At 43.7% G+C, this 72,089-nt stretch overlaps 1 protein-coding gene across 2 annotated transcripts; it reads right to left on the reverse strand.

Annotated features, from left to right (window-relative positions):
- Positions 1–12,264: 12,264 nt before the first annotated feature.
- Positions 12,265–54,223, reverse strand: LOC134479836 (ubiquitin-conjugating enzyme E2 R2-like). Of its 2 annotated transcripts, none has more exons than XM_087559398.1 (5): positions 54,059–54,223; positions 43,441–43,527; positions 23,539–23,636; positions 14,130–14,264; positions 12,265–12,731 (listed from the first exon to the last, which is right to left on the reverse strand). In XM_087559398.1, exons 2-5 carry the CDS (start codon positions 43,462–43,464, stop codon positions 12,512–12,514), a joined length of 477 nt encoding a protein of 158 aa, XP_087415524.1. In that variant the 5' UTR covers positions 43,465–43,527; positions 54,059–54,223; the 3' UTR covers positions 12,265–12,511. The 2 variants fall into 2 exon arrangements, with proteins under 2 accessions (XP_087415524.1, XP_087415523.1); XM_087559397.1 differs by lacking the exon at positions 54,059–54,223 and adding an exon at positions 48,287–48,422.
- Between the last annotated feature and the right edge of the window lie 17,866 nt (positions 54,224–72,089).

Genomic DNA, 72,089 nt, shown 5'->3' on the forward strand with positions numbered 1-72,089 from the left:
TAACCTTTTACATACTAATGCCAATAGCTCAAAAACATATTACTTTTTTTTTTACAAAATTGACCAGATCAACTAACAGACTGATGCACAGACACAACACAGAATAATATATCAATATTAAATCTCCCAGATCATAACTGTCCTGATGTTACATAAGAGAATGCCTTTGCTGTGGGTCTTCAGGGGCAACGAGGGTGGTGTACACAACTGACTTCCAGGCAGATCAGCAACAAATACAATAATGGTAACGGAGCAAATGATTAATGCTTTCCGCACTCCAGGGTGCTGGGCACTCTGCACTGAGTACACCCCAGACACGTAGAAGCCAATTCTAAACATTCAAATGTCAAAGCTGAGTGTGGGGAGATTCCACCAGAGTCGTTTGAACAGCTTTGCATTTCTGTAGGCTTGAAATCATTTCTAAAACAATTTGAACTGAAGAAAAAGCTAACAAGGAAAAAATAACATTAAAAACTGTGCTTTGGGGGGGGGGGGAGGCCTCCGGTACCGTTCACCTCTTCTCACCTAAAAAATAACACAAACAAAATTAGGCCTCATGTCAACAACTTGAAGCCAGACTATTGGGGGGAAACATGACAGTATAACATGAGTATACTCAAAAATGGTGCTAACGATGCATGTAGGACCGCCAGTGAGCAAATTTGTGCCCGAGAAATACAAAGGCTGACATAGGTGGTGCTTATTCAATTCTCTAGCAGACAGACCAGAGCACAAAGAGACTGAAAAATAATATAAAGGCATGGTAGCCAGTGCACTAATATAAAAGTTAAGATCCTTTATTTTTTCATACTATCTTTACCTCCTGCTCTGTATGGTACAGTTCATAGCACATCTCAATTCAGAAGCCACGTTTTCAAAGAACAATACTTGATTGGCACTTAATCTAAAAAAATAGACTTTAAAAAAAGATTCTGGACTGGTTGGTGGCATGTACTCTTAGGCCCTGCACTAAGGAGGCAGAGGCAGGTGGCTCTCTGAGTTTCAGGCAGCCTGGTCTACAGAGAAACCCTGTCTGCAAAACAAAACAAAACAAAACAAAACAAAACAAAACAAAGCACACAAAACAGATTCAAAAGCTTAAGTTACTTCAGAGTTTGTTTCCCCAGCAGTGCGATGGACAAAGGAACCGTTGCCATGCCTGACCCCTTGAGTTTGCTCTACAGGGCCTACAGGGTGGAAGGAGAGAAGTGACTCGATGCTTTATATTTTGTCCATGACCACCACAGTGGCCTCGACATACAGATAAATAAAGGAATATATCTTTAAAATATTTTACAGAGGGAGCTGGAGAGGCTCAGTGTTTGAAAGCTCTTCCCACTCTTCCAAAGTGAGACCTGAGTCTGGAGCCTATAATTTACATCTAGTGGCTCACAGTCCCTTGCAGTTCCAGCTCCAGAGAATCCAAAACCTCTTATGGCTCCAAGGGCACACACATGCCATACACTCAACACAGATATACACACATGCATAGATAATAAAATACATCTTTTAAAATATTTTAAAGGCTTTCCCCCAACTTTCAAATATAAACGTCAATGAAGAATTTCTTCCTCAACCATTTAAGTCCCATTATGCTGACTGCTTAGTTTAGATGGGAGTGAAAGAAATTCTTCTACAGAAGAGGACGAGACTGGTAACACTTAGTTTAGTTTCTCTGTTGCCAGCAGTGTCTTTTAAAATGCACTTGTAATAGAAACATTACTCCGACACAACTCTACCTTTCACAAGGATCTCAGAAATCAGTTTCCACCTCAGTTGTCACTCTTGAGCTTCCTGGATAGTGACCATCAAAAGATCACTTTCAGACATAGCAGAGGAGATTCAAGTTCTGCCTTTCAGAAGCTTAAACATCCTTAGGAAACGGAGCAGTTTAGGCACACACTTGGGACTTGCACACAAGAGAAAAGGCCCTGGAAGTGCCCAGAGCAGAGAGGTGTTTTAAAAAAAAAGGTGCAAAAGATTAATTTAGTCAACACTAAAGATCCACCAATCAATAATTCTGTGCCAAGCAACTTGATCAGGGATTTCGCCAGAATCCCCTTGGCTAATGTCAATAAGGCCTTCTCAAAGACATCATGATTTAAGCCATTCTCATCTGAATTACGGCTTTAGCGATCCTTTGCTTGACAGCAAATAAACAAAGAGTACACATGTGAATAATTTTCTGCCACTCAGCAAAAGGAAAGAGCACTTGAGACAATGACAATGTGAACAACAATACTGTTCCAAGGAAGTGAGGTGTCCACAAAACTCCATTTTAAAAGAATATGGCAAAAAATGTTTTTCATGTTGTTTAGCCAAACTTTTCAATTGTACAGTGTGGCAAACGGTCAAAATTAATCCATAACAACTAATTCTGATATTGGTAGTTCCCCACCTGGAGGCATTAAATGTTAAATGGATTCTTCAAAACTGAAGAATCCTTTGTTGTGAATTTACTAGCACCTAACTCTCTCACACCACTGGGAAGTGAGGTTGAGTGTGAACAATGGTTTTTGACATTGACCCATTAAGTCCCACCCAATAAATAAAACTCAGTTTCCCCACTTCAGTCCCTTCTCTTCTTATCCTGCTCAATGTAGCTATTTCCCAGCATCATCTTACCAGGGGTCACAGACACTGCCCTACCGACTGTGTGGAAGGTGAAAGAATCTAAAAGTTCAGGTATAAACATTCGCTGTTTCTACTAAGGACTGACCTTTTTTCCCACCTCAGTCAAAAAGTTTAAAGCAAGACAAATACTAAGATTGTTTTGAGCTGTTCCATCCAGAGGATTTTTTTTCCTCATTAGATCTTCTTACCAGAAAAAATATTTACATATTCTGTAGAAATTAATTCATTCTAAGCAAGGAATTTTTTTTTTTAACGGGATCATTCTCAGGTAATGTCTATTTAATCAAATGCAATCTCTGAACAAGCTCAATCTACAGAAAGCCACGGTGCTTTTTTTTTTTTTTAATAGGAGCAGGCACAAGAAGAAATAAACTATACCAGAAACACACATTCCAGTCCTACAGTTCAAGCACTATTTCGAGAAAAGTGAAAATAAAGTCCCACATCTCCCTAGGCAACAGACGGTTCTTGAGGGGAGGCTAGGTGCAGAGTATGCCCCAATACATGTTCAACACCCAACATTCTGCCTCTTCCAGTTGCCTGAATTCCTGCCACCCACCAGAGACACTGGACAACTTCACCAGGTTAACACGGGTGGGATGGGGGGGGGGGCGTGACCTCTGGTGCAGAGAAACCACTGTGATCCTGACGCAAGTAAAATACCCCTGAAAGTTTTCCAAATGTACTGGTGCATAGCTTCCCTAAAGGCTGAACGTTCCTCGGGAGCAGGAAAGCCGGGTTCCCTAGTTTGCCAGACTTGTGCAAAGGGCTGGGAGGCAGAGGAGGGTGCAGAGCGCCCAGCTGCCCTGGCGGCCCCTCCTCTCCCGTCTCCCTTGGCATCTCTGCCACTCGCCAGGGCTGGAGCTGCAACCCTGCTGCCAAATCCACTGGGCAAAGAAGGCTGCAAGCCAACCGTCAGGTGAACCTGAAGCCCAGGCTCCCCGACCGCTGCAGGCACGAGGGACCCTGTGCGGACCCGCCAACTTAGAGCGCCACAGGACCGCAGGGCGCATGGCCTTGGCGAGCAGGGACACTGTGGAGGGAGGGCGCGCAGTGCGGTGTCCTAGAGGATGAAGCCGCGCCTCTGTGCTGCCACAGGTAGGGGACTTGGGTGGCCTCGCAGCCCTGACACCCACACGCCTTTCATTTGGCCTCTCAGGCAACTGAGTCAGCCCGACCTCAGGGCTAAGCTCTGTGCAAAGCTGAGGCGCATGGGAAGGTTGAAGGAGAGGCCACGTGCCTCTGTGCCTAACTTCAAGCCGCACCCCCGACCACGGTCTCATGCTTGCCCACAGATGGTGCTCCCGGACTATGGGAGGCGACCTCGCACCGGAGCTCGCCTGGTTCTCACCTTGATGTAGCCAGCCAGAAGAACAATGGGCGCCTAGAGCCTGAGTAGCAGCAAGACAAGAAGCTTGCCGGTGGCCGCCATCCCTGGCCTGGTCGCCGTGGCCTGGGCTCTCCTACACTCATGCACAGCTGGACCAGAGCGTCTCCCCACCAGTATCAAAAACCTTCTGAAGCCTGCTCACCGCCACTCTGGTGGGTTTTAACCGACTTCAACAGACTTCACAAAACCACGCCCTTCTTCAACAGGATCCAATACAAGCAGGCATAAGTAGCCTAACTTGCCGCCCCTTGTTTAACCAAGGCCCAATCAGAGCATGGATGCACCGTCTCCCCTCCCCGTCCAGCGCGTGCCCCCGCATGGCCCCGCCCCAAGACACGACAGCCCCGCCCCTGCTCTGGACTCCAGGCTGGGGAATCAGGAGTATTGTGGGCAGACCATGGGCCGCTGTTCCTAAGGCCTGAGGCTCCTGCGTGGTTATCTATTGGGGTGGCTCTACATCATCCACCTTCAGCCTCGGGATTCAGGCACGCCCCACTCCCCCCCGTCCCTGCGGGATATTTTCCGATTCCTTTGGGTACAGCTCTCTTTGGAGCTTCTGGAAAATGTTTTAATTAAAAAACAGGATGAATTGTTGGGAGGTCAGGGCAGTTAGGAGGGGCTTAGTGAATCAGTTTCAAGGATATCCTGAAATTGTTTTAAATTGCTGAAGGAGCTTTCCCAAAGGATACAATGTTTCAATCTACCCTCCTGTTACCCTACAGGGGGGAAGGCTCCATCTACACTGCTACAGCTTTTTCAGGGAAGCATTAATTTTTTGGGGGGTCAAAGGTCTCCAATTGTAGCCTGATGGGGAAAGAGCTCACACACCACCAGTTAGTAACCCCTTTTCTACCCTCTGTAAGGAAGTGCAATAAACTCCCTGAGGCCCCACAGTGAACTCTAGCCTCATACCTCAGTTTGTCACTGTGACTTTGGGAATGGAGAATAGACCTTGTTTACCACGACCCAAGGGAAGGAATTTTAGCTACATGTGTTTAGCTCAGTACACAGTCCTTAAGTAAGTGCCTGGTTCAGAATGGTAGGATCATTGTTTAGAAGATTAGAAAAAAGGGACCAGAGATGGCAATAGGACAATAGTAGCTCACTATTGAGCAGTGATTTTTAAATTTACAAATTTCTTTTGTATACATTCTCTGGTTTCATATTCATATGGACCCTGTACAGCTCAGTTACTTCATTCCTAGGAAAATAACCTAGGCTGAGAATAAGTATTTTAAATGCATTTGAGGGATTAGTTATTTACTTACATACTTTGAAGTTGAAGACACAGCCCAGAGATCAGCATGTCCTATGCGAGTCCACCACCTTCTTCATAGTCCTTGGTTTCCCTGAGACACAAGTCCTGCTGTGGAACCAGGCTGTCCCTGAGTTTACTATAAAACTCAAGCTGTCTGTTCCTCCTGCTTCTGCCTCTTAGTGCTATGGTTATAGGAGAAGTCACCATATCAAGAAAGATAAGACAAATTCTTTTAAAATATAATGTAAATTGTAAACATATAGTAATTTTAATTGTGCGTTTAAAGTAGACTAGAAGAAAATAAGCCAACATGTTTATTTTTCTGGATAATAGGATTAAAACAGTTGCTTTAGTCTTCTCAATATATTATATTTTCTATAAGAAGCATGTATTCCTCTTATAATGCAGGGAGTAATGGATCCCTCCTCTTTTGTCTTTCTGTGTCTTATTAACAGTCCATCGTTAAGTAGATATGGTACCTGCTATACTCTCACTTAAATGACTAATGCTTCCAGCAATGTAATAGCTATAACACTTTTAAAACTTTCTCAGGCTAGTCATTATATTTTTTTAGAATGAATTCCTTAAAATCATAGCTAGCCCTGCCTCATATATACATATATATGTACTGTTTCAGTATAAAGAGAAAAGTCTGCTCAAACTGACTTAAACAGGACTACATGCTGCAGTGTAGCTCATTGGTTCAATCATGGGTTCAGTCCTTGGTACTGGAGAAAAATAAAAAGAAATCCTATTTATAGACTTACTTGCTGAAAAAGTCTTACCTGAAGGGGAAGAAAACAGGCTTGATTCCCATCAGCACGTTTGTTTACATCTAAAAAAAATAAAATTATTACAGGGACTGGAGAGAGGGCTCAGTAGTTAAGAATACTGGCTGCTCTTCCAGGGGACCCAGGCTCAGTGGGCCCAGCACCTACATCAAGGCCCACAACCACCTGTAACTAGTTCAGGGGATCTGATGATGCCGTTTTTTGGCCGCCTCAGGCACCAGGCATACACAGGCAAAACACGTATACCAATTAAATAAATACACGATCAAATAAATAGAAAAATATAACTTTGTTACATTTAGCAAGTGAGTGTGTGTGTGTGTGTGTGTGTGTGTGTGTGTGTGTGTGTGTGTGTGTGTGTGTCTCAGAGCACATACTCATTTATGGTGGACATGTGAAGGTTGGAAAACAACTCCAGGAATGGTCTCTCCTTCCATCATGTGAGTCCCCCGAGTTGTTTTCAAACAGTCAGGTTTCTCTTAGTAAACACGTTTACCTGTTAGCCCCCTCCCCACAAGTCCATCTACATCTATTCTGATCCCCATGTCCTCCTGATGTGGCCCCTCTAGGTGTGGCAGTGCCTGGTGTAGCAGTCTGTGGGCAGTTGCAGGCCCTGTTTTGTATCCTTACAGGAAATTGTACTAGAGAGTCAGCTTCTTCACAGCCTTCTGAAGAAGTCCTGAGATTTTTTCTGGCTGATCAATTTAGGTCCCATGATTCCCCCCAATTAATAGCCAGGGTATGGGGTGGGAGTGAAAGGTGGGGATAGAATGTACTCTGTATCTTAAGCCATCTAGGCACTCTTTGGAATTGAGGGAGACGCTGTGGGGGAAGGGTAGATTCAGGATTGAATATCAAACAGACTCATTGGGAAAGAAAGGAATAGACTATGTCCCCGCTCAATCTCAATATTCTGCTGAATTTGGCATTTAATGGTCTAACAAACATCTCTCCTGCAATCCTTGTCTTTTAGTTTTACTCTGTGATCATTGAATATACATGATTTAAGTAGAGCTTATGAAATTCCCGTGCTTAAATCACCTTAGTAAAACTTCAACTTGAAGATAAGGCAGAATTTTTTTTAAATTTGGTTTATACGGTCAGCAGGTTATTTGTTAGTTATTTTTATATTAAGCCATTTTATTATGTTTTATATTAAAATATTTTTATTATATGCATAAGGGGTGTTTTGCCTGCATGTATGTCTGGGCCCTATGTGCATGCCTGATTCTTTCAGAGGCCAGAAGAAGGTGTCAGATTTCCTAGAACTGGAGTTACAAATGGTTCTGAGTCACCATATGGGTACTGAGAATTGAACCCAGATCCTCTAGAAGAGCAGTCAGTGCTCTTAACCAAGTAACCATCTCTCCAGCCCAATTGTTATTTTATTTTATTTGTGAGTGTGCAAGTGTGTGTGTGGGTGGGGGGAAGAAGTGGTGGGTGTGCATGTATAGACAGAGATAGAGAGAAAACAAAAGGGAAGAAGTGTGTGAGTGTGTGTTGTGTGTGTGAGTGTGTGTGTGTGTGTGTATGTGTAGACAGAGATAGAGAGAAAAGGGAAGAAATGTGTGTGTGAGTATGTCAGTGTGTGTGTGAGTGTGTCAGTGTGTGTGTGTGCATGTGTGTGTATGTATCTGTAGACAGAGATAGAAAACAAAAGGGAAGAAGTGTGTGTATGTGTGTGTGTGTGTGTGTGTGAGAGAGAGAGAGAGAGAGAGAGAGGAGAGAGAGAGAGAGAGAGAGAGAGAGAGAGAGAGAGAGAGAGAGGAGAGAGATCAGCATCCTGTGTGCGAGAAACCTATTCCAGCATCAGCTTTTTAAATCTCCTGATACATTTTACACTGCCGAAGCTTCAGGAGACTTGAGCTGTTTCCAGTTTGACTGCGGTAAGACGGATGTGACTCCAACTGGGGAGAGCTGTAGGTTAGACAAGTGTTCAATTCCCAGCACCCCACAAGGCAGCTGACAACTGTCCCTAACTCCAGTTCTGGGGAATCCAACACTCTCACACAGAAACACATGTAGGCAAAACAACAACACACTTAAAAATAAATAAATGTGTGTGTGTGTGTGTGTGTGTGTGTGTGTGTGTGTGTGTGTGTGTTTTAAAAGAACAGCCTGTGAGGTCTGATAGGAATTATTTGCAAATGATTTGCATGGAGAGTGGTACAGGCAGACTATGAGGCCCGTGTAAGAAGAAGCATACACGTTTGGTGATGACACAGAAGGCTTTGGGAGGTAAAAGTATTCTGTATTGGTTGTCCAATATGGTCTCACACACCTATTATCCCGGCACTTGGGAGGTTGCAGCCGAGAGAATCGGGAGTTCAAGGTCATCTTTTGAACTATAGAGCAAGCTGAAGGCTTGCCTGGACTAAATGAGAATGTTTCAAAAAACAACAAAAATTCTACATTTTTATTGTGATTATACTTCTTAAAGCTTAAAATTGAGACACATCATCTGATAATGAGATGAAATATTCTAAGTTGTAGTTATTTGAATTTTATGAGTATGAGTGCCCTGTTTGTATGTAGTATGTGTGTGTGCCACATGTATGCCTGGTACCTGTAGGGGCAAGAAGAGGGCCTCAGATGCTCTGGAACTGGAGTTATAAATATTTGTAAGCTGCCATGTGGTTGCTGAGAATAGATTCTGGGTCCCCTGCAAGAGCAGCATGTGCTCTACCCACTGAGCCACCTCTCTAGTCTGAAAGGAGACGCTTTAAATCAGAACACTTAACCACCATGCGTGCTTGACAGTTAATATAATATTTCCCCAATATGCTCCTTGTTTGTAATTGCTTCTATTATTGTGTATTCAGCAACTTTGGCCTTAATCAAACAATTCCACTAAGGGGCGAATCAATGAAATGAATAATGAATGTTTGTAGATCTGCAGGCTATCTGGGAGTGAAAGACCCCCAAACTTGGGGAGACTCTCGCTCCAGTCACCGGTTGGGGTACACCCAGGAAACACGAGTAGCCAGTCTTGATGTAATGAGCAAGAGGCAGTTTTATTTACGAGATCTCGGGCTGACACGTATCCCACACAGGAGATTGAGTCAAGCCCCGAGCCTCTCTAGGCAGGAGCTTATATAGGGAGAACCAGGGGTTTCGTGTGGATACACATAATTGGCTTGTACAAAGGGTGCACAGTTACTTTTGGCACGGAGTTACATCAACAAAGCATACGTGTAATCTAGCATCTCAGCAAAGTGGGCAGGGCAACTCATCTCACTGCAGCAGGGGGATGACCCATCCTCAGGGAGTGAAGGAAGGGGATGGGGTGGCTCCAGATGGCCAGTGTCCTTGGGAGCTGATAGTGGGGCTGGTGAGCCCTATCTCAAATTCTCTCAGGCATGCCTGGACTTTGTTTGAGACTAACTTTTTGAAATTTAACTCTTCAGGAGCAAAAGCTGGAAGTGTCTCTTTGCTGTGGCCCTGTTCAGCACAGCAGCTGTGGTCCTGAGTCAGGAGACTTGGGTACAGACAGTGGAGATTATTTCTTTAAATTTCAATGCTCACGTGTTCAACAGTAAACATTCTCATTTAGTAACAGATGAAACTTAAGAGGCCAGGAACTGCTGAGAAATCGCATTCATTGAGCAGTTTGAAGAGAGAATGAAAAAACCCTGAGATCAGAAAGGAAGGGGAACCATGGAAGGAGGAAGCATAGTTTACTTATGGAGGGTCAGGCCTTTCCAGTTCCCTTCTGCCCTTTGGTTCTTTCTGAGCTGTGATCTGAGGATAAGGAAGGACCCTGGCACACAAGAATCTCAACCCCCTATCCTTCTGGAAGTCTGGTTTCACAGTTGCTAAACAAAACTCTCTTTAAAGGCTGGGATGAAGCTGCAGGAAGCCACATGATTGACACCTGGGAACAAAGCCCAAGTGCCAGGAGCCCAGGGAAGCTCCATAAACCACCTCTGCTTGCACTCCTTGGCCCAAGTACATTGAAAGGAGCAGGAAGTCCAGACCATATCCAATGAGGAAGACAACCATTCCCAAGTTGCACACATCCACAATTATCACTATCAAGATGAGCAGCTCAATGAAAACCAAAATCTTAACACATGCACCCAGGATTAATACTGAATAATTAAAGGTGGCTACTTAAATAAAAACCTGGGATCCACCCTCTCCCAACAGCGGCCACCAGCAGTCCTCATTCTTCCCCATCAGAGCCATCAACCAACACTGGGATAGTTCTGTTTTCAGAACTAGAAATTCACACACACTAACTTCCACCACCACTCCCGGCCCCACCTTCTGGTGGAAAAAGTTATCCTACCTTTAAAATAAATAGCAACCAAGTGCTCAGTTCTATGTAAAGTATGAATATTTATTTCAGGCTTTAGATCCCAATCCATTCCAAAAAGCAAAATCTGATATCTCCTCAGAGTAGCTGCAGCCTCCATGTTGGATGGTCTCACAGAGGCAGCACATTTCATCAGACTTAGCGAGAGTAAGTCCCTGATGCCCACCTCAGCCCAGACTTAGGAAGGGAAAGAAACAAAACTCACCACCACGGGGCTGAAAAATGCACACGCACTAATGTAAAGGAGCAGCTAAACCTTGGCAAATTGGCTTTTTTTTAAGTTTGTTTTGTGGGTTTTTTTTATTTTATTTTATTTTATTTTTAGGTTTTGTTTTTTTTTTTCTTTTTTCCCCCATTTTCTTTTGCTACCCAATATATGCAGCACTTGTGGACTCCCAGTGGGCTCCCAGCTTTAAACACAATGTCTTAAACAGACTAATTCTTCAAGAATCTAGAAACAGACAAAGGTGTTTTGCTGTGAACACTCTGCAGAGATGGGGTTTTGAGGGGTGGTGGCTGTTGGTTCAGAGCTAAACAAAGAATTCACAGCAGAGGAATGCCGAACAGCTGAGAAACACCTAAAGAAATGTTCAACATCTTTAGTCATAAGGGAAATGCAAATCAAAACAACCCTGAGATTTCACCTCACACCAGTGAGAATGGCTAAGATCAAAAACACAGGGTACAGCAAATGCTGGCGAGGATGTGGGGAAAGAGGAACACTCCTCCATTGTTGGTGGGATTGCATACTGGTACAACCATTCTGGAAATCAGTCTGGAGGTTCCTAAGTAAATTGGACATTGCACTACCTGAGGACCCAGCTATATCTCTCTTGGGCATATACCCAAAAGATGCCCCAACATATAAAAAAGACACGTGCTCCACTATGTTCATCGCAGCCGTATTTATAATAGCCAGAAGCTGGAAACTACCCAGATGCCCTTCAACAGAGGAATGGATACAGAAAATGTGGTACATCTACACAATGGAATATTACACAGCTATCAAAAGCAATGACATTATGAAATTCATAGGCAAATGGATGGAACTGGAAAATATCATCCTGAGTGAGGTAACCTAATCACAGAAAAACATAAACATACATGGTATGCACTCATTGATAAGTGGCTATTAGCCCAAATGCTTGAATTGCGCTAGATGCACAGAACGCATGAAACTAAAGACAGATGATCAAAATGCAAATGCTTCACTCCTTCTTTAAAAGGGGAACAAGAATACCCTTGGCAGGGAATAGGGCAGCAAAGATTAAAACAGAGGCGGAAGGAACACCCATTCAGAGCCTGCCCCACATGTGGCCCATACATATACAGCAACCCAATTAGGCACGATGGATGAAGCAAAGAAGTGCAGGCCGACAGTTACCATATGTATATCTCTCCTGAGAGACACAGCCAGAATACAGCAAATACATAGGCAAATGTCAGCAGCAATCCACTGGACTGAGATCGGGACCCCTGTTGAAGGAATCAGAGAAAGGTCTCGAGGAGCTTGAAGGGGCTTGAGACCTCATATGAACAACAATGCCAAGCAACCAGAGCTTCCAGGGACTAAGTAACTACCCAAAGACTATACATAGACTGACCCTGGACTCCAACCTCATAGGTAGCAATGAATAGCCTAGTAAGAGCACCAGTGGAAGGGGAAGCCCTTGGTCCTGCCAAGACTGAACCCCCAGTGAACGTGATTGTTGGGGCGAGGGTGGTAATGGGGGGAGGATGGGAAGGGGAACAAGAATATAGAAGGGGAGGGGGAGGGATTAGGGGGATGTTGGCCTGGAAACCAAGAAAGGGAATAACAATCGAAATGTAAATAAGAAATACGCAAGTTGATATAGATAAAAAAAGTTAAAAAAAAAAAGAATCAATACAGTGATGGAGGGAAGAATGCAAGGATTCAGACATTCTGTGGAGGGAACTTCCTCTCCAGTAAGGTCCATAAAAAGGAGCAAACTGAGATCTGCAAGAGGAGTGAGTCATCAGGGGCTGTTTGCTTCCCACCCCATGAGTAAGTTTTTGCTGAGTGGCCACTGTAGATCCCCACTTGCTTCCCTCCCTTTGGCCTGAGATGTCAGGGCAGTACAGGGAACTGAAGGAACATGTCACGACTCCTCATTTCCAGAATCATCATCATCATAACAGTTGGCATCTTCTTCTTCCTCGTCTTCGTTATCAATGTCGTCGTCATACAGGTTGTCATAAAGCAAATCTGAGCTGTTGTCATTGGAAGGCACTTTAGTTTTGATGCAGTATTCTGCCAGGGTTGTTCGGACCTTCACTCCATCCTGTTCTGCTTCAGCTTTCATGGCTGAGACCTGTTTTCTGGACAGAGGACAACATAGGAACATTTGTAGAGGTCTGTCTATCTAGAGAGGGTCTCAGGCTAACCCACGTGGCTTCGCCTCTATAATCCTCCAGCCCTTGGATGGGAGTGCTGGATTATTAGGGAAAGCCAGCACACTTGTATTAGGTGAGTCTTATAACTGTGCATAACCAAGACTCCCTGTCACTCACATGTCTCAGGCCACACAGAGCAGACATCTTGCATCACGCCAAGGCTCTCAACCATCAGGCACCTTCGTGTCATGGAGAGTCTTTGCCCTAACACTTCAGCCTTGTTTGCAGCAAGGTCTCCTTCGTTTGCTGCTGCAGAGATCAGGCTAGCTCGAGAGCATTTCAAAGCTCTGTCCTCTGCCTCCCATCTCCTGCTAAGGGTTGGGGATTGTGGACACATGTGCACTACTGGCTCTATATGCGGGTTCTGAACTCCTGCACACGTGAGCCAGAGGCCCAGCATGCTTAGTGCCTTGCATTCATGCAGCTGATTACTAGGCCAGACTTTCCCCTCACCCTCTAGGTTCCCCCAGTCACTGAGTCTCCCTGTGTCTGGAGTGGCAGGGCCGAATGCTAGGTAAGAGGTCCTGCATCAGAGCCATGCCCTGCATCTGTGAAATGTGCAGGGCTGTGGGCACCACCTGACCTTCACCCTTTTCCTGCTGGGTTCTGTTTTCCATTGTCCTGTGAGGGCTTGGCAGGTAACAGTTCTGCCACAAAATGCTGCCTGCCTAAGTGTAAATAGCTTCTCTGCCTACGTGTAAATAGCTTCTCGCCTAAAGTACAAAAACAGCCATTGAGACTGGGGAGGCATGGCTACTGGAGAAACTGAAAAGAACACCACTTTCTAGAAGCTTCAATTTGTTGCCAGGCCTTGAACATGGATGTTCTTGTAGCTCCTACAGGCCTTTACAGTTTACACTAAATACCTTCGATTCTTGATATGACTCACTCACCCCAGTGGCTGACCACTAAACACAAGCAGGGCACAGGGATGGACACTGTAATCCCACTACTTGGGAGGCAGAGGCCAGATCTCTGTGTTCAAGGCCAGGCTGGTTTAAACTGCCTCGCACCCATGCATGTACACACACACACACACACACACACACACACAGAGAGAGAGAGAGAGAGAGAGAGAGAGAGAGAGAGAGAGAGAGAGAGAGATACACACACAACCAAAACAAGCCCAGAAGTTCTATACTCCTGTCCAGTGAGTTCTCTTTACTTATTTTTTTTTTTTTACTGTGCTTTGTTTCTGTTTTGGGTTCTCTTTCAATAGCTAAATTCATCAGGTTACTACTCCATAAATACAACTGAGAATTGTTCTAAAGTACTCAGAATATTGAAGTTTGAACTTAACCCCTTAGATCCAGAATGCCTTACCTAATGATCTCAGCGTACTCCTTGTCCTTTCCTTTGCTGTCCCTCCATTTCCTGAACATGACTGAAGCATCCACATTGGCTGGGGAAAAGGTGTTGGGCTCATTAAGCAGGGAGATTACACTCAGCACGATAGTCCTGAGAAGGAAAGAAGAACCCACAGTGAAGCTCCACGTCCATCATATCCACAAGCACAGTTTTTAAGAAACTACAGTTTTAAAGTTTTTCCCCTTAAAAAATTTCTGATGCAAATTTGAGGTCATAATATTTGATGACTTATGAAAAGTGGATTATGCAATTTTGTTTTCAGGGGCCAGTGAGATGGCCCAGCAGGTAAAGGAACTTGCCACCAAGCCTGCTGCTCTGCGTGGATCATTGAGTGAAAAGGACAGAGGACGAGAATGCCCCACAAGCTGCTTTATACTCCACGCCACAACATGCAAATATAAATACACACAGTAAATGTCATTTCTTTTCTTAGGACCAGAAGCCACTTCAACCACCAGAACTCCAGGTAGGCCACCCACACAGGACTACTCTGTGTCCCCAGAACCTCCCTGCTGGATCAGAGGCTCGAGAACTCAGCCCTGAACTCTAGTGGAGACCCCCCAGTTCAACGCAGGCCACAAATAACAGAAACCAAGAAACAAAATACCCATCCAACAAAGACAAACTCAGAAATCAAATGCTGTGCTCTAAGTGGACGTCTGCATAGAAGAATGAATATAGGTCCATAGCTACCACCCTGCACAGACCAAAGTCTAAGTGGATCAAAGACCTCAGCATGAAGTCAAATGCACTGAACCTGACAGAGGGGACAGTGGGGAGAGCCTTAGGAGACAACTTCCTCAACACAGCACCAATAGCATGGGTGCTGAGATCGACAATTAGTAAATGGGACCTCATGAATCTGAAATTTTTCTGTAAGAAAAGGGACACTTTCAATAGGACAAGACGGCAGCCTACAGGAATAGAAAAGATTTTCACTAACTCCACATCCAACAGCGGGCCAATATCCAAAATTATATAAAGAACTCAAGAAACTGGACATCAACAAACCATATAATCCAACTCTGGGACACAGAGGTAAGCAGGATTCTCAATAGAAGAATCCCAAATGGCTGAGACACACCTAAAGAAATGTTCCAGCATCTCAGCCATCGGAGAGATGCAAATCAAAATGGCCCTGAGAGTTCACCTCACACCTGTCAGAATGGCCGAGATCAAAACCACAAGGGATAGATGGCTCAGGCTGGTGAAGATGAGGAGCAAGGGGAGCGCTCCTCCATTGCTGGGGGGAGTGTAAACATGTATGACAGTTCCTCAGAAACTGGGACTAGATCTACCTCAAGACCCAGCTATACCACTCTTGGGGATCCATCCTTCCAAAAGGACACATGCTCAACTATGTACACAGCTTTATTCATAATAGCCAGAAGTGGGAAACAACCCAGATGTCCCTGAATTGAGGAATAAATAAAGAAAATGTGATACCTTTATATAATGGAGTATTACTCAGCTGTTAAGAAAATGATATCATGGAATTTGCAGGCAAATGAATGGAACTAGAAAAGATAATCCCAAGTGGGGTAACCCAGACCCAGAAAGACATCGTGGAACGTACTCGTCAGGAAGTGCATATGAGCTGTCAAGGGCAAATGCTAAAGTCCACAGACCCAGGAGGCTGGCTACATAACAAGTAGGGCTCTCCCTAGGAAGGGAAATAGGAAGGGAGTAGATTCTGCTGAGGAGGGAAATAGAGGGATCAGGGCACGGTGGGGGACACAGAGAGCACAAGGAGAGACTGCAGGAACTGGAGAGCATTTATGGGGTGATGTGGCAACCTAGTGTAGTGCAAGCTCCCCGGAACCCACTAGGATGACTTTAGGGAGGACTCCTAGTAACGGAGGATATGGAGCCTGAACAGATTGTCTTCTGTAACCAAGTGGTGGGCCTAGGACACCAACCCAGCCACAAGACCTTCCACCTACAATCTGTTCTTCCTGCAGATGCACCTGGGTAAAGGTGGCACAGAACTGGTGGGAGTGGCCAACCAATGACTGGTCTTCTTTGAGGCCCACCCCACAAGAGGAAGCCTATGCCTGACACTAACTGGACAGCCCAGAGACCTATGATGGGAAAACAAAACAAAAAACAAATGATTCCTAATGATGCCTCACCTACTTGTCATCAAAGAGGCTTCTTGGCAGCAGAGGGGACTGATACAGAGGCTCATGGCCAGACACTAAGGGGAGTGCTAGTCCAGGCTGGAGGTCTCCATCAGGCTCCTCCCTCACGAACCCCATAGAAATGGGGGAGAAGGAAATATGGGAGCCAGATGGGTCAAGGACACCAGGAGAACACAGCCCACAGAAACATACATAGAGGCTCAGAGAGGGAAGTGACAATTACAGTCTGCGTGTGTATGTGCCAGGTTGTCTGTATGTTATGGTTGTGTAGCTCAGTGTTCTTGTGGGTCTCATCTCTGACTCTCTTGCCTGCTCCTGGACTGTGATCCTCCCACTGGGCTGCAAGGAGGGTTTGTGCCTGGTCTCAGCCGTTATACTTGGGAGGTCTGGTCTTACTCTGAGGAGAGAGGTGTCTGTGTGTGTGTGTATGTGTGTGTGTGTGTGTGTGTGTGTGTGTGTGTGTGTCTGTGAGAGAGAGAGAGAGAGAGAGACAGAGACAGAGACAGAGAGACCGAGACAGAGAGAGGGTTGTGTGTGCGTGTGTGTGTGAGAGAGAGAGAGACAGAGAGAGACAGAGACAGAGAGAGGGGTGTGTTTGTGTGTGTATGAGAGAGAGAGAGAGACAGAGAGAGGGGTTTGTGTGTGTGTGAGAGAGAGAGAGAAACAGAGACAGAGAGACAGAGTGACAGAGAGACAGAGAGAGGGGTGTGTGTATGTGTGTGTGTGTGTGAGAGAGAGAGACAGAGACAGAGACAGAGAGAGACAGAGAGTGAGAATAAATTAAAAAAAGAAATTCTCAAATATGTTTCGGGGATAGAGAGAGGACTCAGTGGCTAAGAGCAAGTACTGTTGTTCTATACCCAAATCTGCTATGTAGCACCCAACACACACAATCCCACATCAGGCATTCACACAGTCGCTAACTCCAGCTCCTAAGGATCTGAAACCTCTAGTCTCTTTGGTCACATGCATATACCCACAGACAGATACACAAATGCATAATTAAAAATCAAATAGATTTTTTAAAAAAACTGTTTTCCAGCAACCATCTGGCTAAGCCACCTAGAAGGCAGGGAGGAGTCGATGTGTGCAATCTCAGCACACCTGAGGTGCAGGAGCCAGAGCGAGAGCCTGGCTCTCACAGAAACCAAGGGAGTCACAAGGGAGAGAGGGAATGGCATGTCTGCTTTGAGGCCAGCCTGGTCTACACAGCAAGTTCTTAGACAGTCAAGGCCATATAGTGAGATCTTGTTTCTAAATAAATATTTAAATACATAAGTAAGCGAGTGAACTAAAGAAATAAACAGAAAACAGCCTGGCCTTGTGTTTCCCTCTCCAGGCCATACCCACCCACCCCGAAGAGCATTGAGAAAGCAAAAAGAACTCGTTCTTAAAAACCTGAGCGTAACCCAGGGATTGGTGGATGGGGTTTACAGGTTTAGTATAATCTGTCAGAGGTAAACTCCACACAGTGCTGCTGTCACTGACATCAGCTCTATATTCTACCCTGACTCTGCTAATTAGAAGGATCTTTGAAAAGGCAGACAGTAATACCAAAAGATAACCCAGTTAATACTGTCCTTATTGTATACTTCAACATGGAAAAGATATTTAGAGAGGACATCAGGGAAAGAATCCAGTTCTAACTGGAAGCAACACATGGTAAAAAAAAAAAGTAGTTACAATGGTTGACATATTGGGTCTTTCTCTTTATGCTGCTAAAGCAACTGTGACATTTTAATGGTGTCGGCTGAGCAGTGCTGGGATGCTGTTGCTGATGTTCCCAGGACATAATGCAAAAACAAGGATTCCCTGGTGAACTGCACAAAAGTGCAAAGTCTAAAAACTAAGACTGAAAGGCCAGCCTGGTCTACATAGTAAGTTCTAGGATAGCCAGAGCTATGTAGAAAGACCCTGTCTCAGAAACATCAGCAGCAGCAACCACAAAAGCCCCCTAAGATTGGGGAGGCATGCCTCTGGAGATCAAACAGCTCTCACGAAAGACAGGTAAGCAAAAAAGTAACTTAAAAATTTTGCATGAGTGTATGAAGTGTTGTGTGCATGTGTGTGCACACACGTCACATAGGTATAAAGGTGTCTATGTGAAACCAGTCTTCTCCTTCCACCTTTCCGTGGGTGCTGGGGATGGAACTCAGACCTCCAGGTTTATAAGGCAGGGCCTTTACTCACGGAGCTAAGCACGGTGGTGACACACACCAAGCAGTTGGAGGAAGAAGGCAGGACAATAAGGAGCGCAAACTTCAAAGTTGACATGAGCTACACAGACATAGCAACCTGAACAAACTACCCTGTCTCTCCAAAAACAAAACAAAACCCCTTCACTGTGCCCATTTTGCTGACAAATGCTTGCAGCAGACCCTGGATCTCTCCCTTTCAACAGGTTGTAGAAGACCAGACAAGAAACTCATACCCGCATCTGTGGCTGCTGGACTGGGTCCCCCCATTCACACCTACCAAGACCACTTTTCCACCCTTTAGGAAAAGGAGAGATGACAGGTACTTCTGGAGAGGACCTCAGAGAAAGCAGCTGTCAGGTCAGGCCACGGCAAGAACTAGAGTCGGTTTCTGGCCGTTTCCCACAAACAGGAGACAAAGGACCACTCACCAGCATTGTCCTCATGGGGTTCCTGGACTTCAATCCTTCAGAGATGGCAAAACCATCAAACTTCAGTAGATAACAACTGGATTTTTTTTCTTGTTTATTGCTCTACTCAATTCCCACAACCGTATGGACTCCAGCTCTTAAAAGGTTCCACATACTCTTTAGGTGACAAAAACCCACCCACTCACATGCGAACAGTCACAGATGTGAGCAAAACTAGACCGGATTCAGAGTTTACTGACAGTGCCTCGGTCAGGCAGGCTGCTAAACGTTGACAGTTCAGCAGCAGTGCTGATTGGAAGATCACCTGTCCATCTGACTATCTTTCACAGGTGGCATCATTACACCTGCTGAACATTTGGGAGGCAGAGGCAGCAAATACATGGCAAAGCAGTCTGCAGAACAAATGCTTGGCCAGCCAGAGCTACACAGGGGACATAGCACTTCCACAAGTAACCCTCAAACAAATCTAGCAATTTACCATCTTTAGAAAGAACCTCCAGGGCTGGAGAGATGGCTCAGTGGTTAAGAGCACTGACTGCTCTTCCAGAGGTCCTGAGTTGAAATCCCAGCAACCCACATGGTGGCTCACAACCATCTGTAATGAGATCTGATGCCCTCTTCTGGTGAGTCTGAAGTACAGCTATAATGTACTCATACATAAAATAAATCTTTAAAAAACCTTTAAAAGAGAGAACCTCCAAAGCGTGCTGGTGCGTGCCTGTAATCCCAGCATGCAGGAGATGGAGGCCCGAGATCAAGGTCAGCTAGGCTAACAGTAAATCCCTGGGTTTTTTTTTAAACAAACAAAACAAACAACAACAAAACAAAACCTTTGTCTCAACAAAAAACAGAAACAAAGAGAGAGAGAGAGAGAGAGAGAGAGAGAGAGAGAGAGAGAGAGAGAGAAAGATTCGCCATTGTTGCGAATCATGAGTGGACACGTTCCTGACTTGGCTCCCAAAGACCACCAGGTAGTGCCAAGCAGACAAGGCGGTTTCAGACTGAAGTAACAACCAACATCATGCAGCACAGAGACACAAGACCCAAGAGAGTAACCAGCTCTAAAGCAAAGGGACAAAGGCCGCAAGCACCCTAGGACGTGACTCCAGAGCCGCCCAACAACAAAACAGCCTGGTGAGAGCAGAACACACCTCCCTGTTAGGATAAAGAGCTCTCCTCCCCTCTCTCCCTTCTCTCCAGAGAGGATCTTACTGTAGTCTTATCTTCATTGTGTAGACTGGGCTGGCCTTGAACTCACAATCTACAATCTCTACCTCTTGAGGCCTACGATTAAAAGTTTGTGCCACCACAAGTAACCAAGGAAAAATAGTGTGACTTCCTGGTAAACAGGAGGAATACAGCAGCATCCAGGAAGGGATGTAATGATTAAAAATCTCGTTCCAGGCTTTCTATCAGGGCAGAGGCTTATTCCCCAAAGTAAAGAATCAGAGACATGGAGTCAACACTCAGCCTCTAAAAAGAAGCACCACCAATACAGGGAGACCACTTCCTCAAAGCCAGGGTGTGCACCAGCCCTGCCTGAGTAATAAGCACCACACTCACACTTCAAGGGATAACCAGGATGGGGGTGTGTGACCAACTTTAAATGAACTCTTAAAAACTTATCCTCAGGATACCTCAAACTCCACAGGACCAGACTGGAAATGTAACAGCGACCTACAGTGTTCATCTCTACACTAAGTGCGGGAAACACAACAGAAGCAGGCATGGCCGCATCCCTGTAATCCCAGCACTGGGGGGCAGAGGCAGGTGGATGTGTGTGAGTTCAGGGCCATCTGGTTTATAGCATCACTTCTGCTGGGGAGTCCCTGCAGGTATCACAGCTGGTGGAAACTGAACCTCAAAGAGATGAGGATGAAAACTCACTACAACCTTACTTAGTCAGTGATGCTGGACCAAAACTTCCACAAAGTCTGATCCTGTGGCTTAATCTTCTTACACAGTTGAACACAGTAAAACCTGATGTAAACCAGGGGTTGGGGTGTGGTCTCCACATGACAAGTCTCACAGCAAAGCCTTGGGGACAGCTACATAAAAACTCCTTTACGGATGCCCGACCTCGGCAGAGCACCTGAGACCTTCAGTCTGAGGATCAAGGCTACCGACTGGGAACAGGACACGGGGCCCAGAGAGGATTCATAATAACCATAGGGTGGATTCTCATGATGGAGAACGCAGGGTACTTGGGTTTCTTTCGTAAGGATGAGTCCTCCTCACTGAAGGCAAAGCCCAGGATTAGAGCCGAACACACTCTGAGGATTTGGGTGGAGGCTGGCTCCTAACAGGATAGCAGGGGCCTCTGTTTCTCTCACTCCAAGATTCTGGGTAACCAGCCATCGTCCTTCTGTCCTCTGAGGAAAGCAGGCCTGTGCGCTCCACCGGCCTGGTTCCTGCAATGCTTCCTTTAAGCTTTGCCTCCTAACTACCCTTGCACTGGGGCCAAGGAGAACAAAGTGATGCTGGCCTGGTGAGGACAACAGCTGCTAAGTGACTAAGGGGTGTGCAACCCACAGTCAGAACACAAGCGGGGAGCACAATTTCAAACTTGTAAGCTGTTTGTTGCTAGACTTTCTCAATCCTTTCAGACCACAGCTGACCATGGGAAACAAAGTACACTGTCTGCTCACCTGCAGCTCACAGTAGCCTGGGAAGCAGAACAGGGCCCTCTCAGGCTGCCTCCTAGACACTTGATGACCTTAGAGTGGAATAAATGAAACTTTCCCTACTTAGTCTGTTACCATAGTCCCTATTCAAAGCCTTTGCTATACAGGGTTCTTCTCAAAGCAAAGAAGTAGAATGCATTTAAACAAAATGTTTAAAATATTTTTCATGTACTCAGCATTCAGATTAGATGTGCCATGTGGAGTGGACTGGGGCGACACACGCATGCAGCTGGCAGCTATTCTGCCCTCTGGCAGGGGAAGCAAATCGTCATCTCCCACCTGACAGCACACAGGGCCCCAGGCAGCTCCCTGACAGGTGCTGTGGAGCCGCTTTGCTTCCTCACTGACTCACGACTTTCAGCACCAGGGGAGCATAACAGAGACTGCACCTCACAGAAGCAACAAGTCTTTACCTTCTCTTTGTCTGCACCCCACCCCCCAAGACAAGCTCTTCCTGTGTGGTGCTGGCTGCACATGTATTATGCACAACAAGTTGGCCTCAAACTCACCGAGATCATCCTGCCTCTACCTCCAGAATGCTGGGGTTAAAGGTGTGTACCACGACACTGTCCACGAAGTATATTTCTTACTACATCAAAACCATAACTAGTTGGGCTGCCTAAGCTCCTCAGAATCACCCAGGTGGGGTTGGGATGTTGGCTGGAAAAAAGGAGCCTGCTACCTAATGAACAGAATTGGTTCTTGATGGACAGAGAGAACTGATTTCCATAGCTCTGGCCTCGGACCTCAGTACCTGAGGTCGGTCGGTCGGTCTGTCTGTCTGTCTGTCTGTCTGTCTGTCTGTCTGTCTGTCTCTCTCTCCCTCCCTTTATATATACATAACACAATTTAAACACAAAAGTTAAGGGATCTAATAAGGAGTAAATTCTAATGTAAGAAGAAGAAGCAGGGGCTAGACAGATGGCTCAGTGGTTAAGAGCACTGATTGCTCTTCCAGAGATCCTGAGTTCAAATCCCAGCAACCACGTGTTGCCTCACAACCATCTGTAATGAGATCTGATGCCCTCTTCTGGTGTGTCTGAAGTACAGTTACAGTGTACTTATATATAATAAATAAATAAATCTAAAAAACAAAATAAATAAATAAATAAATAAATAAATAAGCAGATGAGGAAAATCAGTTCCCAACCAGCACTGCTCAGGGAGTCAACACTTCAGACTGATGCAGGTGCATGTGTCAGTCAACTAGGAACTGCACACATTCCAGAATCAGGTGCTCCTCTATCCCAACTCCATCTTCAGTTACCGTCACTACAGGCCGATGTGATGAGTCCACTGCCAGCACTGTGCACATCCTCCCTACGCCCATGCCCCATGCCCTCCTATAAACCTGAGCCGTCACAGCTGCTCTCTCTCTTATCCCCACTCAAAGGCCATCACCTTTCACATCCCCCAACTCTCCAATAAATCTGTTGTGTGAGGTCTGTTGCATGATGTGAATTCTGCAGTATTCCTTAGCATGCTGGTCACCAGGATACACTTTTACCTTGAAAGCCGTCCAACACACCCTCATGCAATAGCAAGAGAGAAAGTCACAAACGCAGGAAAGATTCTGTTCACAGTTTCAAACAGAATGAGACACACCACATATACGCCCAAACGAAGATTCAAGGAGCAGATGTCTGTACTCCCTGTGTATGCGGGAGGTTGAAGTAAGAGATTTACTTGAGTCCAGGAATTTGAGGCTGGTCTCAAAAAATAGCCAGGTTAGTGGTGGAACACACTTTTAATCCCAGCACTGAGGTGGCAGAGGCAGGTGGGATCTCTGAGTTCCAGGACAGCCACAGGGCTACAGAGAGAAAGAAACCCTGTCTCAAAAAATGAGCCCACCAACTAACCAACAAATAAATGAAAGCAAAACACAACACAGTTCACTCCATAGAACATCTTACCTCACATTCTGAGGAGGATTCCACCTTTCAGAGGGCAGCTCTCCACTCTGTGGGTCATCTACAGGCAGATGAAGGATTGAAATGCATACATCTCCTTTCTACAAGACAATGATACAATGTTCAGTAAAATATAAGAGACTGATACAAGCAAGGTGCAACCCCACACATCTGCAACCCAGGCGGAGGCAGAGGCCCAGCTGGGATACTATACAGTCTCTCTCTCTCTCTCTCTCTCTCTCTCTCTCTCTCTCTCTCTCTCTCTCTCCCTCTCCCTCTCCCTCTCTCTCTCTCTCTCTCTCTTACACACACACACACACACACACACACACACACACACATACACACATGTGTGTGATTTAACCCATGCCTTGGTAGATATGAGAGTTTGAGGCCAGCCTGGGCTATACAGCAAATTCCAAACCAGCTAGGGCTACAGGTAAGAATCTGACTCTAATAAAACAGAACCAAAAACCCAAAAATGTGATGAAGTTTTTTATTAAAATTTCTCCATGCTCAATTTCTAAGTTGAAGAAGAATTAAATATTATAAAATTTTATTTGGACCGGGTATGGTGGCACATGTCAGCACTCAAGGAGACAAGAGGCAGGATGGTCACTCCAAGTTTGAGACAGCCTGATCTATATACATATTATGTTCCAGGCCACCTAGGGCTATTATTCCTCAAGCAGAACAAAACATATGGGGTAGTCTCCAAGATAGATGTCTGTCCTGTCTGTAGCATCATCTTTCTGAAACAAACAGAACAAGCAAGCAAGCATGGTACCTGCTAAGTACACGGTTACCAACTGACCGCTGTGCTATACGATCTGCATAATGCATAAGCACTGTAAGAGCAGATCTAACAAGCACAGTCAATACGTCAAACACACAGCCACAGGGAGGTATCTAAATAAACATATACTCAATAGAAAACAGGTCAGTAAAACAGTCATTTGTTTCTTTTCTCCCCCTACCTTCCCTTTTCCTGTTGTTTTTCAAGACAGGTTTCTCTGTGTAGCCAAGGCTGTTCTGGAGCTCTGTAGACCAGGCTGAGCTCAAACTCAAGAGACCCACCTGCCTCTGCCACCCGAGTGCTGTGATTACAGGCGTGGCCAACACTGCCCGGCAAGTTATTTGCTTTTTAAATCTCAAGGATGGAGATAAGAGTTAAAAGTTTTCGAACTGATAATATATATATATATATATATATATATATATAATGTGAGGTATAAAAATTATTATGTATAATCAAATTAAAATACATGCAGACGGCTAGACGGTGGTAGCATAAGCTTTTTATTCTAGCACTTGCAGAGGCAGGGGGATCTCCGAGATTGAGGACAGCCAGGGATACACAGAGAAAGCCTGTGTAGAAAAACTAAACAAACTACTTCTTTGTATGTGTGAGTAGCCCGTGTGAGGGAGTCAGTGGTGATCACCATGTCATTTCCTCTCTGCCTTATTTTTTTGAGCACTAAGATAGTCAACTACACGGCTTAGCTAGGAATCCTCCTGCCTCTGCCTACACCTCACTGGAATTAGGTCTACACTGCACTGTCTCACTTGGCTTCTCACAGGAGCTGGGGACGGGAGCTCAGCCCTCATGTCTGCACAGTAATCACTTTCCTGAGGCATCACCCAAGTGCAAAGCACTTTAAAGTGTGTGTGTGTGTGTGTGTGTGTGTGTGTTGAATTTCTTAAATTATATGTATGTACTGGTAGGAACAGAGGGAGGGAAAACTGTAGTTGGGATGCACAGTATCAGAGGGAAAATGTCTCTTTCTATGAAAATGTCTGTCAATCAGCTGGTCTTACTATTGCTGTGACAGAACACCGTGACCAGAAGCAACTGGAAAGGGCTCATTTGACTTACACTTCCTCAGCACTGTTGGAGGAAGTCAGGACAGGAACTCAAAGGAGGCAGGAGCTGGTGCTGAGGCACGGAGTGGTGCTTCTTAACTGGTTTGTTCCTCATGGCTTGCTTGGCCTGCTTTCTTATGGAACCCAGGAGCACCAGTCACCCCCAACACAGCGAATGGGCCTTTCCCATCAAGGGTGCCCTGCACACCAGGCCCAGCCTGACTGCCGCTCTGGGGCCACTGCATGTCCATAGCCTCTGGGAGCTGAGCAGAGATGAGACAGTAGAAGGCTGGCTAGACAGTGACGTGCAGAGGGGCTCCTAGTGGCAAAAGCTTCTGGAGAGCGTTCTCTTCCCAGGCAGTGTTACAGCTCTTGTGTGACAGATGCTCTCAGACAATGGAGTAATTCTCACACATCTTTATTGCTATTGGCTTGGTCTGAAATGTTTAGGGACGCCTCGTCTCTATGTGGAGGCACTGACCCTCCATGACTGATGGCCACAATTCTCTCCATGGTAGGCTGTGGCTATGAGACCAGGGCCTGGTGACAGGAGCAGGCGAAGCTCCTAATGTTTGTCCCTCGTGGGTCCCTGGGTCTTCAAGCCCACCTCGATCTTACTAGGCTTCCTCTCACAGTCCACTGTCCTGCAGTGTCCAGCAATCAAATCTTTAAGACAAAAAATAACATGGAGAAATGGCTTTGATATAAGACCTAAGTTCAGTTCCCAGCACCCGCATCATGCAGCTCACAACCACCTGTAGCTCCAGTAGGTCTGATCTCATTGTCTTCTGCAGACCTGCACACACAGGTGTACACACGTACACACACACAAACACACACACAAAGGTGTACACACGAACACATACAGGTGTACACACAAACACACAGGTGTAAACACGCACACACACACAGCTGTACACACGCACACACAAACACATAGGTGTATATACGCACACACAGGTCTTCACACGTACACACAAACAGGTGTACAAACTCACACACACAGATGTACACAGACACAGGTATACACACGTGTACACACACACACGCACACACACACACAGGATTACACACACAGGTGTAGACACGTGTACACACACAGATGTACACACACACTCTCATACACACACAGGTGTACACACACAAGTGTACATACTCACAGGTGTACACACACAACTGTACACATGTACACACATGTGTACATACTCACAGGTGCACACACACAACTGTACACACACTTGCACACACAGGTGTACACACACACAGGTGTACACACACACAGAGTAAACTTTTTTTTTAAATTTCATTTTACTTTTATGTGTTCTGCCTTCATGAACATCTGTTTACCACATGAGTATAATGCCCATAGAAGCTATAAAAGGGTGTAGAAGTCACATACAGCTGGCTGTGAGCTAGGGTGTGGGTGCTGGGAACTGAATTCAGGTCATCCAGAAGAGCAGTGCATGCTCTTAACTGCTGAATGTCTTCCCAGCTCCAGAAATTACAAACAAGCAAATAACCAGACCATCTGCTGTATCTGGTTGAAAGCCTGAGGCTGAGGCAGTTCTAAGTTCTCCTAAGGAAGCTACTCTGCTGCTTTGTTAAGAGGACATAGTGCCTGTCAGGCTGCCTCCCAGGTAACCATAGTTATGCCCCAGACTGATGCTGCTGTCAGCTTTGGTCAGAAAAGCTCCCTTCTGCAGTAGGCTCATAACTTGTCGCCTCAGTCACAAACAGGGCATCTACATCCCCCTCCTCAAGTGCTCAGCAACCACAGGTCAGCAAGGCGGTAAGCAGTCTTGGGAGCCTGGAGCTGACTACTGCACATGACACGCAGGTGTTCTCGTGCACTCACAGCAGCTGTGAATACTTTCATGTACCCTACAGGAAAACACCTGCCAATATCCTGTCACTCAAAGGGCAGAAACTCAACAAGCCCCACCCTTCCTTGAGCTTATAGTTAATGGCTGTTAGGGAGGAAGAGTTTCTTCAATGCTAAAATCCTGGTGTCACTAGTAAGGTGCCCAGGCACTGTCAGCAAACACATGCAACCCATTTACCAAAACAAAAACAAGGCAGCAACAATAGCAAGAAAAAGTGGACAGGGTAGAAAGAGGAGCAGCTGGAAAGAGGAAAAGAATGAGAGAACCAAAGTGGGACAAGAGGGAGTAAAGGAAGGAATATGATAAAAAATTATATCCATGTATGAAATGTATGAAACCCATTCTGTATAGTTAATACTTTTTTGGTTTTTTGTTTTGTTTTGTATTGTTTTTTGAGACAGGGTCTCTTTCTGTCCTCAAACTCACAAACCTACTCTTTGGTTAGTTGGTTGGTTTTTTCGAGACAGGATTTCTATCCTGGACTCAATTTGTGGACCAGGCTGACCTAAAACTCACCTGCCTCTGCCTCCCTAGTGGGTGCTAGGATTAAAAGTGTGCATCATTACCCCCAGCCACAAAACTACTTTTGTAGAAGCAAGAACGTATCCCTTTAAAAAAATTTAGGGCTAGAGAGATGGCTCAGCAGTTAAGAGCACTGACTGCTCTTCTGGAGGTCCTGAGTTCAAATCTCAGCACCCACATGTTGGCTCACAACCATCTGTAAAGGGATCCAATGCCCTCTTCTGGTGTGTCTGAAGACAGCACAGTGTACTCACATACTTAAAATAAGTAAATCTTTAAAAAAAATCTTTAGATGAATTTTACTTTGGTCTAAACTTTGGTCTTATCATCATGCCTTGGCTAGCTAGGAGTTCTATATACACTAGACTGGAACTGAACTCCTTGAGATCCATTCATCTCTGCCCACTGAGTGCTGGGATTAAAATTCTATGTTACAATGGCTGGCTAGAGTAACTGGATTGGACATGGAGGCACACATTTGCAATCCTAACACTTGAAAAGCAGAAGCAGGTGAATGGCTCTAAGTTCATGCCAGCCTAGTTTACACAGTGAGATACAGATCTGTCTGCTATCACTACAGTAAACTGTTTCAAGTAAACTCAAAAAAGCGAACAAAAAGTCAGAAAAGTCTGGGAACTGCTGGGCTGGAAGTAGAAATCAGTATTAATGTGCCCCAGCACCACAAAAACCACACTCCAGTGGTGCTTGTACATTCACAGGACTATGAATTAACGTTTTTAGAAGCTTTCAAGTTCTATCACACCAGTTTAAAATACTCTGCTTGGTGTTTTCCCCACTCCTTACCTCCCCAGACTTCTCACTACCATCTTGCTCTTCTGTTGAATACCTGGACCTTAAATACAAATGTAACCATACAATATGCAAGCCTTTCTCTGACTTCTTTCACTTTCCTGCATGTTTCAGTTGCCTCTCCTTTGTGACCCCCTGCGTGGATGTGGTGAGCTGGTGCTGTGGGGACACTGGTGTGCGCAGTGCTGAGCTCTACACTTGTGTGCTTGCCTACAGCGTGTGCTTCTTCTCCCTTACAGCAGAACTGTGGGTTAGATGTGAGACCCGTGTTTACCTTTGTCTAAGAGCACGTCCACTGTCCTGTGCGTTACTGGCAGTGTGTGGCATCTGCAGTCCTTGTTCCTCAGATGCAGCTAGCCTAGGCTGGTGTGATGTGTCCTTCAGTTCATTCAATAATTGTTAGGTTCTCCTTGTATTTTCCTACAGGTTGTTGCCCAGTCGGGCTAATCCTCTTACCTCAGCCTGAGTATACATTTGTGGCTAACTTTGGCTACTTTTCAACTAGGTTAATCTTCTTACTACTGAGTTTTTTGAAATTCCTTAAAGAACTTTACAGACTGAGCTGGCCTCAACTGCAGGAGCCCTCTTGCCTCTGCCTCTAGAGTTTATTTCTGAGCAGATTTTGAACATTTTTATCATCTGTTGTTGTTGTTCATGGAAATGCAACTATTAATAAGTGTGCTACTTCCCACTTGTGCTAATCTTAACAGGGAGGAGGTCAACTGCTCTGTGGACAAGGATTGACTAATGTGGATGTTGGAGGGGAAGGGGAATCACCCCTGGACAGGTTGTTAAGAAGGCTAGCTGAGCAGGCCCTGAGATATAAGCCAGAAAGACTTTCCCCATGACTTCTGCATCAATCAGTTCCTGCCTTGGCTTCCCTCTCTGGACAGTGACCCAGAAGATGCAAGCCAAATAAACCTTCTCATAGGAATCTGTGGTGGTTTATCACAACAGAAGCCATAGAAAGTACACCACTCAACGAGTGTGGTGTCATGACCGGGCATCACAGTTCCTGCCTACAATGTCAAACCTTGGGAAACTGAGGAAGGAAGAGTGTGAGTTAGAGGCCAGTGTGGGTACCAGGCCAAAAACTCCAGTAATTACACACGTTCTCAATCCTTGGTAACAAGTTTCACACTCTACTTCTCTCTCGATGTCGATTTGGCCCTACCTCTAGATCTCATTTCTCTATAAATTTTATGGGCATCTTGCTGAGAGAGAGAGAGAGAGAGAGAGAGAGAGAGAGAGAGAGAGAGAGAGAGAGAGAGAGAGAGACTTACTTTGATTGGAGATTTATGGATCATTTATGCCAAATACTCTCTGCCCTCTTACAGTTGTCTTTTATTAGGAGCTCAGCTAGTGAAGCACTTGCTATGACATCGTGAAAACCTAAATTCAGTCCCCAGTGTGCACATGAAATGCTGACTGTTGCTGGGTGTGGTGAGGTGGTGCTGATGCACAACTTTAATCCCAACACTCAGAAGGCAAAAGCAGAAGACCTCTATGAGTTCAAGGCCAGCCTGGTCTCCAGGATAGTCAGGGCTACACAGAGAAATCTTCTTTTGAACAAAGAAAAGAAATATCTAAGTGTCATTTTTAGATAAAATAAAAAATAAATACATGAACAGAGTTGAGTGCCATGGCACCCCTGCAATCCCAGGGCTGATATAGAGAAAGGTGTATCCCTGGGGCTGGCTGATCAGCCACCCTTAAGCAGTTGGCAATACTCAGGCCCGATAGAAAGACCCTAATTCTAGGATCATATTCACCCCCTACACCCTTTCTTCTTTTCCCTAATGCTGGTTCCCTTCCTATTTCCTATAGTCCCCATTCTAATTTTATGTCTGTCCGTCTCTTGCTTGATTACTGTTTCTATTTTTAAGATTTGGATATGTATGAGAAAATTTTTGTTTTGTTTTTTGTTTTTCAAGACAAGGTTTCTTTGTATAGCCCTGGTTGTCTTGGACTCACTTTGTAGACCAGGCTGGCTCACAGAGATCTGCCTGCCTCTGCCTCGAGTGCTGGGAATTAAAGGTGTACAGCATGACAGTGGCTCAAGAAAACAAAGTGTTTGTCTTTCTGAATTGGGCCTATTTTGTTTACTCATTTCTGCTCATTTTCCTACAAATGACAGGACTTTACTTTTTTTTTTTGGCTAGATAATATTCTGTTGTGAGTCTATAGTACATCTTCTTTTCCCCATGTATGTTTCTGCTGTCTGTCTGTTTTGGAGTAGGATCTCACTACATAGTCCTGGCTGGCCTAGACCTCTACAAGTAGATCAAGTGGCCTCTATTCAGAGCTATCCCACCTCTCCCTTTGCCTCTGCCTCCGCCTTCAGAGGTGCAGTGAGATTAAATGTGTGCACCACCACGCCTGGAACTGGCACTGACCTGCTGCCTCTGCTTCTCAGTGCTAGGGCTTACACTTTGCTGTGTGTTTGAGACAGAAAGCCCTATGTGACCTGGGTACTTGGTAAGCCCAGGATAGAATCCTCTTGATTCCATCAAAATGCTCTAACAACAGAAATGTCCTACTGGGTCCAGTTTATGTGGCATTGGCAACTAATGGGCATCTAACCTGGTTATGTACCTAACTGTTGTGAAGTTAAGGGAAGTGTAGGCAGGCAGGGATCCAAACTGTATTTAACCCTGAGTTTCCTGGGTACATAGCAAGCAACTAGCTCACATCACAGTTCCAATTTTTTGAGGAACGTCCATGTTAATTTTTACACCATCGCACATGCCCAACCAACAACCATACGAGTTACTTTTTCTCCACAACTCTGCAGCCGTGTCCTTTTCCCCTTCCTGTCTCTTTAAAAGTTTATGTGTATGGGAGTCTTGTTATATTATGTCTGGGCAGGACATGGTGGTATACATCTTTAATCCCTGTACTTGGGAGGCAGAGACAGGTGGTCTGTATGAGTTCAAGGCCAGCCTGCTCTCTATATAGAATCCCAGGCTAGCCAAGGTGAATACTACGACCCTCTCTCAAAAAATAAAAAGTTCCGATTATGTGATAAAAATGTACATGTATCCCAGACCCGGTGAGAGAGAGACCCAACCGCCTGGTCAGGTGGGCACTCCTGAGGCTGCAGAGCGGAAGAGACCACCAACACTGCTCACCCCTGCCCACATCCCTGGCCCAAGAGGAAACTGTATAAGGCCTCTGGGCTCCCGTGGGGGAGGGCCCAGGAGCGGCAGGACCCCTGCCTGAGACACCGCCGGACCCTGAAGGAAACAGACCGGATAAACAGTTCTCTGCACCCAAATCCCGTGGGAGGGAGAGCTAAACCTTCAGAGAGGCAGACAAGCCTGGGAAACCAGAAGAGACTGCTCCCTGCACACACATCTCGGACGCCAGAGGAAAAAGCCAAAGACCATCTGGAACCCTGGTGCACTGAAGCTCCCGGAAGGGGCGGCACAGGTCTTCCTGGTTGCTGCCGCTGCAGAGAGCCCCTGGGCAGCACCCCACGAGCAAACCTGAGCCTCGGGACCACAGGTAAGACCAAATTTTCTGCTGCAAGAAAGCTGCCTGGTGAACTCAAGACACAGGCCCACAGGAACAGCTGAAGACCTGTAGAGAGGAAAAACTACACGCCCGAAAGCAGAACACTCTGTCCCCATAACTGACTGAAAGAGAGGAAAACAGGTCTACAGCACTCCTGACACACAGGCTTATAGGACAGTCTAGCCACTGTCAGAAATAGCAGAACAAAGTAACACTAGAGATAATCTGATGGCGAGAGGCAAGCGCAGGAACCCAAGCAACAGAAACCAAGACTACATGCCATCATCGGAGCCCAATTCTCTCACCAAAACAAACATGGAATATCCAAACACACCAGAAAAGCAAGATCTAGTTTCAAAATCATATTTGATCATGATGCTGGAGGACTTCAAGAAAGACATGAACACACTTAGGGAAGCACAGGAAAACATTAATAAACAAGTAAAAGCCTACAGAGAGGAATCGCAAAAATCCCTGAAAGAATTCCAGGAAAACACAATCAAACAGTTGAAGGAATTAAAAATGGAAATAGAAGCAATCAAGAAAGAACACATGGAAACAACCCTGGATATAGAAAACCAAAAGAAGAGACAAGGAGCTGTAGATACAAGCTTCACCAACAGAATACAAGAGATGGAAGAGAGAATCTCAGGAGCAGAAGATTCCATAGAAATCATTGACTCAACTGTCAAAGATAATGTAAAGCGGAAAAAGCTACTGGTCCAAAACATACAGGAAATCCAGGACTCAATGAGAAGATCAAACCTAAGGATAATAGGTATAGAAGAGAGTGAAGACTCCCAGCTCAAAGACCAGTAAATATCTTCAACAAAATCATAGAAGAAAACTTCCCTAACCTAAAAAAAAAGATGCCCATAGACATACAAGAAGCCTACAGAACTCCAAATAGATTGGACCAGAAAAGAAACACCTCCCGTCACATAATTGTCAAAACACCAAACGCACAAAATAAAGAAAGAATATTAAAAGCAGTAAGGGAAAAAAGTCAAGTAACATATAAAGGGAGACCTATCAGAATCACACCAGACTTCTCGCCAGAAACTATGAAGGCCAGAAGATCCTGGACTGATGTCATACAGACCCTAAGAGAACACAAATGCCAGCCCAGGTTACTGTATCCAGCAAAACTCTCAATTAACATAGATGGAGAAACCAAGATATTCCATGACAAAACCAAATTTACACAATATCTTTCTACAAATCCAGCACTACAAAGGATAATAAATGGTAAAGCCCAACATAAGGAGGCAAGCTATACCCTAGAAGAAGCAAGAAACTAATCGTCTTGGCAACAAAACAAAGAGAATGAAAGCACACAAACATAACCTCACATCCAAATATGAATATAAAGGGAAACAATAATCACTATTCCTTAATATCTCTCAATATCAATGGCCTCAACTCCCCAATAAAAAGACATAGATTAACAAACTGGATACGCAACGAGGACCCTGCATTCTGCTGCCTACAGGAAACACACCTCAGAGACAAAGACAGACACTACCTCAGAGTGAAAGGCTGGAAAACAATTTTCCAAGCAAATGGTCAGAAGAAGCAAGCTGGAGTAGCCATTCTAATATCAAATAAAATCAATTTCCAACTAAAAGTCATCAAAAAAGATAAGGAAGGACACTTCATATTCATCAAAGGAAAAATCCACCAAGATGAACTCTCAATCCTAAATATCTATGCCCCAAATACAAGGGCACCTACATACGTAAAAGAAACCTTACTAAAGCTCAAAACACACATTGCACCTCACACAATAATAGTGGGAGATATCAACACCCCACTCTCATCAATGGACAGATCATGGAAACAGAAATTAAACAGTGATGTCAACAGACTAAGAGAAGTCATGAGCCAAATGGACTTAACGGATATTTATAGAACATTCTATCCTAAAGCAAAAGGATATACCTTCTTCTCAGCTCCTCATGGTACTTTCTCCAAAATTGACCATATAATTGGTCAAAAAACGGGCCTCAACAGGTACAGAAAGATAGAAATAATCCCATGCGTGCTATCGGACCAGCACGGCCTAAAACTGGTCTTCAATAACAATAAGGGAAGAATGCCCACATATACGTGGAAATTGAACAATGCTCTACTCAATGATAACCTGGTCAAGGAAGAAATAAAGAAAGAAATTAAAAACTTTTTAGAATTTAATGAAAATGAAGATACAACATACTCAAACTTATGGGACACAATGAAAGCTGTGCTAAGAGGAAAACTCATAGCGCTGAGTGCCTGCAGAAAGAAACAGGAAAGAGCATATGTCAGCAGCTTGACAGCACACCTAAAAGCTCTAGAACAAAAAGAAGCAAATACACCAAGGAGGAGTAGAAGGCAGGAAATAATCAAACTCAGAGCTGAAATCAACCAAGTAGAAACAAAAAGGACCATAGAAAGAATCAACAGAACCAAAAGTTGGTTCTTTGAGAAAATAAACAAGATAGATAAACCCTTAGACAGACTAACGAGAGGACACAGAGAGTGCGTCCAAATTAACAAAATCAGAAATGAAAAGGGAGACATAACTACAGATTCAGAGGAAATTCAAAAAATCATCAGATCTTACTATAAAAACCTATATTCAACAAAATTTGAAAATCTTCAGGAAATGGACAATTTCCTAGACAGATACCAGGTATCGAAGTTAAATCAAGAACAGATAAACCAGTTAAACAACCCCATAACTCCTAAGGAAATAGAAGCAGTCATTAAAGGTCTCCCAACCAAAAAGAGCCCAGGTCCAGACGGGTTTAGTGCAGAATTCTATCAAACCTTCATAGAAGACCTCATACCAATATTATCCAAACTATTCCACAAAATTGAAACAGATGGAGCTCTACCGAATTCCTTCTACGAAGCCACAATTACTCTTATACCTAAACCACACAAAGACACAACAAAGAAAGAGAACTTCAGACCAATTTCCCTTATGAATATCGACGCAAAAATACTCAATAAAATTCTGGCAAACCGAATTCAAGAGCACATCAAAACAATCATCCACCATGATCAAGTAGGCTTCATCCCAGGCATGCAGGGATGGTTTAATATACGGAAAACCATCAAGTGATCCATTATATAAACAAACTGAAAGAACAGAACCACATGATCATTTCATTAGATGCTGAGAAAGCATTTGACAAAATTCAACACCCCTTCATGATAAAAGTCCTGGAAAGAATAGGAATTCAAGGCCCATACCTAAACATAGTAAAAGCCATATACAGCAAACCAGTTGCTAACATTAAACTAAATGGAGAGAAACTTGAAGCAATCCCACTAAAATCAGGGACTAGACAAGGCTGCCCACTCTCTCCCTACTTATTCAATATAGTTCTTGAAGTTCTAGCCAGAGCAATCAGACAACAAAAAGAGATCAAAGGGATACAGATTGGAAAAGAAGAGGTCAAAATATCACTATTTGCAGATGACATGATAGTATATTTAAGTGATCCCAAAAGCTCCACCAGAGAACTACTAAAGCTGATAAACAACTTCAGCAAAGTGGCTGGGTATAAAATTAACTCAAATAAATCAGTTGCCTTCCTCTATACAAAAGAGAAACAAGCCGAGAAAGAAATTAGGGAAACGACACCCTTCATAATAGACCCAAATAATATAAAGTACCTCGGTGTGACTTTAACCAAGCAAGTAAAAGATTTGTACAATAAGAACTTCAAGACACTGAGGAAAGAAATTGAAGAAGACCTCAGAAGATCGAAAGATCTCCCATGCTCATGGATTGGCAGGATTAATATAGTAAAAATGGCCATTTTACCAAAAGCAATCTACAGATTCAATGCAATCCCCATCAAAATACCAATCCAATTCTTCAAAGAGTTAGACAGAACAATTTGCAAATTCATCTGGAATAACAAAAAACCCAGGATAGCTAAAGCTATCCTCAACAATAAAAGGACTTCAGGGGGAATCACTATCCCTGAACTCAAGCAGTATTACAGAGCAATAGTGATAAAAACTGCATGGTATTGGTACAGAGACAGACAGATAGACCAATGGAATAGAATTGAAGACCGAGAAATGAACCCACACACCTATGGTCACTTGATTTTTGACAAAGGAGCCAAAACCATCCAATGGAAAAAAGATAGCATTTTCAGCAAATGGTGCTGGTTCAACTGGAGGGCAACATGTAGAAGAATGCAGATCGATCCATGCTTATCACCCTGTACAAAGCTTAAGTCCAAGTGGATCAAGGACCTCCACATCAAACCAGACACACTCAAACTAATAGAAGAAAAACTAGGGAAGCATCTGGAACACATGGGCACTGGAAAAAATTTCCTGAACAAAACACCAATGGCTTATGCTCTAAGATCAAGAATCGACAAATGGGATCTCATAAAACTGCAAAGCTTCTGTAAGGCAAAGGACACTGTGGTTAGGACAAAACGGCAACCAACAGAATGGGAAAAGATCTTTACCAATTCTACAACAGATAGAGGCCTTATATCCAAAATATACAAAGAACTCAAGAAGTTAGACCGCAGGGAAACAAATAACCCTATTAAAAAATGGGGTTCAGAGCTAAACAAAGAATTCACAGCTGAGGAATGCCGAACGGCTGAGAAACACCTAAAGAAATGTTCAACATCTTTAGTCATAAGGGAAATGCAAATCAAAACAACCCTGAGATTTCACCTCACACCAGTGCAATTGGCTAAGATCAAAAACTCAGGTGACAGCAGATGCTGGCGAGGATGTGGAGAAAGAGGAACACTCCTCCATTGTTGGTGGGATTGCAGACTGGTAAAACCATTCTGGAAATCAGTCTGGAGATTCCTCAGAAAATTGGACATTGAACTGCCTGAGGATCCAGCTATACCTCTCTTGGGCATATACCCAAAAGATGCCTCAACATATAAAAGAGACACGTGCTCCACTATGTTCATCGCAGCCTTATTTATAATAGCCAGAAAATGGAAAGAACCCAGATGCCCTTCAACAGTGGAATGGATACAGAAAATGTGGTACATCTACACAATGGAATATTACTCAGCTATCAAAAACAACGAGTTTATGAAATTCGTAGGCAAATGGTTGGAACTGGAAAATATCATCCTGAGTGAGCTAACCCAATCACAGAAAGACATACATGGTATGCACTCATTGATAAGTGGCTATTAGCCCAAATGCTTGAATTACCCTAGATCCCTAGAACAAACGAAATTCAAGACGGATGATCAAAATGTGAATGCTTCACTCCTTCTTTAAATGAGGAAAAAGAATACCCTTGGCAGGGAAGGGAGAGGCAAAGATTAAATCAGAGACTTAAGGAACACCCATTCAGAGCCTGCCCCACATGTGGCCCATACATATACAGCCACCCAATTAGACAAGATGGATGAAGCAAAGGAGTGCAGACCGACAGGAGCCGGATGTAGATCGCTCCTGAGAGACACAGCCAGAATACAGCAAATACAGAGGCGAATGCCAGCAGCAAACCACTGAACTGAGAATAGGTCCCCTATTGAAGGAATCAGAGAAAGAACTGGAAGAGCTTGAAGGGGCTCGAGACCCCAAAAGTACAACAATGCCAAGCAACCAGAGCTTCCAGGGACTAAGCCACTACCTAAAGACTATACATGGACTGACCCTGGACTCTGACCCCAAAGGTAGCAATGAATATCCTAGTAAGAGCACCAGTGGAAGGGGAAGCCCTGGGTCCTACTAAGACTGAACCCCCAGTGAACTAGTCTATGGGGGGAGGGCGGCAATGGGGGGAGGGTTGGGAGGGGAACACCCATAAGGAAGGGGAGGGGGGAGGGGGATGTTTGCCCGGAAACCGGGAAAGGGAATAACACTCGAAATGTATATAAGAAATACTCAAGTTAATAAAAAAAAATGTACATGTATGGGGCTACAGATATCTCTTGGTAGTTTAGAATGTTTGATGTGGAGCTGGAGAGATGGCGCCACAGTTAAAAGAGCACTGACTGCTCTTCCATAAATCCTGAGTTTAACCCCAGCCACCACATGGTGGCTCACAACCAACTACGATGTGAGCTGATGCCCTCTTCTGGCACACAGGGGTACATGCAGATAGAACACTTATGTAAAATGAATAAATAAATCTTTACCAAAATAAGGGAAAAAATGAATACTTAATGCCAGTTACTGTAGAAGACCTGAGTTTCTCTCACAACACACACAAAGTGCCTCACACCTCTCTGGTTTTAGGGGATCTGATGCCCTAACATGTCTGCACGAACACGGTCTATAAGCATATATGCAGGCAAAACACTCACATACATAAAATAAAAATGACCCAAGGCAGGGTCTCTGTTTGGTCCTGGACATCCTGGTACTCTCTTGGTAGAGTAGACTGATCTCAAACTCAGATCCACCTGACTCCTGAGTGCTGGAAACTAAAGAGATAAGAGATGCACTATCGCTCTCCAGCTAAAATAGAATTTTAAAATGTGTATTAGAAGGATACCATTTGTCCCTTTGAAGAAAGAAAAAAGCTTGTCTGAGCCAGGAATCCCAGCCCTCAGAAGTCAGAGCCAGGCAGATCTCTGTGAGATTGAGGCCAACCTGGTCTACAAAACGAGTTCCAGGACAGCCAGGGCTACACAGAGAAACAAGGACAACAACAGTGCACAGTTCTCCGTCCATGGCGGTACTCATGTGTATGAGTGTTTCCTGTCCGTTTGCTGGGTGTGCAGCCGGTGCTTGCGGAAGACATAAGTGTATTGTATCTCCTGAAGCTTGAGTTACAGATGGATGCTGGGAATCAGACCAGAGGCCTCTGCAAGAGCAGTCGGTGCTCTTAGCTGCAGAGCCAGCTCTCCAGCCTTTTATGGTCCTTGTTAAAGGCCAGAGAGTAAAATGAACACAAGATAAATGTCAGCCTCCTTGGACAACAGAGTGAGCTACAGACCTGCAGCCCCACAGCTGAGAGTTCTCCCATCACAGGGAGCTGCACCCACAAACCCTCAAACTGTGACTCATCTGTAGATTCTTCTGTAAAGTATTTTGTTTACAGCAATATAGAAAGCAACTAGCTTGGGCAGTGATGACAATTTTTGGGGGGAAATAAAATAATAAATAGGGCGAGGAATGTAGTACACAAGTGTAAGCCAGCCACTGGGGAGCTGAAGCAGGACTGCCCTGAATGGAAGCTGCCTAAGCCTAAGTGTACATGTGTGTGTGTGAGTGTGCATGTGTGTGTGTGTGTTTGTGTGTGCGTATGTGTGTGATGCGTGTTTGTGAACATGTGTGTGCTGAGTGTGTGCATATGTGTGTATGTGTGCAATGAGTGTGTGTGATGAGTGTGTGTGCGTGTGTGTGATGAGTGTTTGTGATGAGTGTGTAATGAGTGTGTGTGCATGTGTGTGTGATTGTGTGTGTGTGTGTGCATGTGTGTGTGATGAGTATGTGCATGTGTGTGTGATGAGTATGTGTGCAGGTGTGTGAGTGTGTGTGTGATGAGTACGTGTGCAGGTGTGTGAGTGTGTGTGTGTGATGAGTGTTTGTGATGAGTGTGTGTGAGTGTATGTGTGTGTGATGAGTGTTTGTGATGAGTGTTTGTGATGAGTGTGTGTGTGTGTGTGAATATACATGTGCATGAGCATGCACAGGGTGACGCAGGATAATGAAAACAGCATTAAGGGTCTACAGGGAGCTCTTTCAACAGCCATTCTCAAAACAAGGCCAAGAAGCCTCAGCCCTTAAGCACTGGCTGCTCTTCAGAAAACCCTGGTTCATTACCAATACCGCACGGCAGCTCAAGGGACCTCACACCTTTTTTCTGGCTCCACAGGCATTGCACATATGTGGTACACAGTCGTCCACACAGGCAGACGTCCATAAACATAAAAAGATAAAAAACCAAGATCCACAGCCGAGTACAGTGCTCTCACCTACGAATTCTCAGGATCTGGAAGGCAGAAAGAACAGGCAGAGGCAGGACTACAGTGACTTCACACCAACCTGGGCTACTGTGACCCTGTCTCAGTCTTACTCTCCCCAAACCCGGAGCACCAAACAAAAGGGGTATGTGAGGATACAGCATTGGGGTACATACTTTAACTCCCACCACTGGGAAAGACTAAGCCAGGACTCGAGGGTGTGCATTACCCAGGGCGATGCAGTGAGACACTGCCTCAAAATATCCAAAGTGTCAACTGTTTCTGAAACCTCTTTATCCTTTAAACTTTGTGTATGAGTGTTTGACTTCCTGTGTATCTGTGGTGCACATGTGTGCTTGGTGTCCATAATGCCAGAAGAGGGCACTGGATCCCCGGGAACTGGAGTTACAGACAGATGGCTGTGAGACACTGTGTTGGTGCTGGAAACTAAACCTGGATCTTCTGCAAGAGCAACAAATGCTCCTAACCATTCAGCTATCTCTCTAGCCCCATGTAACCTTTTTAAAATCTAAAGTTGCTGCAAAAATCATTTTTAAAAGTTTATGTCAGTGGCTTTTAATGTGGCTAAAACATTTCGACAATGAGAACAAAACATACAAATAGTGCACCAAATCTTAATTTTTTTAAGAATTTTATATTTAGAATGTCCATGAGTTTAACAACAATGAGATAGTTAATAACGTCTCTGGTTTATAAGGTCATAAAACTGCCACAGTATAACCTGTGTATGAAATCCTAGTGCATTATCTTTAGACTTGTCAGTTGATTCCTAGTTAGGATAAATCATTAAAGCTAGTATTACAGAAATTACAAGTTCTATAAGATAGTGGATATTTCTATCTTCCACACAGAGAATAACTCGATTTAGTAAAACCAACATAGTGAACAAGAACAATCAAGAAGTGAAGCAGAAAAGTGATTCCGTCTGTCTCACGCTCGAAGCTTTGCTGCCCCAATAACACCTAGCAAAGGCTGGGCCCAGGGATGTGCCCACTGTTGCTGGGATAGGATGTCCAAGTCCAGCACTGGCAATGTAACAGTGGAGAGAAAGGGAGAGGGAATGGAAAAGTTAACACAAATGACTTGCCAGTTCCAGGATTCAAATATATGTCTTTTCCAATTATATCTCACTACTATCAGACAGCAAATGCCTGGCTTGTTTTGTCCAAGCTAGCCTTTAGGTCCTGGGCTCAGGCTCTCATGATAGCAGGCTTTCCCATGCACTGTAAGCTGAGGTTCTAGGGTGGGGTAGGGTGAGGATGGTAATGAATATTTTATTTAAGTCATCCTATGTATAAGGTTTGTAGTCATTTGCATAAAGACAACAGTCCAAGTAGATTCCAGTTGAATGCTTTTGAGCACAGGAAAAATGTAACTAGAAAACTACTTAATAAAAAAAAAAGAAAAAAAAAGAGTCTCACTATCTAGCCCTATCTGGCCTGGAACTCTCTAAGCAAACCAGGCTAACTTTAAATTCACAGAGATTCACCTGCCCTCCAAGTGCTAGGATTATACTGTACAGCAGCATATCCTGCAGCCAATACATTTCTTAACTGTAAATAACAGTACAAAATGGAAAGGAATCTTTTTTTTTCCCTCCAGAAGAGAGCAATACAGATGGTTGTGAGCCATCATGTGGTTGCTGGGAATTGAACTCAGGACCTCTGGAAGAGCAGACAGTGCTCTTAACCTCTGAGTCATCTCTCCAGCCCTATGCAGAAAGGAATCATACTGGGTAGTATAATTACTGATGGCAAACCCACATTGAATTTATTTTGTATTTAAAGATCCATCTTTAACCCTGCAGATAGAGGAATTGGTTCTAAGCATGAGATTGCCGGTGTTACAGACATTGCAGTATCCACCCCTGGAGATTCGAACACCGAACGAGAACAACAGGAACTCCACCTGGATCCTCTCCAAAAGCCGGGTGCACTCTTAACCGCTGACTCATCTCTAGGGCTCCAACTAAATTTCTTTTTGTTCTGTGTTTCTGCCTCATTTTTATAACTTTCATAAACATAGTATTTTTAAAAGAATTAAATTCACAATTATTACAGTAAAGTTTACAGCCTTTTTGGCCATAACAGTACTTAATAAACTATAATCAAAGTTTGATCCTCACACACCCCCATACAGGGTTTCTCTGTGTATCCCTGACTATCCCAAAGCTCTCTCTCTAGACAAGACTGGTCTCCAATTGAGATCCACCTGCCTCTTCTAGGATTAAGTGTGTGTGTTTGTGGGGGGTACCACAATTCGAACTCCATCTTTTGCTGTTTGACACGTCTGGATTTATTGGGGGAGAGGTGCCATGGTGTGTGTAGACCAGAGGACAACTCTGAAGAGTCAGTTCTCTCCCTCCACCATGCAGCTTCTGGAAACTAACTCAAGCTGCCAGGCTTGGTGGCAGGCGCCTGTTCTGGTTGAGCCTTCATGCAGTGCCTTAGTGTTATGATTATGTTAAATACTAAGAGAATATCACAGGCGCTGTTTCTGGAGAGGTAACCACACATCACTGTTGTCATGTGTATTCTAGCTAGAAAAACAAAAACAAAACTGTGCATGCCCAGAACCCACTTGGGAAGCCCCGAGGACAATGAAAGACAGCCTGAAATCCATCAGGAAAGTTGTGTCAAACCCAAATTAACCAGGAAGTGCAATGAAGACACCTCACAGGAGAGGGTAATGCACAGATTACTCAAGTACTGTCAGGATGCAGCCCGAAGCTAAGTATGTTTCATGTTTCAACCACCAGTTCTCCTAGAAATGCTGTCTTCAGGACATTAGCTTGTTCTCAGAAGATTTATTCCAAGAGGCTCGAATGCTCAGCTGTAACCCCTGACAGGAAGCCAGTCCAAATCAAGTGGATAAGTTCTCCGCCCCAAAAGCCCAGTCGTGCACAGCAACAGGTAACCCTCATTATGAGGGCTAGGGACACACACACAAATACATTTATATGACTTTATTAAACTTTTAAAATGCAAATGTTAACACACGAGCATTATAATCTTAGTAAGCTGCTAAGGCTTAATCTTTAACTGGATTATAATTACTACATATTATAATTAAACCAGACACTACAAAGTAGGAGTGCAAAAATCATGAATATTTCCCTGTAGTTAGAGCAAAACACACTTTTCTGAGATATCCAATCTACTTTAGAGGTGGGCGGGGGCTGTGCTGTTCTGACTGGGCCCAGATCCTTGTGCATGCTAAGCAGATGCTCTACCACTAAGCCCCCCTCTCTAGTCCAAACCACTTCTTTTCTGTGTGCTGATGATCAGACTCAGGGCCCTGACTGGTAAAGCCCTAACCTCTTGTTAAAGAACTAATCTGAAAAAACAAAACCAGACAGTTATGACAATGTCTCTTACATCATAGATGTTGGGGTGCCACATTTTGGTCAAGAATCTGAAGGTAGGTGGTGAATATAGGTAGTCAATCGGAAATTTAATACGTGCCTGAAAGAGAAAGACGATATGCTAATAAACAAGGCATTATTCGTTTGCCTAATAATTCATTCTTTTCCAAATAAACAAAATTCCTTTCTAATAAGAATAAAGTATGTCATAGTTATTAGCATGTTCTTTTAGCATCTCATCAAATACTGATATTAAATTCCCCAACCCAGAAGAATGAAAGGTAGGCTGTGCCCAGTGCTGAGGCTGCTGCTGCCAGGCAAGGAGGGACCCAGACCACGGCATACAAACGTGCACTCTGCAGCCACACCCGTCCTCATCCTCTGGCTACTGTTCTTATGCCAGACAAAACAACTGATACGGTTTTCTAGTAAAGATTACAGAATCAATACATTTTCTTTTTATTGCCATCATGCAAACATTATCCCCCCAATCAGAAACAATGCTGCTGCCCCCTTTGGACATCCTTTCCTTCCAGGGGTTTTCATTACACACTTCCCCTCCCACACTGAGCCTCGAGACTCCAGTTTACCTTCCAAAGCTCATAGTTCAAGCTCATACGCATCTCCCAGCACTAAATAAAGGTTTTAAAACTTACATGTAAATGTGTTATCTATGTACTGGATGTTTGTGTGTACACGTACCATGTGAGCCTGGTAGCTGTGGAGGTCAGAGAGGGAGAGTAGGCCCTGGAACTGGAGTTATGAATGGCTGTGAGCCACCTCATGGGAACTGGGAACCAAGCCTAGGTCTTCTGCAGGAGCAACGAGTGCTTTTAACCATGAGCCGGCTGAGTAGCTGGCTACTCTTAACACTTTCTTTAAACAGGCTCTGAATGCAGCTCAGTAATGAACACTTCCCTAGCATTCACTCCCTAGCCCTAAGTTCAATTTGAAGAACTGACAAAAAGAAAATTTTGAAATGTGGGTAATAGAGAGGCAAAAACCAACAAGGTATAACAATGTATGTACCACAATGTGTGCATTTATGTTAACAAAAGATGACTCAAAAGGAAATTTTAGCATGTAGACATATGAAATTCTATATTGCTTTTGCCTGTATCACATCATAAACATTTTTTAATTATAAAATATTCTTATGCTGGGCCAGCCTGGGCTACTTAAGATTGTCTCAAAACAGAAAGGGGGTGCAAAAAAAGATTGTCTCAAAACCACAAAAAGCTAGCCCAGGTGGGATACATCTGTAACTTGAGCATTTGGCACAGTGAGTTGAAGCCAGCCTGGTGCTGCTTTAGACTCTACAGAAAAGTAAGCACTTGTTTGGGCAGTGATTACTTAATAAAACTGGAACTGTGCATAGATTAATGTGGCCCCTTTCCAAAAAGATACCCAGTTTATGATGTAGTCCATATCTTATAACAAATAGAGCAATGTTCTGAGTGTGGTTATCAATGTTAAAATAACCTGATTATCGGCAACCAACAGATTGGGAAAAGATCTTTACCAATCCTACAACAGATAGAGGCCTTATATCCAAAATATACAAAGAACTCAAGAAGTTAGACCGCAGGGAGACAAATAACCCTATTAAAAATGGGGTTCAGAGCTAAACAAAGAATTCACAGCTGAGGAATGCCGAATGGCTGAGAAACACCTAAAGAAATGTTCAACATCTTTAGTCATAAGGGAAATGCAAATCAAAACAACCCTGAGATTTCACCTCACACCAATGAGAATGGCTAAGATCAAAAACTAAGGTGACAGCAGATGCTGGCGAGGATGCGGAGAAAGAGGAACACTCCTCCATTGTTGGTGGGATTGCAGACTGGTACAACCATTCTGGAAATCAGTCTGGAGGTTCCTCAGAAAATTGGACATTGAACTGCCTGAGGATCCAGCTATACCTCTCTTGGGCATATACCCAAAAGATGCCCCAACATATACAAAAGGCACGTGCTCCACTATGTTCATCGCAGCCTTATTTATAATAGCCAGAAGCTGGAAAGAACCCAGATGCCCTTCAACAGAGGAATGGATACAGAAAATGTGGTACATCTACACAATGGAATATTACTCAGCTATCAAAAACAACGGCTTTATGAAATTCGTAGGCAAATGGTTGGAACTGGAAAATATCATCCTGAGTGAGCTAACCCAAACACAGAAAGACATACATGGTATGCACTCACTGATAAGTGGCTATTAGCCCAAATGCTTGAATTACCCTAGATGCCTAGAACAAATGAATCTCGAGACGGATGACCAAATGTGAATGCTTCACTCCTTCTCTAAAAGGGGAACAAGAATACCCTTGGCAGGGAAGAGAGAGGCAAAGATTAAAACAGAGACTGAAGGAACTCCCCTTCAGAGCCTGCCCCACATGTGGCCCATACATATACAGCCACCCAATTAGACAAGATGGATGAAGCAAAGAAGTGCAGACTGACAGGAGCCGGATGTAGATCTCTCCTGAGAGACACAGCCAGAATACAGCAAATACAGAGGCGAATGCCAGCAGCAAACCACTAAACTGAGAATAGGACCCCCATTGAAGGAATCATAGAAAGAACTGGAAGAGCTTGAAGGGGCTCGAGACCCCATATGTACAACAATGCCAAGCAACCAGAGCTTCCAGGGACTAAGCCACTACCTAAAGACTATGCATGGACTGATCCTGGACTCTGACCTCATAGGTAGCAATGAATATCCTAGTAAGAGCACCAGTGGAAGGGGAAGCCCTGGGTCCTGCTAAGACTGAACCCCCAGTGAACTAGACTGTTGGGGGGAGGGTGGCAATGGGGGGGATGGTTGGGAGGGGAACACCCATAAGGAAGGGGAGGGGGGAGGGGGATGTTTACCGGGAAACCAAAGAATTATTATTACGTATTAAATAAATTTAAAAAAAATGAAAAAAAAAGAGAAATGAACAAAGATTGATGCTGAAGACCATGCTTTTTGTTCATTGTCCAGATACATTAGAGCTATCTGCATTGTCTATACAATGGGTTTTTATTGTACTGGGTTTTTATTATTTTGTTATTTTTACCTAAAGCTGTTTCTCTGGGGTAATGACAAACATATTTTTAAAAACTTTAAATGTTTTTAAATTGTTTTATTATCTGGTTGAATTGAGATTTTTAAGACCATTATTTTTAACTTGAAATAAAAGTTTACAACTTGATATTTAAAAAAAAATAACCTGATTATACACACAGAGATGAAACCTTTTTGGAACCAGGCTATAGCTATCTATGTAGCCAAGGCTAGCCTCCAGTTTGCAGTCCTCTTGTCCATCATGTACTAACTAGGATTATGGGTATTCACCCACACACAGGAATTCTTTCTTTCAAAAAGTCGTTTTCTTACCTTGGGATATTTAGGTTATTCCTTGCTCTTTTGGTACGATAAATATCTTACAATATATGTTCTTGGCCAGAATTCATATTTAAAATATTATGAAATATAAAATAAGGGCCTGGAGAGACCGCTCAGTGGTTAGAGCGCTGACGGCTTCTGCAGAGGACCAGGGTTCAGTACCCAGCCCTCAGGTGGCTCACACCGTATGTAACTTCAGTTCCAGGGCATCTCACATTCTGTCCAGACATCCTTCCTCACTGCATTTATGTTGTACTCAGACATACCTGCAGGTAAAACCCTCATATACATAAAATAAAATAAACTGGGCTAGTGAGATGGCTCAGTGGTTAAGAGCATTAGCCATTCTTCCACAGGTCCTGAGTTCAAGTCCCAGAAAGCACATGGTGGCTCCCAACCCTCTGTAAGGTTGCCCTCTTCTGCCATGCAGGTGTACGTGCAGCAGAGCAAACAAACAAAGAAGAAGCACATTTTAAAAAAAATTAAAAAAAATCTGTTGCAAAAATCCAAAGCAAGGACCCTTAGGAGTTCCATCATAAAAGCAATGAAAACGCTGTATAAAGATCAGCTACTTCACAGGGCTAGGAAATAACCAACACCAGGCCTGGCAGCACACATCTGTGGCACACGCACTCAGGAGGTCAAGACAGAAGGGCTGGCCTTCTTTCTAGAGGCTAGTCACAAGAGAGCAGGCCTTTCCAAAGAACAACTGAGTCTAGTCCAATCTGCTATTGCAAAAGCTTTACAACAAATATTTTATAAATTCAATATAAAAAATTATGATGGGGCGGGATGTCGGTGTGTGGGCAGGCACTGGAGAGAACCTGCTCAAACCACATGACACCCACATCCCACCCTTGAGAACTGTCATTTATCTGCCCCTTCTACAAGTTTTCTAAAAACCTCTACTTTCTGAGAGATGTCTATTTATCTAATTTGAAGCAGGGCCATCATGTAAACAGTTCTTCTCGTGGCTTTTGCTGAAAATTACTGCCTAAACCTATGTTCAAAGTTACCCTAGTCAGAGCGCGCGTGCACACGTGGTTTCTTTGAGACAGGGTGTTTCTGTTTAGCCCTGGTCTCAAACTCACAGAGATCCAGCCTGCCTCTGCCTCCCAAGTGCTGAGATTAAAGGCATGCACTATCATGGCCCTGCTTAAGTGTTTAGTTCTTTAAGAATTAAAGTGCCTAATAAAGAATATAATCTATTAGAATTGTTGCCCGAATTAGCAGAAGAAAAAGAAATGAGTGAACGTGGACCAGCAAACAGAAGCCTAAATTAGCCAAGGTCATAATGAACCATAACATGGGGCCTGAGATACAGCTCAAGACATCTCTGGCTTCAGACTCTTGGTTGTTTCTCTAGTATCTCAGAAATGGAGTGAGGGAACTGTGAACTGAAAAGTAAGATCAGGATCTCAATGCTAGAAACAACAATTTTTTAAAAAAGATTTTAAATACTGAACCTTGACTGAAGCCAGGGCCAGCATCCCCTTGAGGTGTGGCTTTATGAGGAGGTCAAAGACTCTGCATTCTGAAGGAACTGAAGATGTTGCTCCTGGTCAGCTGGTGCGCTTATGGGAAGGCAATGAGCAATCTGGACTGACAGGGTTTAAGAGGTTAAAATAAAACCAGAATTAAGGAATCCAGACAAGCAGGTCAGTTAAGCCATCAGCTACCAGCCACCAGGACATAGTGACACTTAGTATTGCAAAGGGTATCTGAGCTGGAGTCCAGGAGCTCAGGGGTTATCAAGGTGGCTGGCTTCATCTCCAGATAAATGGTTACATAGGAGGGAAACTGGAGCAGCCAATGACACTTTGTAGCACTTCTCTTTGCCCTACTGACACTTTAAGCCACATCTACACTGGCATGCTCCTAATTCTGACAGACAGTTCTGATGATTCTCACTTCATTTTAATAGTCCAGACCCTCAACTTTGGTGCGATGCTGAGCAGCCTATTTACTAGTTTGTGACCTCATTCCTCAATCACAGGTACTAGACTGCATTCCACCTCTGACTTTTCTTCTGGAAATATACTGAGCAAAGAGTAGCTAGGTCAGTGGGAAGTGCACTTGGCTACCATACACAAGGCCTTCAACCTAAAACCTGGCACTGTCCACCTGCCCCCAAATGTTGTAAAGTGTATTCAGCTTCTGTCCATCATGAATAGGAAGTACTTCCTGGAGGCTATATTCTTTCTCCCAAACCGAGGATCTCTATGGACCTCTTTCCACACAATCACCTAACAGACAAACACAGCTGAACATCTGGGTATGTGCTTTGAGTAGGGCAAAATGTACTTAAGGCACACAAGCTTAATAAGCTACAGAACCAGGAATGTAAGCTACTCTGTGTAACCCTGGGAAAGTCTCTGAAACTCCCTTCAAACCTTAGTTCTACTCCTTACCCCCCTTTATAGAACTATGGTAGTGAAATCTCACCAAATTGCTGTCCAAGTTATAGGATGGGAAGACGGCTCAGTGGGTACAGTGCCTGCTGTGCAAGCATGAGGACCTGCATTAGGGTCCCCAGCAGCCACACAAGCTGAACCTCTGTACTGCTGGTAGATAAGCCAGATCCAGGATGATTCTGGGGTCCTTCCAGCTAACCAGCCAGGCTGAATAACATGGCCGACTCAAGTTTCAGGGAAAGACCCTGTCTTCAAAGCAACGTAGAGAGCAATGGAAAACACCCAACTCCAGCCTCTGGCCTCTACACAAGCATGCACATGACAGCATACCCAGAGACACATGCAGACCTACACCACACACAATAATGCATGTATTAATCAAAATAAGAAACTGACATCCACTGGGCATTTCCTATGTGCTGGACACTTCTATAATATATTACATATGCTAACTCATTTAATTCATAAAATAAGCCTGGCTTATCATCAAAACCTTATTATAAAGAAAATAAATACAAAGCTTTAGGAACTCATATATGATCATATTTAAGTAACTGTCTTTATATTATTTATATAAAGTTTTCTCTCCTCTCTATATAAAATGCAACTCAGATAACAAATGTTCTGCCCATTCCATCGCAGGGCAGGGAAATGCTAGTCTCACAACGAACAAGAGTTGTATCTTTGTTGTTCTATATTAAATAAGACAATTTTCTTACATGGAGGTTTTGTTTACTTAGTTTTTTTTTTTTTTTTTTGGGTCTTTCAAGACAGAGTTTCTCTCTATAGTCTTGACTGTCCTGGAATTCACTCAGTACACCAGGCTGGCCTCAAACTCAAGAGATCTGCCTGCCTCTGCCTCGCAAGTGCTAGCATTAAAGGTTCATCAGTAACTAGAAGGAGAAGAAGGTGGATCCTTGTGATTTTTAGGCCAGCCTCATGTACAAAGTGAATTCCAGGACATCCAGGGATAGACAGAGAACCATGTTTTGAAGGGGGCAGGACGAGGTATGTCATTAGACACAAGTTTTAAAGAAAAGAGTCTTGGGCTGGAGAGATGGCTCAGTGGTTATGAGCACAGACTGTTCTTCTAGAGGTACTGAGTTCAATTTCCAGCAACCACATGGTGGCTCACAACCATCTGTAATGGGATCTGATGTGCTCTTCTGGTGTGTCTGAAGACAGCTATGGTGTACTCATGTACATAAAATAAATAAATCTTTAAAAAAAGTTTCTCCTTCCCTTTTTGGAATTATGTCAATTATAACATTAACATTATACCTTTTATGCCTCATCTTTCTGACATGGTTTATCATGTAGCTCTGGCTGTCCTGGAACTCATAATATAGACCAGGCTGGCCTTGACCTCACAGAGAACCACCTGCTTCTTCTAGGGTTAAAGGCTTGTAATGCCAGGCCCATATGCCTCTTCTTTCTAATGCTTTCCCCTTGAGGCCCTTTCTCCTAACAGACCTTATTTCTTTTTCTTTTTCTTTTTCTTTTTTTGGAGCTGGGGACTGAACCCAGGGCCTTGCGGTTGCTAGGCATGCACTCTACCACTGAGCTAAATCCCCAACCCCAGACCTTATTTCTTGAAAGATAATTCTGTGTTGGCTTCTGAGAACCAACCCATTCTTTCCCTCTTATACCTAATAAAAATAAATAAAACAAGTGGACAGCAACTGGAACAATACCCACAATTGTCCTAAGGCTGCCACAGGTGCTATGGCTAGCTATATAAACAACAGCAGCAAAAACAGGAAACCCTGACAAGGCAGAGGTCAGAAGGCAGGAACCATAGAAATGTGTCCTCTCCCTCCAAATGCCTACCGTCTTGGTTAGGGTTTTTCTGCTGTAAACAGACACCATGACCAAGGCAAGCCTTATAAAGAACAACATTTAGGTTTAGTCCATTATCACTAAGGCGGGAGCATGGCAGCACCCAGGCAGGCATGGTGCAGGAGGAGGTGAGGGTTCTACATCTTTATCTGGGCTGCTAGCAAAATACTGCTTCCAGGCAGATAGTATCTTAAAGCCCACTCCCACAGTGACACACCTACTCCAACAGGGCCTCACCCTCTAATAGTTCTACTCCCTGGGAGGAGCATATACAAACTGTGACACATACCCCAATGCAAGTTTACAACCACCTGTTAAGCATGCACAGCTGAGGCTCTCACACAAAATACTTTTTAAAAAGTCTCAGCAAAAGGTAATTTCCAATGCCATGTAGGTCTTATAATTCGCCTTGGGAAAACTGTTTCGGCACTGAGCTTTAAGAATAAAAATCACAATAACTAGGTACAGTAGCTCATACCTGTAATCAGGCAAGTGGGCACTTAAGTCAAGAGTCACATGAATCTATCTGGACTATGCACTGAGTTACTAGCCTGAACTATGGCATCAGCTACTGTCGTCTCACTCAACTGCCACGTGCAGGGACCTCAGGACATTCTTTGGGAATATGCAAAAGTGAATGAAATCCCCCTGATGACTACTGGCTTGTTATACAAAATCAGTCCAACTCTTAAAGTATCTGCTAGTGAATAATACAATAAATATTCATAAGCTTGAATATTTACTACATTTCCTGGGCTCACCATTTTGTTAATTTGCCTTTTCAGTTCCATATGCATTTTTACCATCATCAGGTATAATGGGTCTTAGTAGATTCCACTTGGGTGTTCTACTGAATTCTCTCTCTCTCTCTCTCTCTCTCTCTCTCTCTCTCTCTCTCTCTCTCTCTCTCTCTCTCTCTCTCTCTCTTTCCTGAATTCGTGACCAGAGTTCTTCCAAAACAAGCATTCACACAAATTAGTTCTTTTTATTTTGGTTTCAGTTTTGAGATCTGGCCTCATGCAGTTCAGGCTGGCCTTGAACTTCTGATCCTACTTGCCTCTACCTAAGAGTATTGGGATTATAGCATGCATGTCCCCATGTCTGGTCATTTCATTCAGTGCTAGGGATCAAAGGCAGGGCTTTGTGCCTGGCAGACAAACGCTGTAACCAACTGAGCTACATCTGTAGCCCCTACACAAACTAAATAATCGTCAGCAGCTTCAAACTCTGTCAACTAGTCAAATAGACAGCAAGTGAGCAGTATGATTTAGTATATAACACATGCCCGCCCATCTACAGCCAGAGAGAATAATCACTTGCGTTTCTTAATTGACTGATGCTGCTGTCGCCATCCTCAGCTGTCCTCATGGAAAGCTAATCATCCTAAACATGCTTAACTTCCCAGTGTCGGATTCAGCACTAATCACACTTCACTACTGGTCAATGGCTGTCCATCTAGTTGCAGTTTCAGGTTTTTTTTGTTTTTTTTTAATGGTATTGGTGTTTTGCCTGCATGTGTGTCTGTGTGAGGGTTCCAGATCCCCTGGAACTGGAGTTAGACATAGGTTGCTGGGGACTGAACTCGGATTGTCAGGAAGAACAGCCAGTGCTCTTAACTGCCGAACTATCTCTCCAGCCCTTCATTTTCATTTTTAATTTTTTAAAAACATATTTATTATGTATACAGCATTCTGCCTGCATGCATGCCTGCAAGCCAGAACTGGGTACCAGTATACATGGTTGTGAGCCACCATGTGGTTGCTGGGAATTGAACTCAGGACCTCTAGAAGAGCAGACAGTGCTCTTAGCCTTTGAGCCATCTCTCAAGCCCCCCTCACTTTTAATTTCATAAAAAAATTTTTATGAGAATTTGATCTCAATTTTCTAGGTTATTTTTAAAAACTACTTCCCTGTAAGTCGAGACTTTTATGAGGAATGTAATCTGATAATGTCTATTCCTCTCACATAGTTACACTGTGATGGTGTAACAGAAACAATGCTTTGCCACTTAATTTGATGACAACATCCTCCATTGTGCCTGGAGTCTGCCATTTGAAATCAACTTTTGTCTTTTCATTTTTCTCTCTTTTTGGTTTGAGAGAGGATCTGACTCTAGCTGGTCTAGCCTCACCCTGTGGCAATTCTTCTGCTCCAACTTCCTGAGTGTTAAGATTATGAGCATGAGCCACCAATGGGTTAAGAAATGATTAAAATAAAAGTTTAAATGCCAAATACAGCAAATATACATGCCAGTCAATACCAGCAACACAACTACATCAATATCATTTTTCCTTTTTTTTTCTTGGACAGGGTTCTCATTGCAAAGCCATGGTCGGACTAGAACTCATTACATAGACCAAGTTGTCTTCAAATGTGGTCACCCTCCTGCCTCTGCCTCTGCCTCTGCCTCTGCCTCTGCCTCTGGGGTGTTGAGTGACAGCTGTGAGCCAGCACAGCTGACTCCATTAGTGGGATTTGTAATATACCATATGGCAGCATGAAGAGACCACCATATGTCTCCTGTGGAAACCACTCAACTTTGCCATTGGAGAATTAATAAATGCAAAGCTCTAGCAAAATTTTTATGGACACTGAAATTTAAATTTCATATAATGTTCATGTGTCAAAATATTATTCTTTTGTGTTTAATCAAATTCTCTACCCCATAGATCTTTCCTTCCAACTATTGAAATAAGGCATTCTCCTTTACTCTAAAGAAAATTTCTTTTACACACACTTACACACACACACACACACACACACACACACACACACACGCAGTGTGTGTGTGCACATGGGAGAATAAGTGCACTTCGGAATTAGAAGGCAGTTTGGGGAACCAACCCCAGGCTGTCAGATTAGGAGGCCATTACACTCACATGCTGAACCATCTCACTGTCCCCGTAGCTTCCCTTACATTAATTTTTAATTTGTTGCAGCACTTACTCCAACAGGACAAGCTTGCTATCAAAACTTGCCGTGTACCTTTAAGCCAGGCAGTGGTGGTACACATCTTCAACCCCAGCACTTGGGAGGCAGGATCTCTGAGTTTAAGGCATGCCAGCCAGATCTACAGAGTTCCACATCTTCTTTGAAAATGTGCTTAATGGAGCTGAAGAGGTGGCTCCCTGGTTAAGAGCATTTGCTGCTCTCTCAGAAGACGGAAGTTTGGTTCCAGGTAGCCATGACAACTCACAACTGCCTGTAATTCCAGCTCCAGGGGACAATACAATAGAACATCATAAGTGAAAGCTGTTTTCATTTATAATATTTGTAGTATAGTATAAGTCTTTTTGAACTGATGTAACAAAAGTACCAGAAACTAAATAGCTTTTAGAGGAATTTTTTTTCTATTCTGAAGGTTGAGAAAAATCCATTCCCAAGTGTGTCTATAAAGACAAAGAGAATGTATCCCAGGTGGTGGTGGTACAGCACTTGGGAGGCAGAAGCAAGCAGATCTCTGTTGAGTTCGAGGCCAACCTCATCTACAAAGTGAGTTTACAAATCGCCAAGGCTATATAGAAATACCCTGTCTCAAACAAATTTGAACTACAAAAAGGGATTTGAGCATGGTGGTGTATGCTTTTAGCCCCAACACTGAAGGGAGGCTAGCCTGTTCCAAATGAGTTCCTGAACAGCCAGGGCTACACAGAGAGACTCTGTCTCCAAAAGAATCAAGGGGAAATTGGGGGACAACTCTATATAAAAATAAGTATATGGAGTTTTATGTGGTTTTGTTCATTTGCCTGTCTCTGCCTCCCCAGCACTGGAATTAAAAGACAAATTGACATCATCTTTTTTTTAAAATTTATTTTATGTATATAAGTACTCCATCGATGTCTTCAGACATACCAGGAGAGAACATTGGATCCCATTACAGATGGTTGTGAGCCACCATGTGGTTGCTGGAAATTGAACTGAGGACCTCTGGAAGAGCAGACAGTGCTCTTAACCTCTGAACCATCTGTCTAGCAGATAATATGCTTTCTTAATATGATGTCGGGCATCATGGACAAAATTCATATAAACTGTACCAGAATAATACTCTGAGTAGTTCTTTAGCTGACTGAGGCTGAAACCACGTAGGTGGTCAGTCACCCACAAAGGATAGTTATATAGGACAGGAAATCCAACTGGCTTCTGCCAGCCTATGTTCCTACCTGATCTCAAAGATGTCAAAATTCTTCTACACTGTTTCTCCCAAGTCACTTTCCTGGGTGATCAGTTCTCTCTGCTTCAGAGTGTCCTGCATTGTTTCCTCTAATCCTTCCTTATTCTGGTCATTAGATGAGTGTACTGTCAATGGAGGTATGCATACCTGTGTGCACATACAAACACACACAGACACACAGAAACACTAATACACACTCCCAAACACACAACACATGTGTGTTCACACATTATAAGCATAGTACATTGCAGTCAAGTGTTTACTTTCTGAGGTAATCCTTAATATAAAGACCCCCCAGGATTCTCTGAAGGCATAAAAACAAATGTTGAGTGGGATATGTACATAGCAGGCATAGCCTATAGCCTATAAACAACTCAGTCAGTGTTGTGCTGTCCTCCCATAAACCAACATAGAATCATGGTTCTTGCCTTATTCCCCAATCTGGCTTAGCTCGTTCCCAAGGCTGTGTAGAGCAGGCTTGTTTCCCAGCAAAGGATCGTATGTTGGTGGTGGATTAGACTCTTGTTCTTGTTCACTGTTTCAGACTTGCCCCACAGTGTGCAGCTTCTTCTAATAGCAGCTCTCTTTACCTTAACTTGAATGATTTCGTGCCCAAGGCTATTGGAACAGAATCATAGGAAATCTCCATACCCAGGATACAAATGAACAGTTTTTCTCCCCATAATGTGATTGTGTCACAGATATTTTGAGTAAGTAAGTAAATGCTTGCATGGATTATCTTACATTGAGTCATAATCCATGGAATGGCCCCACCGTATAGTACATTTTCACTCCCTTGGCTGATGGACATCTGGACAGATTCTCCTTCAGGGCTGCTTGGGGACCACCACAGCACTGATGTGCCCTAGTTGCTCTGTTGACACCTACTCCTTGTTCTGTAATCTTTGGGTCAACTAAAACTTTTGTTCCAATTTCTGTACATGGCTTCTCATAGGCCTACCTGTTCTTACACTACCAGACCTGTCTTAAGATCCTCATTCCTCCTATCCCGCACTGAGGCTGACTTTAACTCAGAGAAAATGATGTTGATTAACAGCCCTTGCAGAATGCTACACAGATAACATAGGGCAGTGGGGGAGGGTGTTAAACTTTTCACTCTTGAAAATGTAAGCTGGAAAAGTACTTGACAGAGGGGAAGGAGACGGCCCATGGGCTGTAGAGTCTTTAAAGGTGTCCTGGTGTTTACTTACTGAGTTATTACTGCCCAAATCTCACGTTAGCTGTGACAAAATAGCTCTAGATCTTGATCGATCTATCTGGAGGAAAATGATTACCCCAGTAGAGAGACACTGCTTTTTCACAATCCTATAAACTGCAAGATGGACAGTGGGTGTTCTCTACAGTGGTGATTGTATCCTACTAGGAAACATATCCCAAGATACTCAAGAAAAAAACAAAACAAAACAACAATAACAGAAAAGCATGAAGTCAACAATTATCACTCCCTCCCAAACTGTGACTTAGCTCCACTCTTGGCTCAGGCTGTTCCAACTTTGTATCCATGGTTACACTACAGATAAAGCCACAGGAAACAACTAGTATCTCCATTATGCAATCAATAGAAAGAGCTAGGGTTAGCTTAGGGTTTACCATTATCTCCTGTTACTCTTGCTTATATCTGAATGAAACCTAATTGTTTCATTTAGGTAGTTTAAATGGATTTAGTTTTTTGAATACTTAGACTCCTATTATGCTACTTGGTCTAGTAACGTGATTCTCCAGCCTTACTACGTACCCTGCTCATCACAGAGTGAGGTTTGCCCCAGTTAGAAGGCTCATGTACACCTGCATCTGATGGTCCTTTGACTCTCTCCCTAACACCAACAACTAACTTAATTGCTTAGAGCCTTTCTGTATGGAGACCTGGAAGGTGGCCTCTGTCTAGCTGCCTTCTGAGCTGTAGCACTGTGGCTTTGATTTTGGCTCCAGTCATGTTTCTTTATGCATCCCATTTATTAATAATGTCCTTTGACCCTGTCTGGATGATTTTTACCATTTATTTTCCTCTTTGCTTATCCACTCTCTTGTAAAACATCCTAAGCTTCTTGACAATGGGTTCAACAGTGCATTTTCCTTTAGAACAGGCCGTGAAGTTCTTAGACCAGAATGGGCCTAAGATTGTCCCAATATGAAGACTTATGAAGAGATCAATTCTCTTAGTTTAATTTAAACTGCATCCTTTGTTAGGGTGCTCCACAAGCTAAAAGATCAATAGACATGCTAATGTGGACATGGGAAACCTTACAAGGTATCATCCTTAGACAAAGAACTACATGTAACTAAGGAAAGCTGAGATTGGAAGAAAATAGTCCTCCTCATGACAAGAATCCTAATTGGTTATCCAATACCATGTGGCTATCCCTGAAAACATTCATACAAATAACAGAAAACAATTCTGCTACTTGTATTTATATATTTATGTGTTTTATGTATCATATTGCATATATATGAATAATCAATGATATAACATATGATATATATATATAGATAGATATGTCTATCTATCTATACATACATACATACATACATACATACATACATACATACATACATATGACAATCTTGTTTAAAGAAAAAGAGGATGTGAATTTGAGATGGACCAAGTGGGCATGTGAGGAGTTAGAAGAAGGAGAGGGGAGGGAGGAGGTGATAAATTACTTTTTAAATTAAAGTTTACATAAAAGTAGCTAGAGGCTAAGTCTTAGTCAGCATCAGAATTGACCCCAGCATTTTCCTTTCCATCCACCAGCTATGACAGATAAAAATGACTAAGAGACTATACATCCCATTTCTTTCTTGTTCCTCTTCATTTCCTACGCAAGCAGTGAGACAGCTCCTTAGGACTATGGTGTATCACTTTAAAATTGCCCTGGAAAGGTCTCCTAGTAACTGACACAGAAAACTGCACCTCCACATCACAAGTAACTCTGCATCCACCCAGAAATCAAAGTTTCCCAAACCAGCCTGGTCGTGTTTCTTTTTCCCACTAGCGTGCTCTAACAAGTCAGGTTTGGGCTCACAAACCCTGCTTCTGCCACTACCTGTCGTCTTTCAAAGCCAACTACAAGATTAGAAAGAACAAGACACATGAGAAGCCTAACTACTGATACCTCCTACAAGTTCAGAGTCTTCCCTCAATCCACATCCCGCTTTCATAATTTGCTATACTTACACTTCACTATAATCACTGAATCACACTATTTATCATGGAGAAAGTGTGCAGATCCAAACCAGCCAAAGTAGCAAAACACAGGACAGTCTTCCTGAGGAGGTTCCAAATGAGTTTTTCTTCTTCCTGTAAGTGCACGTGAACAACTCTGGGCACTAACGAGTAAAAATCACAAAGCACACACAGGCAAGAGAGTACATCTAAGCTTCTATTTTCAGAGTCTGAACTGGGTCTTTATTACATGCACAAGACTGACTAATTGGTAACATGATGGAAGCTGGTCTCTAGATCAACTGAACCATGTGGCTCATCGTCCCCAGTCTGGTTTACATAGTTGGTTTTCTGGAATGGTCAGACTCCACTTGGAATCACATGAGTAGCCTTTTAAATGTGGTCAGTTTCTACTGAAATACGAGACTCCCATCATGTGTGGCATAGACTACCAAGGTGAGAAAAGAAACTAGCTATCTTTTTGGATGAAGTCAAATTGCTTACCGTGTAACCTACACCTCACACTTTAAACACATAACTAACTTAGAATAAGTAACTGAGCCAAAGTTAAGAGCTAAAGTTATGGGCTGGAGAGATGCCTCAGTGGTTGAGAGCACTGACTGCTCTTCCAGTGGTCCTGAGTTCAATTCCCAGCAACCACATGGTGGCTCAGAATCATCTGTAATGGGGTTCTGATGCCCTCTTCTGGTGTGTCTGAAGACAGCTACAGTATACTTATAAAATAAATAAAGCTTTTTTTAAGTCATAAAAAGAGCTAACATTATAAAACTCACACATTAAAACATAGGTGTAAATTATCATGACATTGTATGTGGCAGTTTTCCTGACTGTGTCTCCAAAACTGCAGTATCAAAAACAAAATAGATAAACATGACTTGACTGTATTCATGTTTAAAATAAAGTTCAATGTCAGAGCCAAAGGAAACTCCAATTCCCCTGACTCCAAGAGGCAGTCCAAACATCCAGGTATGAGCTCAGCCTGGACTACAGGAGGGTTTCTGGTGGTTAGATAATAGCCAGCATTCCTCAGGAATTGGGAAACTCATTGCCATCTATCAAAGGCAGAGGGACAAATGGCTACCTGTGGTATCTGTCAACACACCAATGCTCATGCTGGCCTTCAGGCTCCTTCAGTATAAAAAGTACCCATCCCACATTTCCCAGTCCATGCGAGCATACTAGCCCTTCCCACCTCTTCCTCTGCCCTAAATTTTCTATAGGTACTTATTCTCCTTTTAATACTGCTATTCCTCTCTTCCTCTCTCTTCCTCCCTCCCACTCCTTTCCCTCCCTCCCTCCACCCCTCCCTCTCTCTGAAAAACAAAAAGAAACACCCAAAAAGATGAAAATTGAAACAAACAAAACCAAGAAAATAATGGCCAAAATAAAAGAGAAACTATACAAACATTGAGTTTGTTTTGTGTTGGACAACTACTCCTGAACCTGTTCTTAAATGTGGTTGATATGCCCAGTGACACCTCACTGGAGAAACCTGAATTTCCCCTTACAAGTGGGCATTAATTGCAAATAGCTTCTTGGTTAAGTATAGGGCTGGAGAGATAGTTCAGCTGTGAAAGGCTAGGTTCACAAAGAAATACATATTTTGAGTTTTGATCTCTTTTTAAAAATCAGGCCATTAGTCCCACCATGAGGTCTCAGAGCCCCACCCTCTTTACCTCTTCAACTTTCCCTCAAATGATATCACATCAGGGATTACAACCTTAACCATGTGAATGCTGGGGAAGACAGCACTTGGTCTTCCCACCTTTAAGGGAAGCTTCCTTCTGGGCCAGCCACACCCACCCCAGGGTGCATCCTGGGCTGGCTTCCCAGCACAGTGTCTTGGGCATCAGCTCAAAGAGAAGCCCAGGAAGGACTTGCAGTGGGTCTCACATTGCTGCTGACCTCCAAGCGATGGAGAGGAGGTCAAGGAGAGGGGAAGAGCTGGACCACAAACTCTAAAAGTACCATAGGAGGACCAGAGATGAAAATGGGTATAGTGTGTGAGTCACTATAATGGACAGTTGGACAGACAGGGACAGGCTGCAACCTGCTCTGTGTCTTCAGGGTAGAGTGAGAAGGACACAATAACCTATGTGCTTGCAGAGTTCATCACAAGGAGAGGAAAAAAGACACTGCTATTCATGAAGATAGACCTCTGGGACAGATAGCAGTAATCCACTTAACTTGACCCCAGGTTTCCCAAATTTACCTAAGGACACTTATTAACCCCCTCAGGGAACCTTCCTGTAAAGTTTAGTCCAATCTTCCTATTTCATTGGCTTAAATTTCCAATATTTATACCTACAACCCTGCGTGAGTATCTGCATTAGTAACAGCTGGATTCTGGAGCTTTAAGTGTCAAGAACCTCTACACCTCTAATTCCTTTCTTCCCGTAAGACGTAATTAAGGCTCAAACTTCCTAAAGTGACATTACCAAGCACCACTGTGGATTGACTACTAGCCACATGGTTAAATAAAGTGCTTTAAATATTTTTTTAAAAATATCAATTCAAGAAATGATGATTGACTGGCTCCTGGAGTCATCCTCATGCACTTTTCTCAGGAGTTACCAGGACACAGGAATAGCAGAGGCAGAAGTTGATGCATGAGGAGCACCGGCCAGGGCCCAATAGCTGGCCGTTCTCACACAAACATTTGGTGTCATCACCAGTCCCTTTTCACCCAGAAGCTGAGCCACAGAGAAGTATTATTGCCCAAAGTCTTGACTAGCCACAGATGGGGAAGGCTCTCAGGGAACTCACTCCTCACTGCCTCTCTGTATCATGGGCTACATAGCACAGGGGTCTGGTCAAGTAGTGAGTGCCCCTGTGTGTTTAATGAGCTGGGGCTGAGATAGAGTGGGTTCCTTGAGCCTCTTACTTTGGTGAGCATAATGGCTGTTATTGGTGGTCTGATTATAATCAGAGTGAACTATAATCCAGAAACGGAGGGTACAGCTATGAGAGATTTTTTTGCTTGGTTTGAAATGGGTGAGTACACTTCTAGTCCAGACCTTTGAGGAAGACACACATCTTTAATGCAGATCTTGAGATTAGAAAAACTTTAATCTGTGCCAAACCTTCTGCTGGAAGTCTACGTAAAAGACAGAGACAGAGTAGACTTCTGCTCTTTGGTTGCTCACCCTCACCTTGCTAGACTACCCATCCCTTCACTGGTACTGGAACCTCCTTCTTCAGGATTGCAGTGTATACTGCAGACCAGATATGATGAGACATCCTGCCTTGTGGACTGAGCAACAACTGGATTCTTGGACATTCCATTCACAGCCAGCTGTTGTTGAATTAGCTGGACTGTAGCCTATAAGTAATTCTGATAAATCATATATATGCAATATATACATATAATATACATATACACATATAATGTACATATAGAATATACATGCACACACATAAAGTACATATGTATACTATAATACACATATAGTATACATATAATACATGTATACATATATGCATAAATAATTATATATAACAATATATACTATATAAATAATGATATATGTATTATTCATATAGGTATGCACATATATACATATGATAGATAGATAGATGGATAGATGGATAGATAGATAGATAGATAGATAGATAGATAGATAGATAGATAGATGATAGAGACTCTCTCTATGATTCTGTTACTCTAGAGAACCCTAACTAATACAGGAAGCCTCTGTTTAAAGGTGCTACTGCTTACTCACTGTACCACCCAGCACAAGCCAGTTCACCTGCTGAGAAGGGATCTTTTGCCATGTAGTATCAAAATGACAGTGTGGCTCTTTAAAGAAGTTTGATCCTCTAGCATGTTGGCCCCAGCAGTGCCAAGGAAGAATTACAGGGCAGCTTTAGCCACTCTCACTGTTTTTCTGAACTGTCATTGAATTTCCATTTAAGATATCCATGGCTGGCTAGGGTATAGCTCAGTTGATAGGAAGCTTGCCTAAACTGCTCTGAAACCCAGACTCTAAAATCAGGTGAGCCTGAAATCCCAGGGGAAGAGGCAGAAAGGATCAGAAACTCAAGGTTACCCATGAGATCTTCCTGTTTTTATGAGACCCTGTTTCAAAACAAAACAACAAAACAAATGCCTAAAAGTCACATGGTACTGGGTGCTAAATATGTAAACCTAGCCATTACTCTTGCATGGACTTACTGTTAGCCTGTTATCAGAATCCTTCTTTGCTAAGAACACTCCAGGTGTTTTTGTTTGTGTTTTCAGGGCAGTGTCTATTCAGCTACCCTCATTACCCAGCAGTTGTGTTAAAGGCAGGGGGAATGGTGGTCTTAACTGGGTGAAGCCAAGGGTGCAGTGGGCAGTGGGTCTCTGTCTCTACCTTCCCACACTAGCTCCTGTGAGGACAGTTCCTCGGTCTGGGCCTCTTGGTGATTCCAGGAACTTCCTGGACACAAACAATTCAGAGTTTCCCTGCTGTATGAGACAAAGAACATTGGTCTCTGGCCTAAATTTCCTGCTTTTGTGCCCAGCACCAACCACTAGCAACATTGGATTTTTACATTTAAGTCCAGTCAATCTTTCAAAACAAACAAACAACAAAAAACAAAACCAAACAGAACACCAAAGACCACAACAACAAAAACAAACCCAAAATCAAATTTTCATTTCTTGGCCACAGAGGCACGTTTCAAGTGTTCATTGGCCACAGAGCCAGAAGAAGACAAAGCGAGGGTTTGGAATATTCCATGGAATTGCAGACACAGTTAGGGGCATGTGCTGCTTCTGGGATCTGTCCCACGTGCCTTATGAAACCTCTGTCCTCACATACTGCGATCCCATTTCTTCTCAGGCCATCACATTCCGCTCAGATCTTGCCCCAGGCCAAGCTCTTCTTTGTTATGAGAACCCAACATGGAAGCCCCGTGTCTATGTTCCTCCTCTGGGCCTTGGCTCAGTGGCACAGAACATGAGTGTAGCCCAAGGGGTCCTCCTCCCTTCCCACTCGTTAACCTGGGCAAACCCAGCAGTGACTCTGTCCATTTGCACTGTGTATCCCTCTAGCCTTGCTGTAGTTCTCCAAGCAGGACCGAAGAGGGACCCTCCTTGTCCTGGACCATCTCATTCCTCTCTGGGTCAGAAAGACCATCAACAGCTGCAACGTTTCTTATCTCAAAACCACACAAAGGACACAACCCTGTGACCTGGAGGAGATCTGAGGCAGGGACACAATGGGCCTGACCCAGACCAGAGAGGGCTCCAAGAAGCCCATTGGCTTTACCCTCAGTGAAAACCTAGAATTCCCTCATTTCTCCTCCACCATTCCTTACTCTTGAGGTGTGGGCTCCCACAGGCTCTCAGAGCCTACTGTTGGCTGTGACCCATCGAACAGCCCGAGTCCTTCTTCAGAAATATACTTTGAATCCTGGATCTCATCCCTTCAGACCCAACCATTACCCTCTTTCTTCTGCACAGGAAACTACTTTGTATAGCGCCCAGCCTCCACATCAGGTAAGCTCTTCCCCACTGCCTCCAGACCTCAGCTCCTCCACTGTGCTGCCCAGTCCACAGCTCAGCCTGCTCTATAGCTGGCCTCTTATTCTTCCAGAGACTGTGAAGAACAGCCTGTGTCAGGACTTTGGGCTTAATCTCACACTGCCTGCTGGGTTTGCCTCATTAAACCCTTGATTTCTCTCTTCTTTCCGGCTGCAATCAAATGCCGCTTAACTGAGAGGTCTTTTCTGTCCACCTGTCCCAAGTGTCAATCCTACCTCCACGGCTCTGCCCTGAAGCCCTTTCCTTACTCCATATCTACACCAAGGTTACCCCTCCAGTGCTGCCTCTTTCTCTTCTTAGCACACATGCCAAGGCCCATGTCATGCTGCACATTTATACATTACTGTGACGCTCTCACTAGAATATTGATGCATAAAGAAGGAACGTTTTCTATCTACTCAAACTACTGGAATATCAGTACCATACCTATGGAGAGACCTGTGAGCTAGGAAGCTGGAGGTAAATATCATTATCAGGAGGAAGGACGGAAGTAGTGTTCTTGTTTGTGGAAGAAGCATATGCAAAGGCCCTGTGGTCATCACAACTGAATTCTGGGATCATTGTGGCAGAGATAGGGAAGTAAAAAGTGGTCAAGGGAAGCAGCAAGTATGTCTTCCAGGCTTTGTGGGCAGTGGTAGGGAGCAATGGGCAGAGTATTAAGGTGGGTGGGTGAGTCAGTCAAAAGTTGAGAGCTCACTCTGAAAGTTCTGGAAAGTGGGAAGGGAGGGAGGGGCTCTAGAACAGCCAAGGAACAATTCTGGAACATCTAAGGGAGACAAGGTGGGAATGGAAAGTTGGGATTCCCATGGCTAACAGGTCCTTTGTGCTGCACTCTCTGTTTCATGAGCAATGTCATGTTAAAAAACAGAGAAAAAAATGCCTGTGTAAGTATTAGATATTGTAGCCATTCTTATAGTACTACAATTACATTTTATGACTAAATGGACTCAGATAACTAAGGTAAGTAAGGTATGATTCATGTGAATGTATAAATGTTCACAAAATGGCTGCACCTGGCGTAACTTCTACCTGGGAATGAATTTCTTGATTTGTGTCTTTGATCTTCACATTTCTATTCATTATGAAATCTAAAACCTACCTGAAGATAACACACAGAACAGACTGGAATGTCTATGCAACTGAGGCTCACAGGACCAGACTGTAGTCTTGCTTACACATTTGAAGCACTGACTGTTCGGCTATCTCCTGCGCTTTTTCAAATTTAAATAAAAGTCATTGTTTAAAAGATTATTCATTTTTAAAACGTAAATGCTCTACCGTTTTGGTTATGAGGAGAGTCTAAAGCATTCTTTTCAAAATTAATTTTTTCAATATCAAGACTACCTTCTGTATAATACTTGTTCATTTAAATAAAAGGAGGTATAATTACAGAGGGCAGAGTGTAGCTCAGAGGTAGAACCCTGGCCTGACATACTCAAGGCTCGGAGGTTTTATCGATGGTTTCGCTTCTCCTGCTTTACACACTGTAGGGCCCTCTGTGCGTTGTCCTGGATTTTTTCTTTTTGTAGCTTACCTCCTCCTCCTGTTTCAACCTCTTGCAGAGGACTGAGTTTTCTCATTCTTTGCCTCCTTCAGAGACACACCACTTTCATGAGCCCAGTCCCTGGCTCTCACCTGCACTTCGAAGGAGTCAGGTCCTACAGTCTCCAGTTAAGTAAGAAACAACTCCTCTTCCTCACAGACTTTGTGGTTTTGGTTTACTTTTAAAACTTGAGCATACAATTGAACTCAGCCGAGAGAACCCCATCACGGACAGTTTGCGGAGGAGCCTTAATGTGATCCGAGTGTATCTTACTACTTATCTATTTTACTTGGACATTCTCTCATTTATTCCCTATTCTCAGTCTCTTGTTTCCTTCCACCTGAACTTGTGTTCTTCAGATCTACCCAAACTGATAGCTGGACACATAAATAGTTTATTTCTTATAATAATTGAATAAAGCATTTTATTCATTTTATTTCTCCAGGACCTCACACAAGGGCATTAATATTGCTCCAAGTACTTTGTTGTGGTGAAAAGTTCTGCGATGAAGCTGTTGGCTTAGATCTGAGTCTATTCTTTCCTTCATTCAGCATAGATTTACTGGATACCTATCTGTGCTAAATACAATGAGGATGGGAACAGGGTGTAATCAAAAATAAATACAGCTTCCCGCTGTTTTAGTAAGGGAAGAAAGGACACTATAAATATATAATGCTCTATATAAAGCAAAGAAGAAAATAAATCAGGATAGGAAGGCAGAGACTGGCGAGGTTGCTATTTAGATGGAGGGCTCAGCAGAAGACTCTCTGAGAATGGAGTGACATTTGAACAGAGATGAGATTGAGGGAGAGTAGCCATGTGGATATCTGGAAATGGAATATTCTGGGGTAGGAATTAGCTGAACCCTGAGATGGGAAACACAAGGCAGTTCTGGAAATGGCATTGAGGAGCTGAGAGAAGAAGGAGGGAGGGAGGGAGAAACAGGAAACAGGAGGGAGCTGGAGCCATCAGATGGGATTTCCTCTACCACCTAGAAACTTTGGGTTCTGTTTTGAGTAGGAAGGATTTTAAAGAAAAGAACGAGATCTGACTCAGAGCTTTTGTTATTGCTGTTTGAAAGGTCCTGCTCGCTAGCAGTTCAGTAGAGAGAAGCTTTCAGAGAAACAAGGAAAAGAGGAAGTGGCCAGACAGGATGCCATGACAGTGGCCTTGCTGCAAATGGAAGAAGGGATATGTGTCCATGCAGAACTGGTAGAGGCGCTGGGGCCTCAGGCCAAACAAACATGAGGTGACTGGAAAGGTGGGGAAATAGCTGAATGAAGAGTGGAGGCCACAAGGGAAGACTCAAGCGAGAGACACAGAAGCTTTCCAAGGGCTTCAAGAAGGATGACATCAGTCAATGCTGATGGGCCCAACAAGAAGGCAGAATATAAACAACTCCCTGGAGATATGCTGCTGTAAATGAGCTATAGAAAGAGAAGTTCAAACAAAGACATTTTCTTTCCTTTATTTATTCTTCCTCCCCTCCCCCCTTCCACTGTTTCTTGTGTCGGATTACAACACTTGTTGATGTGAGTGATACTACAGCGTAGGAGAGATGGGCAGCACAGAGGCAACCTAGAGAGCAGACAGGCGAGGAAGCCATATAGGGGTGTGGAGTGCACAGACACACACTGAGGACTGCCTCACTGAGACAGACGAAACACATGCACATTGTTTTCCTTTCACATTCTCAATTCAGTAAGAGAGGTGGCCAACTGAATGCAAGGCAGAAAAAGAATGGATTACAGGAGAAAGGTTCAAAAGGAGAAGGGAGGGGAGCAGAGAGCTGGCCAGGGTAGGGAAGCCACCAGAGGCCTTGAAGAACAGCTTGTTCAGCTGTCAGGTGGGATGGAGTTGAGAGTGAGTGGGGACTGCTAACCCTGGAGTTGTGCTTAGATGTCAGGGCACTGTGCTGGGTGACATATTCATAGAACTACATTAGTTTCTCCACATCCTCCCAGTGCCTTAGACAGTCCACAGTTCTAGTCTGTGGATCCTACTCAGGCAGTACAGTGGTTGCCTGGGACACTGAAGTCCCGGGATCAATCCCTATAGTAAACCACGTGAATCTGGTATTGTGGCGTCTGCCTGCAGAGTAGTCACAGCTATGAAGTGGAAGTTTCTGTTTGTGTCATGCGATGCAGACTCATGTGGTATTTTGCTTAGGCAAGACCTGCAGCAGGACAGGTGATGTTTGGAGAGAGTATACATACATAGGACTCAACAGACAGTGATGGGGTGCTTGCACAGCTAGCCTTGCAATGTTTCGTTGGTCTTCAGTCTTCACTGATCTTCACTTCATTGAGAGAGGTATGGCAGAGAGTTTCTCCTGGCACCCCAGCTGGTTCTGGTCACTCCCATAGTGGAGGACTGTCTGTTTCTGCTAGATCATACCTCCACTGCTGATCTGTATTTGATATCCTACCACTACCAAATTGGACTGCTGGTATCTCAACAACAAAGACTGGAATCACCCCCAAAGACCTACTTCTATTCTGGTCCACATACCCTTGTCCTAGTTACCATTTTTCTCTCCAACCTTTGGACAGTGGACTAGAAGGAGAGTGGGTCGAAGCATTTGAGGATTCTTATTAAAGTAGATTTTGAAAAACCTAAGCCTACACAACTCACTGCAGGGACAGAGCTGGTGTGATTTCTTAGAGTGGCTTGCAGTCTGTAGTTCAAGTAGCTCAACAATGGCTGTGTAGGGCTGGAGTCCTGGATTTTTGGGTTTTAGCTGATTCTAGACAGTCAAGCCAATAATCAACAATGTCCATCATAGCCTTAAGCCAGCATTCAGGAACTGAAAGCAAGAGGATCCGAAGTTTGAGGTCAGAGCCAGTGTGAGGCTGTCCTGCGCCACCTGAAACCTTATCTCAAAACACAACCACAAAATTTTTTTTTGCCAAACTTTGAGACAAAATGGTGCTTCCCTCTGTAGTTTGAATATATCTGAGCACTGAAGTTGATCCTCTGTCCCTAGGCCTGTTGGTCTCTCCTATTCCCCCTTCTGTGAAATGTGTATTTATAATCTGTCCTAAAATGGGCTCCCTGAAAATTCTCAGACACAGGCTAGTCTATAGGTCATTTATTCAGAAGCACAAGCAAGGGAGTGAGGACATCACAAAAACAAGATCTCTTGTTCAGAAAAGGTAGACAGGTTTACCTTGCTAACAGGCTTCACAAAAAGATAAACAGGTTTCTGATGTAACTTTTTATTATTCCTTTATTTAAAGAAATAATAAATTATTTCCAGACTGTCTCAACCTGGCAGCCTCAACCCACCAGCCTCCAATAATGACACAGAGACTTACTATTATTTATTAAGATTAGACCTTATAGTTTAGGTTCATTCCCAACTAGCTCATATAACTGAATCAACCCATTTATTCTAATCCACATTCTGCCACGTGTCCTGTTATCTCTCCTTCAGTCTTGGCACCTGTTTCTTCTTCCTTGTCTGGCTAGTGAATACTACACACACACACACACACACACACACACACACACATACACACATACACACACACACACAAACAGACATACACACACAGACCCACCCTCCCACACACAGACAGACACACACAGACACAAACACACACACACAGACACACATAGACACATATACACACAGACCCCCACACACAGAGAGACACAAATACACACACAGACATACAGACACACACATGCACACACACACAACACACACACACACACACACACACACACACACACACACTATTCTGTCCCAGAGTTTCTCTCTCTACCCAGGTGTTCCCCTTTCCTCTCCTGCCCTGCCATAGGCTGTCAGCTCCTTATTAAAGCAAACACTGAGACAAGTGATGCTTCATGAAAATGATAGCAATGTTCAGACTGTACTCAGCAATCTGCTGGTACAGAAATCAACATTTGAATAATACAAAGAAACCTTTACACAATGCACAAGAAGATTATCCCCACAATAAAGGACTGCTCTCAGCAATCAACAACTGTCTTATGGGAAATGGTTAAAGAGGAAAAATGGTTTACAGTTTATGAAAGTTATGAGAGTCAAAGAAAGTAATTTCATATCTGGGGATATAAAAGCTTAAGTAAGTTATAAAAGTATGAAGAGAAAATGATTTAAGGCATATGAAAAGTGAGAAAATTTTCACATTTCTTTCTCCTTCTATGTGCCTGGAGTGCTGGGGGATATTGGTCATGTAAGATAATAGGCCACATGTTCTTGCTTCTTTAAGCCAACTTGGTTGCCCTAACTGCACAGCATGTGCTTCATCAGAAGTAGGCAGGAGGTACATCATGATGGATGCTTGCCCCTGTTGGACAAAGACAGAAAGCACATAGCCTTGTGGGTTTTGCCTCCAGAAGTCTCTGAATAAAGTAGTTCTGGCTACTCTGGGAATCCTGAATTTGGATCTGACCATTGTCCATTGTCCTAGATAGTATTTAATAATTAAATGTGGCTCCAAATTTCTGGTTATGGTCTTGTGCTGCCTGGTGGAAATAAGAAAACATCATGTTCCTCAAGGGAGAAGTCCCCAGGAAGGCAGCCCTCATGTTATACAATGCACAACAGCAACCTGCTTATTAGCTTTCTTTCTTCTTCTGATACCCCTCCTGTTGTGAGTCAAAGGTGAAATGTCCTGCATAGCCCTTCATGTTTGAAGACTTGGTCTTCATCTGGAGGCTCTCTAAGGAAGGATGTGAAATCTGCAGAAGGTGGTGGCTTGGAGGAGGAAGTGGGTTCATGTGGGGGATCGCCTCAAGGTTTATTAGCCTGGCTTCACCAGTTGGTTGCTCATCCTTTTCTCCTTCCTGAGTATGGATATAATGTGCCCCGAACCCTCTCCGTCCTGCCACTGTCCTTCCTCACCAACACGATGGACTGTGTTCCCACAAACTGTAAGCCAAAATAACATTCCTTGTAGGGAGCGATGTGGTCTAAAAAGATGGCACCAACATCCGGTACTCGATTGTGGTAAACACCTGTGCAGCACATGTGTTGGCATACCTCCGGCAGCTATCAGGCCGGGGCGATATTCATGCTAATGAGGTGCTTCATGCTCCACCAATCCCTGGAGGACAAGTATACAACCATAGTCTGTTATGTTTATAAGGCGAGCGCCCTTGCTGCTCGGGGTCCCCATATCAACAATGCAATAAAGGCTGTTGAGAAGAATCCGACAGTGTTGCGTCTTCCTTGCTGGCCGGAGTGGTCGCGACAATTCCTTCATTACGTTTCTTCTTGACAGATTTATTTATTTATTTATTTATTAGAACAAGAAAAATAAAAACATACTTCCTCGGTCCTTCAGACTGTTGTACTGAGGTCACTTCCCACACAAACTACTTTCACTTCACTTCCGGTTTCAATTATATATTGGAGACACTGATAAATCAAAAAGGTGTCACAATAATGGAAATGATTTTGTTCCCCAGAGGACATTTGGCAATATATTGGAGCCTTTTTTTGTATGTATGCTCATAATAGCTGGAGGACAGACTACTGTCAGCAGGTAAAGAGTAGAGGCAAGCGATATGGCTTGTTGTGATTTTTAAGAAGCTGTCAGACCAAAGAATTTTCTCTTCAGGTCCAGTTTGGTGAGCCAATTAAGTTATGGGAGATACTTATAGAAGTATAAGTGACCCAAAGGCAGTGACACTGCTGGGAAGACCCTGAGGGAACTTCTGGGTAGCTATGCCCCCAGAGAAGCCTTATTCTGGTCACGCGTTTACCCCTATGGAGTCAGGACTGGAATCACAGGGGAGAGAGGCTACTCCTGAAGATCTCACAGGAGCCCCAAGAACTCATCTCTCTCTGGAGTGCATGCTAACAGGGCACATGGGGGTCTCTGTGAGTCATGATACTGAATCAAGATGGCAACGACTACATTCGACACGGAGGAAACAGTTACACAGTACTGTCAATTAAACTACAATGCACAGCACAGTCCACACAAGAATTTCCAGGCCTCAATTACCAATTATACCTACAAGTGGGAGATCCTGACTTCATGTACCTGGGGTTCATGGCTCCTAAACTCAGCTCAACACATTACCTTAGAAATCAGGTAAATATCAATTTTGGAGAACAAGTTCACATAGGTGATAATCCAGACCACGTCAGTTTCTGCTCTGTTACAATACAGCTGGAATTATTGGGGAGAATGGGGTGTCATGGTGAGCCAGCCCTTAGCTACATGTGAGAGAAAACGGCAATGGAAAAGGGGACACAGTTGCTGCTGGCTTAGGACAGCATGCAGCATGATTGGCAATGCCAGTAGGACCACGGAGGTTCCAAAGCAGGGCACCAGGTATGAAGATTCTCACACAGTCATATATTTAACCACTGAAGTACCATGTGTGCATTAGGAGGCTGGAGAAAAAGCTCAATAAATAAAGTTCTTGCTTTGAGGACCTGAGGTCTATCTCTGGAAACCAGGGCTACATAGTGCTATACACAGAAGAGTGGAGACAGTCATATCTTTTTTTCTTTTCCTCCATTTTTATTAAGTTGGATATTTCTTATCTACATTTCGATTGTTATAACTTTTCCCGGTTTCTGGG

Source organism: Rattus norvegicus, chromosome 7, assembly GCF_021556685.1.
Source record: "Rattus norvegicus strain SHRSP/BbbUtx chromosome 7, alternate assembly SHRSP_T2T, whole genome shotgun sequence".
Lineage (NCBI taxonomy): Eukaryota > Metazoa > Chordata > Mammalia > Rodentia > Muridae > Rattus > Rattus norvegicus.

Bases quoted from the DNA above. Each gene is read 5' to 3' on its own strand.
- LOC134479836 (XM_087559397.1), bottom strand. From the start codon at position 48,310: ATGCTGGCCCTGGCTTCAGTCAAG. The intron at 43,528-48,286 runs GTTCAGTATTTA...TTTCTCTTTCAG, and splicing joins TGGCCCTGGCTTCAGTCAAG to GCACGTATTAAATTTCCGAT. The intron at 23,637-43,440 runs GTAAGAGACATT...ATTGTCTTGTAG, and splicing joins GGCACCCCAACATCTATGAT to AAAGGAGATGTATGCATTTC.